The sequence below is a fragment of the Dendropsophus ebraccatus genome, chromosome 5, assembly GCF_027789765.1.
Source record: "Dendropsophus ebraccatus isolate aDenEbr1 chromosome 5, aDenEbr1.pat, whole genome shotgun sequence".
Lineage (NCBI taxonomy): Eukaryota > Metazoa > Chordata > Amphibia > Anura > Hylidae > Dendropsophus > Dendropsophus ebraccatus.
The window spans coordinates 53,516,311-53,574,135 of NC_091458.1; the positions used below are offsets into that span (position 1 = coordinate 53,516,311).

The 57,825-nt window shown below is 43.8% G+C and overlaps 1 protein-coding gene across 1 annotated transcript; it reads left to right on the forward strand.

Moving 5' to 3' along the window:
* Positions 1 to 38,490: 38,490 nt before the first annotated feature.
* SP1 (Sp1 transcription factor) lies at positions 38,491 to 51,830 on the forward strand. Its single transcript, XM_069970204.1, has 6 exons — positions 38,491 to 38,625; positions 39,123 to 39,205; positions 43,603 to 44,968; positions 46,222 to 46,393; positions 47,887 to 48,086; positions 48,178 to 51,830. Exons 1-6 carry the CDS (start codon positions 38,619 to 38,621, stop codon positions 48,492 to 48,494), a joined length of 2,145 nt encoding a protein of 714 aa, XP_069826305.1. The 5' UTR covers positions 38,491 to 38,618; the 3' UTR covers positions 48,495 to 51,830.
* The last annotated feature ends 5,995 nt before the right edge of the window (positions 51,831 to 57,825 follow it).

Consider the following 57,825-nt stretch of genomic DNA (forward strand, 5'->3'; position numbering starts at 1 on the left):
GTTTGGTCACATCAAATCCAGAAAAATTGTGAAGGTGATCAAAAAGTCGCTTATACACAAGCAAGCTACCGATAGAAAGTACTGATCATAATGCAAAAAATGACACCTCAAATAGCCCCATAGACCAAAAAATAAAAGTGTTATAATGATAATAATAGAGCAATTCAACATTTAGTTTTTTTTTTTAAAAGCAGCCAAATAAAATAAAAGCTATATAAGTTGTCTATCATTGTAATTGTACTGACTTGAGGAACATAGATTACATGTGAGTTTTTCTATAGGGCCAATGGCATTAACATAAAATGCCCCAAAATGAAAGCAAATTATTTATTTTTTTCAATTTTACTCCACAATTTTTTTTTTCTTGTTTCACAGCATATTTTATGGAAAAATTAAATCTGTTATTGCAAAGTACAATTGGTGTTGCAAAAAATAAGGGCTCATGTGTCTCTATAAGTGAAAACTGCGAGTGCTATGGCCTTATAAACATGACGAGGAAAAAATGAAGGGGTTAAAACAAATTTTTCTCTCTGGAGCACCCCTTTAAGCAATCTGTGCAGTGTGCTCCAATACAGAACTAGAAGCTGTATTATTATAGAGCCATCTTTGTATTTATAACAGAGCCCATAAAATCTCTAACAGTTGTAAATATCATATGAATTGTGCTCAGAAAATTCGACTTTTCACAATGAAGAGGGTATAACATTACATTAGGCAACTAATAATGTAATTCCCTAACGTGTCGTCTGTGAAAACATGACTGTCACTAGTGATTGGTTGCTGTGGTCAGGTGATCACAAGACAAGCCAGTTCCTTACTTCACAAAAATGCCGAACAAGTCCTCAAATCTTGCACTCCCTGGCAATGATAATAAGCAAGACCTATATTTTGCCCACCAGGTGGCAGTGTTACCATTTATTTGCTTAGCTCTAATTTCTATTCACTTAAATATTTATTTATGGAACTACTTTGTTTCCAGAAACACTTTACAGGTCCCTAGCTTGTGCATTTCATTAGTTATTTGCAGTGTAGAATGTATTGTGGCCACCATGTGGCAGTGTTAACCATTATTTGCTTAGCTCTAAAATAACTTAAATTTTACATTGAGCAACATTATTTTAAAGGGGTTATCCAGCGCTACAAAAACATGGCCACTTTTCCCCCTCTCGTCTTCAGTTCAGGTGTGGTTTGCAACTAAACTCTATTTACTTCAATGGAACTGAGTTTGGAGACAAGAGAGGGGGAAAAGTGTCCATGTTTTTGTAGCACTGGATAACCCCTTTAAGTTAGTTTTATATACATCTGTGTAGTTATAGAGGTCATGTATTCTCTCTAAGATGTCTGCTAATATTCTTTCCATGTCATTCCTGTCCACCATAACAGAACATTGTGAAACTCTTTTGAAAACAAAAGTGTACAAAGCTGTTCTGCAGCAGTCAGGATGCAGTGGTGGACAATACACCCTGCAGCTGACCAGGAATTACTTTTTAAGAAAGGAAAATGACCATCTATGAGGCTATGTTCACACAGTGATTTATTTTGAGTCGTAAAATGTCCACAATCATCTCTGTTTCTGATTTTAACAAAAGGCCAAAAACAGCATTACATGTAATGAGAAGTGTCTCTCAATTCACATTCTGTCTATGATTGTAAGAAAAAAGCCTGGTTTGGGTGATTCTTTTTGCAGTTTTTGGGCCATTTATGTTGCATATTAGCAGCTAGAGTAGCAAAAAAATGAAGACAGCTGAAAAAATGCCAAAAAAGGCTCAATGTTTTTCAAAATGCCTGAAAAAAAATCCTGAAAGTTTAAGAAAATCTACATATAGGGGGAGATTTATCAGACATGGTGTAAAGTGAAACTGGCTCAGTTGCCCCTAGCAACCAATCAGATTCCAACTTTCATTCCTCACAGACTCTTTGGAAAATAAAAGGTGGAATCTGATTGGTTGCTAGGGGCAACTGAGCCAGTTTCACTTTACACCATATTCGACAAATCTCCCCCATACTCAGGGGCGGATTAACTTTACTATGGGCCCGTGCTGTTCACCAAGCTTGTACCCCCTCAAACCACTGTAACTATGGTGGCAGTAACGTAAGTCTTTTTCCTCCATAGTGCAGCCAGTAAAGGACCTGTGGTGACATCATTGTCACATGATAAGGTCCTTCAATATATTCTCTAATGTTACTGCATTGTCTCCTGGCTGCAGTTTTGCCCTGATTTGAGCAAAATTGCAGTAAAAAGCAGTGATTTTTATGCAAATCATGGCGGAACTGTAGTCGGGAGACAATACATTACTGAAAGTATAAGTCTGTTTGGGTGGCCATGGGCCCCTCAGGAGCTCAGGGCCCCAGGCTACCACTCGAAACGGACCTATTATAATCCGCTACTGCCCATAGTGTTAGTCAAACAAAAGTTGACGCAGAATGTACTTAATTCTTAGGTGAGCTCCTATAAAACAATGTATGATGTTAAAATAACATTCCCCAGGATGCTAGTCACTCTCTGTACAAACACCAATTATAACTCTGTAATGCAATCTATTTACAAAGTTATGCAACTTCTAAGCGCACTGATTGGCTGAGCGCTGGGAGACCCCGGAAGCCCCAGAAGCAGGCCGGAGCAGGGACCCGGTAATGTATGTTAAGGGGGCTGACTTTTACATATTCGCAGCAGGATGTGAGTATGGATTCTCATTGAAAATGACAGTAAAGGATCCGCAGGGGATTTCGCTGTAAATTTGCAGAGTGAAATCCGCTACGGATCCATTGTGTGTGAACCTACCCTAAGGGTAAGTTCACACTGAGCAAATATGGCAGAATTCCGCGGCGGAGAATCCTGCCGTGCTCAGTGTCCCAATGTGAGGAAATGAGAGGGCACGCGCTCCTCCGCTGCGGCAGCTGTCCACTCATGGAAGTGACATGTTACTTCTTTGAGCGGAGAGAAGCGCATACGGAGAACCGCACACTCTTCAATAGACGGGCTATGGCACACTGAGACAGGTAGAAAGTTCCACTGTGGAATTCTGGCTGTTTTACTCAGTGTGAACATACCCTAAAGAGTGTAAAATATAGAGTGGTGTAAACTGGCCACAGCAACCAATCACAGCTCAGCTTTCATCTCTGGTAAAATGAAAGAGGAGCTGTGATTGGCTGCTGTGGGCCCTTTATACCAGTCTATATTTTACACCCTTTAATAAATATGGGCCATTGTGCAGAGTAATATAGAAACAGGAACTAATAAACATCTAATTTTAATGAATGCATTAGTGTTATTTTTAAAAAGTAGAAAGGAAAAAAGGTAACTAATCCTCTAGAGTACTTGCTTAAATGAATATAATTTTAATTGACACCATAACAATATATATATATAGAAGTAAAATAAGTAATATGTCTCAAAAACAATAAAGAATGTAATTATCAATTTGATCGAGCTGCAAAAGCTTTTGCAGCTCGATCAAATTGATAATTACATTGTTTATTGTTTTTGAGACATATTACTTATATTACTTCTATATATATATATATTGTTATGGTGTCAATTAAAATTATATTCATTTAAGCAAGTACTCTAGAGGATTAGTTACCTTTTTTCCTTTCTATCATTAATTTTTAATCCTTTGGTACAGGATTTATTATTGACCTCGAGTCCATTGCAATTTAGAGAGCTCCACCATTCTCCATTTTTATTCTATTTTTAAAAAGTAAATAAACTTTTAAAATTTTACACAGACATATCAAAAGTTTTTTGTTTGGGATATTGGGGCTGAAACCCCACCTATCTCATTGCAGGAGTGTGGCTCTATAATCTCCTGCAATGAGTCAGACTGAGCGCCAAGTCGGTGATTAAATGCGCTGTCATGTGTGTCTTCTGACTCGATCAAGAGATTATAGGGGTCTCGGCACCGAGACCCAGACCCATGAAAACTTTTAACGTGTCTGTGTAACATCACAGAGTGGCCCCTATTGTTCTGTATCCAGGGCCGTTTTAATACATTGGTGGGCCCAGTGCACAGCCCTCAAGAGTGGCCCCCCCCTTACCTTTCTGCACATTGTATAATGTACTGAATTTGCCCCCACACTGTATCAAGAGCCCCAATACATACAGTAGTTACCTTATAACACTATTTCCACCATTCAGTGATTACATATTACATAAAAACTGCACTAAACAAAACAGAAAGATATCACCATTGATACCATTACATAATACCGCCATACCATGACCCCTATCAGTACAAGCCTATAACAGAGTGAAGTTACATCCAGTGACTCACCGGAGGCGTCTTCTCCGATCAGAGTCTGTCACCTTTTCTTTTTCTCTCCATCCAGCGTGGGCCACCTTGAAGTCTTCTCCTGGCTGTGAATCTTCTCTCCAGAATCTGCCAGACAAATATTTTAGGCTCCAACACATACAGTAGTTAGGTCCCTTGTACCCCTATACAGTAGTTACACCCCTCTGTACTCCTACATAGTTACACCCCTCTATGCCTCCATAGTTTTAAGGTGTCCCTGTAGTATATAGACCCTCATGTGCTCCTCCAGTTATATACAGCCCTCCTGTGCGCTCCCCCATTAGTATATAGCCCCCCTGTGCACTCTCCCTAGTAGTATATAGCCCCCTGTGCTCACCCACAATAGTATATAGCCCCCCTGTGCTCTCCCCCAATAGTATATAGCCCCCCTATGCTCTCCCACAATAGTATATAGCCCCCCTGTGCTCTCCCACAATAGTATATAGCCCCCCTGTGCTCTCCCACAATAGTATATAGCCCCCTGTGCTCTCCCCCAATAGTATATAGCCCCCCTGTGCTCTCCCACAATAGTATATAGCCCCCCTGTGCTCTCCCCCAATAGTATATAGCCCCCCTGTGCTCCCCCTCAATAGTATATAGCCCCCCTGTGCTCTCCATAATATATAGCCCCCTGTGCTCTCCCCCATAGTATATAGACCCCTGTGCTCCCCAATAGTATATAGCTCCCCTGTGCTCCCCAATAGTATATAGCCCCTGTGCTCCCCAATAGTATATAGCTAACCTGTGCTCCCCAATAGTATATAGCTCCCCTGTGCTCCCCCATAGTGTATAGCCCCCTGTGCTCCCCCATAGTATATAGCCCCCTGTGCTCCCCAGTAGTATATAGCCCCCTGTGCTCCCCATAGTATATAGCTCCCCTGTGCTCCCCCATAGTATATAGCTCCCCTGTGCTCCCCCATAGTATATAGCCCCCTGTGCTCCCCCAAAGTATATAGCTCCCCTGTGCTCCCCCATAGTATATAGCTCCCCTGTGCTCCCCAATAGTATATAGCCCCCTGTGCTTCCCAATAGTATATAGCTCCCCTGTGCTCCCCAATAGTATATAGCTCCCCTGTGCTCCCCCATAGTGTATAGCCCCCTGTGCTCCCCCATAGTATATAGCTCCCCTGTGCTCCCCCATAGTATATAGCCCCCTGTGCTCCCCCATAGTATATAGCCCCCTGTGCTCCCCAATAGTATATAGCCCCCGTTCTCCCCCATAGTGTATAGCCCCCTGTGCTCCCCCATAGTATATAGCTCCCCTGTGCTCCCCCATAGTATATAGCCAACTGTGCTCCCCCATAGTATATAGCCCCCTGTGCTCCCCCATAGTATATAGCCCCCTGTGCTCCCCCAAAGTATATAGCTCCCCTGTGCTCCCCCATAGTATATAGCTCCCCTGTGCTCCCCAATAGTATATAGCCCCCTGTGCTTCCCAATAGTATATAGCTCCCCTGTGCTCCCCAATAGTATATAGCTCCCCTGTGCTCCCCCATAGTGTATAGCCCCCTGTGCTCCCCCATAGTATATAGCTCCCCTGTGCTCCCCCATAGTATATAGCCCCCTGTGCTCCCCCATAGTATATAGCCCCCTGTGCTCCCCCATAGTATATAGCCCCCGTTCTCCCCCATAGTATATAGCCCCCTGTGCTCCCCAATAGTATATAGCCCCCGTTCTCCCCCATAGTATATAGCCCCCCTGTGCTCCCCAATAGTATATAGCCCCCGTTCTCCCCCATAGTATATAGCCCCCCTGTGCTCCCCAATAGTATATAGCCCCCGTTCTCCCCCATAGTATATAGCCCCCTGTGCTCCCCAATAGTATATAGCCCCCGTTCTCCCCCATAGTATATAGCCCCCTGTGCTCCCCAATAGTATATAGCCCCCGTTCTCCCCCATAGTATATAGCCCCCCTGTGCTCCCCAATAGTATATAGCCCCCGTTCTCCCCCATAGTATATAGCCCCCTGTTCTCCCCCATAGTATATAGCCCCCTGTGCTCCCCATAGTATATAGCCCCCTGTCCTCCCCCATAGTATATAGCCCCCTGTCCTCCCCCATAGTATATAGCCCCCGTTCTCCCCCATAGTATATAGCCCCCTGTGCTCCCCAATAGTATATAGCCCCCCGTTCTCCCCCATAGTATATAGCCCCCCTGTGCTCCCCCATAGTATATAGCTCCCCTGTGCTCCCCCATAGTATATAGCCCCCTGTTCTCCCCCATAGTATATAGCCCCCTGTGCTCCCCAATAGTATATAGCTCCCTGTGCTCCCCAATAGTATATAGCCCCCGTTCTCCCCCATAGTATATAGCCCCCCTGTGCTCCCCAATAGTATATAGCCCCCGTTCTCCCCCATAGTATATAGCCCCCCTGTGCTCCCCAATAGTATATAGCCCCCGTTCTCCCCCATAGTATATAGCCCCCTGTGCTCCCCAATAGTATATAGCCCCCGTTCTCCCCCATAGTATATAGCCCCCTGTTCTCCCCCATAGTATATAGCCCCCTGTGCTCCCCATAGTATATAGCCCCCTGTCCTCCCCCATAGTATATAGCCCCCTGTCCTCCCCCATAGTATATAGCCCCCTGTGCTCCCCCATAGTATATAGCCCCCTGTCCTCCCCCATAGTATATAGCCCCCGTTCTCCCCCATAGTATATAGCCCCCTGTCCTCCCCCATAGTATATAGCCCCCGTTCTCCCCCATAGTATATAGCCCCCTGTCCTCCCCCATAGTATATAGCCCCCTGTGCTCCCCCATAGTATATAGCCCCCGTTCTCCCCCATAGTATATAGCCCCCTGTTCTCCCCCATAGTATATAGCCCCCTGTGCTCCCCAATAGTATATAGCCCCCGTTCTCCCCCATAGTATATAGCCCCCCTGTGCTCCCCCATAGTATATAGCTCCCCTGTGCTCCCCCATAGTATATAGCCCCCTGTTCTCCCCCATAGTATATAGCTCCCCTGTGCTCCCCAATAGTATATAGCCCCCGTTCTCCCCCATAGTATATAGCCCCCTGTTCTCCCCAATAGTATATAGCTCCCCCTCCCATATAACATTGAAAAAAACAAACACTGTTACTCACCTGGGTCCACGCGTTCCTCTTCTCTTCCCTCCTGTGGCCGCACTTCCTGCGGTCACAAGAGGCTGCACTCCCCTTACCCTCGCGCCGACGCTCCAGTGACGTCGGGCGCTAGAGGGAGAGTGCGGCCTCTTGTGACCGCAGGAAGTGCGGCCACAAGAGTGACTGACAGGGAGGGAGCCAATGGCTCTCTCTCTGTCAGTGTCGCTGCTGCTGCAGCGCTGAAGCGCCGCAGCAGCAGCGGACGGGCGCAGCGGCGGACGGGGGGGCCCTGCAGGGGGCGCCATGGAGGGGTAAGTAGATTACCCATCCATGGCGCTCCCCCCTGACAGGCTGGTGGCCGGAGCCCTGTGCGACCGCATTGGTCGCACATAGCAACGGCCAGCCTGCTCGGGGGGGCCCCTTTAACCAGTGGGCCCGGTGCACGTGCACCATGTGCCCTCTGGTTAAAGCGGCCCTGTCTGTATCCATACACACTTTTAACCTGAGATCCAAAACAAAAACAACATGCTGGACAAAATAATCATTATAAAAAATCAATCATCTTTAATTGAACATAAAAATACAAATACATTCAAAAATAGGGATAGAGAATTAAAACCCTTCGAAGGTGAAAGGAGAATAAATGACTTGGTAACACTACATATACAATACAAATAGGCACTGGTACACAGACTATATAAATTAATATGAAGATACATTAAGATAAATTATGTAAGTAGAACAATAGTAATGCACTAAATGGAATATATAAAAAATATTAGAGAACAAAACATGATAAATAAATACAGTAAATAAAAGTCTCTAGTTACCTCTTCCATCTTTCTCACCCAAAGCGGGATCAGGGGAGTGAGGTGGAAGAGGTAACTAGGGCCTTTTGCTTTTTTTTTTATCATATTTTGTACCCCATGCTTCGTTCCACTAGTAGTTCTTTTCTTAGCCAGGCATGCTTACCGAGATCTAATATCTTTCACTAGGGGATCCCTTTCTTTACTAGTGTAGTTTACCAGTGCCTGCCCTGTATGTGCAGCTTAGGCACTTCAGGAGAAATCTGTGGGGGCAGGAGGAAAATTTGTCTTCAAAGAGGGACATTGGTGGTCACATGGCATGAGGTTCTAGACTGCCTCTTTTGCCATCGATCCATTGTAAGCCTCACAGGGTCATTTAAGTAGGTGAATGCAGAATAAGGGTGCTTTTTCAATATCTACATGTATTTGTGACCTAAAAACAAAATATGATGTTGGTACAAACATATTAAAGGGAATTTTTTTTTATCAACAGGTGTCAGAAAGTTATAAAGATTTGTATATTATTTTTATTTAAAAATCTAAAGCCTTCCAGTACATATTAGCTGCAGGAAGTGATGTATTCTTTTCCATCTCTGTTGCTATCTCTGTCTGTGACAGTGGACAGTTCCTTTAATGGACAGAGGAGACAGCAGAGAGCACTGTGTCAGATCGGAAAAAATACACCACGTCCTGCAGGACACGCAGCAGCTGATAAGTACTAGAAGACTTGAGATTTTTAAATAGAAGTAATTTACAAATCTATATAACTTTCTGACACCAATTGATTTGAAAACATTTTTTTCTCTCTAGAGTACCCCTTTAATTGTCATTGTGAATTACAGTCTCTGTGTATGGGATGAAATAAGATCCAATATTAAACAGAGATAAAGGAGTTTCTACTGTATTCTATACCCAGTAATGCTATGTTCAAAATGAAGACATCAGATTTTAGGACTAACATGATCCATGGTCTTTTCTGAGGATAGGCCACCAATCATTGATCAGCGGGACGCAGCAACCCCCCACCAATCAGTTGTTTAGCACAGCCTTGTTGCCTGCATGACACAGGGAGAAGGCTAGAAGCTGTTGGCTCTGCTCACTGCATAGTGGCCATGCGTAGTTACCATTCACTTGAACAGGAGCTGAGTTGCATTTACATAGTGCCACCACTACGCAGTGAACAGCATCAACTGTTTCTGGATCCATTAAAGGGGTTATCCAGTGCTACAAAAACATGGCCATTTTTCCCCCGCTCTGGTCTCCAGATTGGGTGGGGTTTCAAACTCATTTCCATTGAAGTAAATGGAGCTTAATTGCAAACCACACCTGAACTGGAGAAAAGAGAGGGGGAGGGGTCCATGTTTTTGTAGCACTAGATAACCCCTTTAACTATGTATTGAGGGCGTTGCAGCACTGCCAAACAGCTGATCAACAAGGTTATGCCAATGGCCACCATGACATCACATCAGTGCCCAAAAATGCTTGCAGAGGTGCAGATGAGATGACATTGGGGGGTCTCTTGGAACTATTCAAATGTGGGTACAGAAGTGAAAATGTTAGCACATGCGTAACTAGTTTTATAAATCTCCCCATAGATTCTGCAGTTATACACAGCAAACTAAGAGATAAAGCAGTAGGCCTGAATTATATCATTTTTTCCTAGTTCTGTGAACCCCAATACTTGCTGAGATTATAGTTTATACACAGAATATATTGTATTATACAACATATTAAATACATAAATTAATCGTATTTTCCAAGGGCATTCCTTCTGATTTAGCACTGAGTCACTGAAAGATTATATGACTGCAAACTCTTCCCACAACCATGATCTAACTTCGTCCTGCAGTAAGCGCCGATAGGATTTGAGCCCTTGGTGTGATGAATGGCGCCAGGAAGAAACCAACCAGTGGTGTTAGGTCTTGACTTGGCCAAATATGAAGAACCACAAATATCCCACTAAATTGTGAAAAATATGCTGAATCCAGGCTAAGAGCTTACAGTCAGACAACTCCCCGTAGACACAACAAAGATTAGTCTAAACTTTCTGCCCTAGATGTTTCTGGATGCAGTTTTATCTGTGTGCATGTTAGTATCAGGAAGACACAACTGAGGCTCAATCTAATGTCTGATTCATCTTTATACGTTCTGTAATGATGGAAATTGAGGTACTGTATAAGGGAGAGAGGCACTGACACTGTGCCTATAACTCAAACCTATAAATCCTAAAATGGGTTTTATATTTTGGCCCAGGTAGCAGTAAGCATACTTACCCAGCCCTACATGCATCTTTTCCTCAAGATCTATGCTCCATAAATGAACTACAACAGGAAGTATATTAGAGATACAGAAAAGGCCGTGCTGAAACTAATAAGACCTATTTCTAACTGCTGGAGAACACTTAATTTGCTTAATAAGATAATGATAGCTTCGGCCGCTGTTACTACCTTGTTGTGTAATTGTCATAAATACCATCACGCCTACTGGCTGCCGATTTATAGTATGCTGGCGTCTTACGTGGCAGAGAGGCTTGAGGGCCTCCTTAGGCAGCATTGCTGAAGTGTTACTCTACATCCTACATACAATAACCTGGCAGTGGCAGCTGCTTGTATGTGCGTTACTGCATATTAATCAGCAAGTCTAATGCAGGGAGTAGCTAGGGAAAGGAGATGGGGGGGGGGAGGAGTTATTTTCAGCTGTGCTATGTGCCAGGGGTGAACCAACAAGTGTGGTCAAGAAAAGTGTCCCCTTCAAACTTCTGCCAATTATGTATATTCTATAATGCTCTATAACATCTGAGGTAATGCAGATACGGCATATTTGTTCATACTTCCCTCCATTGTAGAATATGGTTTGCCTCTATGCCTGATACCTCTGAGTAAATTAAGTTAGACAAAAGTTCAAGGGTGACTTATGCTATTACTCATTCCAAACTTGAAAAAAGTCCAACAGCACCTTTGGTGTTTGCACACAAGCGGCTTAAACAGAAGGCGGATGCACGCTGGAAAACCCACTATCCTCACTGTGGGTAATAGTAACACTGAAAGAAAGGATTCCTGCAGCATCCAAATGCAAATGATGTGATTTATTCACATGTCCAGGTACACAGAAGCAACGTTTCGACCCTACCACCGCGTCTTTGTCAAGCCCCGGTTTTAGGGTCGAAACGTTGCTTCTGTGTACCCGGACATGTGAATAAATCACATTATTTGCATTTGGATGCTGCAGGAATCCTTTTTCAGTTATGCTATCACTCATGTCTCAGCTTGGATTGTGTGACTTTGGCTATGCTCACACAACGTCTACGTTTACTGACTGCAATGGTAATGCAAAATAATGAACATGATCATTATTTTCAGACGTTTTTCACACGGACGTTTTTTATTAGCTGTTCACACACAGTTTTTCTTTTGTCACCGTTTTTACTATTAAATTCAATGGACTTTTTAATTAAGCCACACCCAATGTCCAATTATGTGCAAACACCAGTCATTGCACTAAGGGAAGAGCAGACAGCTAAATAACGTCCGTTATTTTAGGCTCAAAATAACGGACGTCATTTAAAACAGAGCTCAAAAGACGTTGTGTGAACATAGCCTTTATTGTTCTTCTAACCTTCTTTTTTTCTTCAGTATAAGTCAAAGGAATGTATGTGCTTTAATGTGCCTTGCATTGAATTACATTGTACAACTCCTGTTTACTTACATTTCTCTAAGGTCCACATGGCCACGCTTCCCTTATGGGGGGGGTGTTGTCTTATTTTATGGTGTATCAGTGTGATAAGCCGATTAAAGGAAACCTGTCATGATGAAAATGCTACCTAAGCTATTTGTATCATGTTATAGAGCAGAAGGAGCTGGGCGAATTGATTATATATAAGATTTTGTAATTTCTGGATTGAAATCTCTAATCTGTCCAGTGAGTGATCCTAACATTGACTGACACTGTCCACTGGACTCCTTAAGGGTATAAACCCACACAACATATACGCAGCGTATTTACTGCTGCGATACGCAGCAAATTAGATCTAAATTACTGAACACAGAATCAAATCTAAACCATCAAGTCTGCTGCAGATCTGCTGCGTATTTGTTGCGTATCTGCTGCGTATACGGTGTGTGGGTTTGTACCCTTACACAGAATTAGCAGGATGAGCAGAATGAGCAGGGATCAACAAGTTACAAGTTTTACTAAATCTTTTCCCACAAAGATATATATCAATCTGCTCAGTTTTTCCTGCTCTATAACAGGATGTGGATACATAGCATTGTCTTAGTGACAGGTTCCCTTTAAAGTAAGGCTGCATTCAAACATTCCGTGTTCCGCACGGGACACGGACGTGGAATGCCTGTAACGGACTCTCCTCCGCCCGGGGAGTATCTGTGAATAGATGCTGGGAGGGGGGGAACTGTACAGATATGCGCCGTGCTGTAATGAATCAACCGCGCGGCGCATATGTGTACAGTTTCCCGGCTCTCAGCATTTAATTACAGATGCTGCCGGATGGGGGAGAGTCCCTTACAGGCATTTCACGTCCGTGTTCTGCGAGGAACACAGAACATGCAAATGCAACCTCAGGCTTTGTTCACATTATCTCTCTGTTGCAAATTCTATTGATTTGACAGCACTGTATGACTTGTACTAGCCGACAGACATGTAACAGTGCTTTAACTGTTCACACATATTACATTGTCCTTTGTATAACCAACAGTGACTTCGCCTGGCAAATTTACCTGTTTTCCAGGGCTGCAATAAACCAGAATCATTAAAGTAGCTTTAATTTGAAAAGTGGTTCTCTTCATGGAATGATCCTCTTTAAGTGGTTGTCCTATTTAGAAAACCCTTTCCAGTATGCTTTTTTATGGAATTCTGAAGGATAACTGAGCGGTTCTAGATCTCTATTACTAGGCCAGAGTTGAGAGCGGATCTCTCGCAGTGAAGAACCTGTCCCCTCTTGTTTTATGTTCCATTCACATCACATACCAGGGCTTCCATTAGGCTGAATTTTGGCAAAACGTCAAAAAGGGTTTGAGATGTACAGCACACCATGATATCAAGGGGCCCAAAGAGTTCACTGGGTCACATATAGTCTAATTGTGACTATGTTATGTTTATTAACCAAAAGTATATGATGACTGTGCTGGACTCAAAAATGTGGTAGAAATATTGTCAAAGAGCAAACATACTATGGAACCAATTCAGTTTCACAGGGACCCAGAAGGGAGCGCAGCACTGTCAGGGACCATATATAAACAGCTTATTCACAGTTTAACTGGCTTATGTCTCCATAGGAAGTGTATTATATGCTGCAATTCCAGGACAGTGGCATACAACAGAAAAAAGCAGCTCAGTGAGCTGAAGGCTGAGCTGTGATTGGTTGCTGTGGGCAGTTTACACCGGTGGATATTTTACACCCTTTGATAAGTCTCCCCCAATATGTATATACAAGTGTAACATGTATATGTGTGCATTTGCACATCTTATATATGTTTGCAATGTGCATTTGTGCAAAATGTGTTTCTGTACAGCATATCCAGTGTGCAATAGTTGCGTGTCAGTTTCTAAGCTTACGATTTGCTGTTGGTGAGTGAAAGCAATCTTGTTTACATCCTGAGGCTGACCCCCATCCGTCCTTATACAGCTGGCACCTGTTCAATGTGTGAACATGTGTGCACCATATGACCAAGGTGAGAGTAGTGTATGCGTGCCATGGGTCACTTGAGTGTGTAGGGTGACATGAACACTGAGCAGCATGATGTACAGAGTATCAATTCAATTCCATTTTTTTTTTATAATTAGTGTATGTTTATATATAGTATATACTTGCATTGTTTTTGCCATTGAATACCCAGACACATGTCCTACACATGGTCCGTTTGCTGTCAGTGTCAGTCCCGGATGTTGTTGAAATTTGCTGGAACGTAGCTAAATATGCTACACGCCATTCTGGAGTTTGGGGAAGTAATATTTCTTCTATTGTCTTGCTTATATGCAGCAAATACAGAATAAATCTTTGATCACCAGGGGACTGAGTGAATCGATGTGATTTAGTAATGTAGTTTATATGCATACAACGTGTTATGATCCGTACAGCCAACCTCCCAAAATGTCATGATTTAGTGATGTCATCAGAGGAGATACAAAATGTGATTGGCCAAGAAAAGTATATGCTTGGCGCTGTGTGCATTTGTTGTTTGCGTTATACGACTGACATTTATCCATGACCGTTTGCTGTTTGACCATATGATAAATAGGAACCTGACTATTCTGACTTGTATATAGGCTGCAGTGGTAGCTTTACAAAGGTGAAAAAGAAGTTTTATTATGCCGCGCAAGGCCAGGGGCGGGGCGGCAACTAGTCATCTAGGCAGGACGGTGTCTGTGACTAGTCATGGCTCTCTGCCTGTCAGTCACCCCCGCACTGTGGTGTATATGCAGTGGTATGCTCTGCAAGCTACACAGTACTACTGTTCTGCTGGGAACCATATCAGCACAATTGTTCTGATTGGTTCCCTTTAAGCTTTTAGTGAGGTTCCTCTTGAAGAACAAACATATATCCTTCCCCAACAGCATCTGTTTCCCAATGAATAGCCCCCTGTGCTATGTGATCAGATCCAAATCAAGACAAAGTGACATTGACTGTGAAACTGAGATGTGTTCTTGAAGCAGTATAACATTATGTATATGCACTGTACACAACTGACACTCACTGCACATATTACTTGGATGCAGTTATAAAAGGTTGCTGATTGGTTCCCTTTAAATACTGTATTGCTGGAAAGAATGGTGTACTGGACAGACGTGCTATTGGCTGTCTTAGGGTCCTATTCCATGGGCCGAGGAGGGCCCGATCAACAATGTAAACAAGCGGCGATCTGCTAGATCGCCGCTCGTTTACTGGGCCTATTCCACGGCCCGATGATCGTTGAGCGAGGGCTGCAAGGACATCGTTACCGATGTCCTTGCAGCATCATCATACATTACCTGCAGGTCTTCTTCTCTGCGCTGTCTTCATCCCCGGGTCCCGCGCGCTCTATCTTCAGAATGGCCGGTCAGCTGACAGGCCACACTCAGCCAATCAAAGGCCGCGGCGGTTCCGGCCTGTGATTGGCTAAGCTCTCCGTCAGCTGACCGGCCATTCTGAAGATAGAGAGCGCCGCATCCGGGGATGAAGACAGCGCGGAGAAGACCTGCAGGTAATGTATGATGATGCTGCTGCTGTCAAATCGTCGGTCGCCCGCCGTGCACCGCTATTCAACCATAGTGATGCGCGGTGGGGGAACAATGATTTTAGGTCTGGCCCTAAATGAACGATCAGCCGATGACACGATCATCGGCTGATCGTTCTCTGTATTTCACTGAACGATAATCGGCCGAATCGGGCCAAATCGTTACTGTGGAATAGGGCCCTTAGTCTAGCCAACCCTATCCCCCCCCCCCCCCCCCCCCCCAAAAAAAAAAAAAAAGAAAGAAAAAAAAAAGGAAAATGGAGGGCATTTCTCAGAAACTAAAGCAGTTTCTGAAAATGATTTCTCAACAATATGTGGTTCCTGGTTCAGAAGTAGATTTTATAAGCAAGCTATTTTTTTTCTACTACAATAGACCTCTGCTGGTTTCAAAGTGTATTGCATTATCACAGTAAACACATGACCCATGAGAGTGCATGAACAATTACTGGAAAGGACGGTTCATACAGAAATGACCTGCATTCATTTACCCAGCCCTATAATAGCTGAAGATATGCACAGCACAACTTCTCACGAGGGAGGGAGGAAGGGAGGGAGGGCTGGTGAGTAAGATTACTTACAGGGTGGAGCTTTAGTGTTTTGAAAAGAGTGACTAAGCATGGGGAAAGCCCAGCCACATGGTGAAAAAAGGGAAGGCTGTAAGTAATAGACAAAATGGGTGTACCCAAACACTGTACACAACAGGTACAGGACAATGAGCTACACAGCAGATATAAATAACAGGCTGAATGTCTTCTTACTTGCTGTGTTGAGCAGGATGTTGCACAGCAATTAAGGGAGGGAGAAGATGTGTCTTTTCTTTAGGAAATACTAGGTCAGCAAAGAAAGTACTGTCTGGAAATGTACTAACATTCATCAGATGCCAGGGAAGTATAAAGTTCATAAAAATACAAAAACTGTTGTGTTGGAGGGGCTAAAGGCCCTATTCCACGGAACGATTATCATTCGTAAACTCGCTCCAAGGACCGCTCGTTAAAGATAATCGCTTCGTGAAATTGGTGTAAAAAAGCCGACGACAAAGGCGAAAACGTTATATTGCCGTTCAAAATTGTTTTTCAGCATGTCGAAAAAAAATCGTTGGTCTTTGAAAGATAATTCGCTAATCGGTTCGTAAAATTAGAAATCTTTCAGACGTTCATAAAAAGGTTTAAAAAAAGTAGGTGTGTCATATGGTCATGATCACCCTGGCGAACGTTTTAAACGACCATGTAACAACCGCAAAATAATCGTTACACTACATATATCGTTCACGTTCCCACGTGTGTTATGTGTTATCGTTCGCTTAAAAAAATTTAGTGATCGTTAACGAGCAGTCGTTGGAGCGAGTTTGTGAACGATAATAATTCCGTGGAATAGGGCCTTAAGCCGCAGTGCAGTGTCACAGACAGTAGCTGCAGGTACAGGATTTTTTTTTCTTCTCACAAAGAAGTACGTAAAGCTTAGTGGTATATAAGCTTAGCGCTCAGGAGGTCAGGTTGCACACAAGATAACTGACAGCTATTACCTGAACCTACTGTGAAACTACGGATGTAAGGGCCCTATTACACGGAGTGATTTATATAATGTGTGGATGTGTGTATTATGTGTTCATAATGTGTATGTGTATGTGTAATGTGTACGTGCACACTCAGAATCCTGATGGAAAACCCATTATGGATTCCACAGCTCGCACCTGCTCGCGGACTCCGGCGGCCGGATGCATTTCCACCCATGCCATAGACCCCTTTCTATACACAAGCGGATTCTGCCGTCCATACAAAGAATGAACCTGTTTATTCTTTGGACGGATGGCGAAATATGCCCGTCTATGGCACGGGCAGAGAAGTGCGTGGCTGCCAGAGTCCGCAAGCAGGTGTGAGCTGCGGAATCCTCAATGGGTATTCCGTCGGGATTCTGTAGTTTGCAGGTACCCTAAGGCCAGTCTCAGAAAAGATCATCCCGGCCGGTACTGCAGTATTGGCCGAATGATCTTTAGCGCCGCTGAGTTCTGATGCGGGCGCATCTATGCGTGCCTGCATCAGAACTCTCCACTGCACATTATAAAGCGTCCGGCCGGAGCCGCACGCTCCATAATGTGCACTGATAGGGTTTTCTGCAGCCGCTATTCATTGGATAGTCATGTCACAGACATGTCAGTTTCTCGCGGCGCCGCTAAGGATCCCAGCCATGTTTATACCGTGTATACACTCTGGCTGGGATTCCCTGTGCCTGCAGCACAACGTAAGAACTGCAGAAATCACAGCCGTTGTGACAACGGCCATGATTACTGTGGAACTTACGTTGTGTGAACATAGCCATAGGGTGTAAGGGCCCTATTACACGGAGCGATAATCTGCAAAATCAGTCTGATTAGGTAGATTATCGCTCTATGTAATAAAGACAACGATTAGCTGATGAAATGATCATTGGCTTATTGGTTTCGCTTATTTCATACAAAAAATCATTGGCCACCGGGTGTGCATCACTACTTCACACGACAGCTAATAACTGTGTAAAAAAAAAAAGTTTATACATACCAGTCGAAGCTCCTAGATTTCCTTGCTTCGGCTCAGTCACCACAGCCGCCGGTAGCACTTCATAGCCGGGCAGGACCGCCGTGGCCATTGATTGGCTGAGCGGCCTTTCACTTCAGAGACCAGCACTGAAGTTTTTACGGCTGCTGTGGACAGCGTACCAGAAGCGAGAACATTGGGAGCGTGGACGGGCTGCACGGACATAGAGATGAGCAAATCGGTCATCAAAGCACACTTTGTTTGATCAGCGATCCGCTTATCAAGCCAACAGCCTTTTTAGCGCTGCTCCATTCCCTGCTACTCCTCCCAGAATGCCAGGAAAAGCTGTCAGGAAACTTCTCCCAGTTTTCCAGCTTTTCCCCCGCACCCAGGGTGGAGCGTCAGGAGCGTAGCAGAGATGACAGGCAGCAGACTTAATGAGCGGAGCGCTGATTAAATGATTCACTTTGTTTCGACACCGATTTGCTTATCTCTAATTCCTAACATTGTCCTTGCAGCCCTTGCTGCAGGATTATTGAGCGTAATAGGCTCAGTAAGCGAGCACAGATCTAGCAGATCAGTGCTTGCTTATATTAGTGAACGGGCTGTCTAATGCGGCCCTAATGGAGGCTAGTCTACCACCTACCACAGTTTGCCCCACCTAGACATTATTTGCAGGATTGAAGCATTCTAATGAATTTCCACGCACTAGCACCTTTGAGGGTCCTTGTGACTTAAAGGCTACTACATATCTGAAGGATTTATTTTGACCACCCACATCTGTGTGATCATGTATATGCCAACTAGATAGTTCTTCCTCAGGGACAGCCCTAGGGTAGATGGCACCTGTCAACAGGTTCATAAACTAATGGTGCATTCACACGTAACGATTATCGTGCAACTTTGCACAATAATGATCGAATTCGAAGGATAATCGTACGTGTAAACGCAGCGAACGATCAAACCACGAATGAGAAATCGTTAATTTTGATCTTACAACATGTTCTCAAATCGTCGTTCACAAAAAAAAAATCGCAGATCGTTCCGTGTAAACAGTCGTTCGCCGATTTAATCAATGTGTGAGATAGGCTTATGCGATCGGAAAACGATTTTCCGTACGATATAATGTACCATCTAAACGCTGATCGTTATGAAAAAATAAAATCGTTACAAAAACATGGCCACTTTCCCCCTACTGTTGTCTCCAGTTTTGGTGGGGTTTTGAAACTCAGTTCCATTGAAGTAAATTGAGCTTAATTGCAAACCACACCTGAACTGGAGACAACAGTAGGGGGAAAAGTGGCCATGTTTTTGTAGCACTGGATAACCCCTTTAAAGGGTGTTGTCCAGGATTGGAGAAAACACAGCTACTTTCTTGCAAAAACAGCACCACCCCTGTTCCCAGGTTGTATGTGGTATTGCAATTCAGCTCTACTCACTTCATTGGAATTAAGGACAAGACTGGTATTGTTTCTGGAAAAAAGTGGCCATGTTTTTATAAGCCTGTGTAAAACCTTTAACTATAAGCATGTTATAGGACATTCCTATTGTTAAAGGGGTTGTCAGAGGACCTAGCTGTGGCCCCAGTACTTTCAAGGGTTCGGCAGGTGCTAGCGCCCCTTTAGACTGAGGGTTGGTGTACCCTGTGTGGTTGCACAGGTCACACACCCCTAAGGCAGACCCTGCTTTTACTGACCAAGAGTGGCTAACACAGTTCGAGTACAAAGTCTAGATTGGTGTTATAACCTCTTCTAGGATTAACACTCTGACCACTTTAAGCCATCTGCACCTGTTTTACTTGCAGGAGGGGGTAACGACAGGCTCTGGTTACAATTACAGTGTCCCTGAAGTTCAGCCACTTGTAGATACAAACCCTTGCTTCCTCCAACCACAGCACACTTGCCACTATGTAGATCCTCTGATGTCCACTAGTAGACCACAACTGAACTCAGCAGCATTGCAATAGGTCACCTAGGAGAGTTTGTGTAGGGAATACTCCAATACCCAAATATTACTGACCACAGCTGTTGTGTATACTATATATACAGCTGGGTTCCTATACCAGGAAGTCATTGACAGCTGCAGGGGAGGCATGCGGAAGTGAGAACTTGAATGGAAAATGTGCAGCAGCATGTTAAAGGTATTTTATGAATATAATATTACAGCAGATGTGTTGTATGTTAGGCTTTTGTCCACTTATATATATTCAAATCCCAGCCACATTTACTATCTCCAAAGAAATCAATACATATATATCATTTGTCTACATTTAGGCCAACTTATGGCTTTTAATGTTGGAAAGAAATGAGAATATATTTACCTTTAAACGTTACTGATTTCATAGCAAATATGTGTTGGCCAGCTTCACATGACTGTAGCAACCAACTGCTGGCCTGTTTGTTCATATCCTGTACCTACATAAGAACATAAAACAATATAACACTGAAAAGAACAATACAACCAAGTCATTTTATGCCCTTGCTCTGTGCTACAACCTCCCAAACCAACTCAGGGTGTGAATGTAGCCTTCCTATTAAGAGTGAAAAGAGGAAGCCTTCTGAGGCCTTTGTTATTGGGGACAGGGTTTAAGCTAGTATTACTGTAAGCCAGTGTAAAATGTAAAGGTATAAGATTACATTTACCTGTATGATTGTTCAAAGGCCATAGAGTATTGTTGCTCTGATATTCACTAGATCAAGGTTTTTCAACATTTGCTTCTGGATCCTCACAAGACAAATCATGGTGGCACATCGGCTTAACCAACACCAAGCAACTATGCAGAAAAAAAAAGCCTTCTGAACTAGTCACACTTCCATTAGTGCTGGTCACTTACCTGAAGGTTCAGTAGTCCTCATTTGGCCTTTTGTTTTTAGTCTGCAGTACATACAACATATCATCACTGTGGCCAGTGGTGGGCTGCGATTATCAGAACAGCAAGCAATGCCCGGGACTAATAAGCAAAGATTGAATTATCTGGGTGAAAAAGGCAAAGGACTAATGTGCCTATATGTGTTACTTTGATTACTGAATTAAGCGACCTGATCATTTCTGCTGAGAGGCATCATATAAGTGGACAAAGTGATTGTCCCTCCAACTCTGGGACAATTAGCATTCATGCTGCATCTCTCCAACAACTGAGGGGGAACTCCAGTAATGAGGCCTGCCTCTGAGTATGAGAAATCTTCTCACAATGGCCCAATTGCTGTGTGGAAGTCATGCTATTGTCTGGATCATGGGAAACTGAGAGCAATGGTACTAGTTAAAAAAAAAAAGAAAGAAAAATAAGTGACTTCCCTGTATATATTCACAGTATAAAGGAAACTCTTCTTATCAAAATATTCTGGTAGCAACGGATTGTCTTTTGCTATATGCATCGGCCTAAAAATGAGGGCCAAGAATATGCTGAATATCTCTATATATCATTTGTAGTGTATTAAATCCTAACACCCCTTTCAAACTGTCAGATAATCTTTCTGTGTAAATGGACCTTTAACCCATTCCCGCACAAGGGTGTAACTGCACAAGGAGGAAAAAACTAAAAACGCAAAGACGAAAATTAGCCCGGTCCAGAAGGGGTTAAGGGAACCAGTCAGCTGATATGGTTCCCTGAACGGCTGCAGCAGGAGCTCTATAACCGGGGAAAAGGCACTTTAGTCCCCCGGGCACGTGACAGGCAGAGGCGGTAAGGTAGTCATCTGGGCGGCTCCCCGCCCGTGTCTAGTCACTGCGCTCTGCCTGTCAGCTCACTTTAAGGGATAATTGACAGGCAGAGAGGCTAGTAAAGGACCTCTCTGCCTTCCATGCCCAGGGAATTAAAGTGCTTTTTTTCGGTTATAAAGCTCCTGCTGCAGACGCGTCCGGAATGTGCCGCGGCTGCAGGAGCTGTATACAGCGGTTCAGGGAACCATTTCAGATTGTTCCCTTTAAAGAAGCAGCCAAGTTTTATCAATGAAGATCAATTTCCTGCGGCGTGGCTTCATTTCGGTCCTACAGCGTAGCTCAGATCCCACTGGTGGTGACGTCACAGCTCTTCTGACCCCTCTTCTTTCTACAGGTGCATTAAAAGGTCAGAAGTCAGGGTCTCCAATGCCTCTCTATAAGAGCGCTGTCCTACAAATGCATTGGAGAGCCTGACTTCCAGCTTTCTGAGCTACAGAGCTGAAACTGAAGAGATCACAAGGACCTGCAGGACCGAAACAAAGTTGAATCGTGGGGCACTGATCATCATTGGAAAGTATAATTGCCAGCCTGCAGCGGAGGAGGAAGAATTAAGAAAAAAAAATACCGGACTGCTTCTTTAAGGCCCTATTAGACAGAGTGATTATATCTCCCCATGTATTAGAGACAGTGAATGGCTGATCACTGCCTTTTAGTCTGTCAACAAATCATCCACCATTGGCCATACATCCCTCCCTGTAGATGATGAACAGGCGAAGGCAAAACATGGTCTGCCTCTATGGTTGTTACGGCTCACTGTACACTGCCCTGCCAGTCTCTCCTGTGGATGGAGGCAGGATTGCACCTCCAGCCATAAGAGCCCCCCAACCCTGCAATGCACATACTTACAGGACCTGGCGGCCAGCGCAGTCCTACGTCGTTCTGTTCTCCCAGCTCCCCGGCACATCAGTGACTTCACTCGTGCGCCGGGAATCTGGGAGAACGGAACGCTGCAGGCTGTCTAATACGGCTTTTTAAGAGCTTGAGAGACACTTAAAGGTGTACTCCTAAGACTAAAAAAGTGTTTTTATTGCTAATATATTGTTTTAATAAAGTTATATTACTTTGTAATATATATATTTCGTTGAGTGTCAGCAATAAAGGGGCGAAACAGGCCACTCTGCTGCTGCCAACGTTTGTGTCGAGGACTGGAGAGCTGTCTAAGGGTACTATTCTATGAAGCGATCTTTTGACGATCAGCGATTAACGATGAAAGAACTCAAACGACCACAATGGCGAACGACCTGAAATCGTTCACCAAATTACACGGAAAGATGGTCGTTACTTATAATCATTATTGCGTTCGTCCTGTCGTCGTCACTGCGTTCGCCGTTACTGCGAACGACCAAATGACGTCTTATTACATGTGAACTATTTGCAAACGATCAACAATAAAAGAGGTCCAAATTCTATTAAACGACCAAGGATTTCTCATTGGTTGTTTAATTGTTGTCTGCTATTACACTAAACGATTATCGTTCAAATCCGAACAATTTCACGATTTTTCGAACGATAATCTTTCCATGTAATACCACCCTGAGCCTTGCAGGACGCGACCCCTGCTCTGATTAAGCACTGCCGCACAGTGCTATACACAGCAGGGTCCAATTCCCCAGTGTGCTGTATATTCTTACATATAGATATTGCGGCAGCTTCTGCACAGTGAGTGGTGAGAACAATCACCAACCACTGTGCACAGGCTGCCGCCCTGTTTACATTAGTATACGTGTTTTTTGCACATCACACTTTTCATTATCTCAAAAGACGTTTAAATCTAACAGGAATTTAAGATTTCTAGAGGGAAAACTTGGGAAACGATAAAGCTGCAAGTATCTCAAACATGTGGGAGATTACTAGCCAATAATTAACAGGGTTAATGTACAGTCACTTCTTCAAAGGGGAAAAGCTTGAATAAAGGTTGTTTTTATAAGGCCAAATAATTGTGAATAAACTAGGTAGAGTTGAAGCAAATTATTGCAGTGCCCACATTATGATCATCCATAAATAATAGTGAAAAAAACTAAAAAAAAAGTCTAATTATTTTACCACATAAACAGTTATCCGGCAAAAGATGAATTATTAAAAAGGAGTGTATACAAATGGAAAAAAAAACTCCAATGTGCTTCCCCCATTAATATCTCATGGTTCATCAGGGAGAGAGAACTGTACCTACAAACCATGGTCAGTGACTAGCTCCAATTTACATATACACCAAAATAAATGGCAAAACTGTATGTTACCATGGAAACAGCCGTTCCGATGAGTCACAGCAAGCACAGATACTATCAAGCACAATGAACCTCCAGCTAATTGCATAAATGTATCCGTCATACTTACCTGTTTACAATGTAGTTCTAGCAAAGCCCGACTCTGCACCATCCATGGCCAAGTTAGCAGGATACTTAGAAAGTCAGGGATATCCAACCAGAGTTGGTATAGTAGGGGATTTAGATATTAAAGCGCTCAAGCCACGTGGATTAAAGAGATGGCATCATCTACAATATACATGTTTTTAAAATGAAAAAACAAACAAAGAGAACAAACAGTTTTTCAAAGATAAAACAACAAAGCACAGCCAGCAGTTTTACATGGTAGGATAACAGTAATACAAATAGATAACATAGTGCTTGCAATGACAATAATAAGGGTGGGTTCACACTACGGAATTCTTGCAGATAAACTCGGCGGAATTCTGCAGTATGTCCGCGCGCGCACGGCCACGCGCCTTTCCGCCGGCTCCATAGACACCATTTTATGGGCCGGCATATACCTCAAATGATATGCAAAAGGGAGAGAGAGGATGGGGGTGGACACAATAAATCCATATGGCCCTGAGTAGGGGCACAGAAGTCAGCTTAATATACTGTAATACAATCAAGGCTGCCAAATTTCCATGGGTGTCTTTTTCCCAACTAAGTAGTTCTTCTAATCTGGTTCATCGGTCACACTTCGTTATCCACTCGGACATTTGTGGGGCCCCCTGAAAGTGCCAATGCTGGGGGACTAGTAGTTTAGCTGCTGTTTAGACATAGGTAATAAAGATTTTATGTCTAGGGCGAAAATCAATAGTTTGTAGCCACAATAGTATCACCTGCGGAGTGAGCTTAACCCTTTCCCGTAACTGTACGTCCTCGTGCGGGTGCGGGTGTTCAGAGCGGGGCCGTGCGGCGCCCCCGCTCTGAACCGCCGAGATCCCGGGTGCCTCATGTAGCCCGGGATCACGGCTATTAGCAGGCACGGTCCGGTAATTAGATAATTACCGGATTCAGACGTTCCCTGGTGTCTAGTGGGGGCGATCTCCGTTACTGAAGCCGGCCGGGGACCGCTCCAAGATGGCGCAGTCGCCGACTCGGCACTCATTTGTTTTCGGCTGCAGCAGCCGAAAGCAAACTAGTGGCGATCTCATTGATCTTTGCTGTATATCTATACAGCAAAGATCTCAATGAGAGATCAAAGTGGATATACTAGAAGTCCCCCAGGGGGGCTTCTAGTATATGTGTAAAAAAATAAATAAAGTGTTGTTGTCAATAAAAAGCCCCCTCCCCTAATAAAAGTCTGAATCACCCCCCATTTCCCAGGTTATAAATAAAAGTAAATAAATAAATAAACATGCTTGCTATCGCCACGTGCGTAATCGCCCGAACTATTAATCACATTCCTGATCTCGCACAGTAAACGGCGTAAGTGCAAAAAAATCCCAAAGTGCAAAATTGCGCATTTTTGGTTGCATCAAATCCAGAAAAATTGTAATAAAAAGCGATCAAAAAGTCGTATATGCGCAACCAAGGTACCGATAGAAAGAACATATCATGGTGCAAAAAATGACACCTCACACAGCCCCATAGACCAAAGGATAAAAGCGCTATAAGTATGGGAATGGAGCGATTTTAAGGAACGTATATTTGTTAACAATGGTTTGAATTTTTTACAGGCCATCAGATAAAAGAAAAGTTATACATGTTATATATCGTTTTAATCGTAACAACTTGAGGAACATATAAAACATGTCAGTTTTTCCATAGGACACACGGCGTAAAAACACAATCCCCCCCAAAGAAAAAGAATTGTGTTTTTTTTTTTTCAATTTCACTGCGCATATAATTTTTTTTCTGGTTTCGCAGCATATTTTATGCAAAAGTTCAGCCTGTCATTGCAAAGTACAATTAGTGATGCCAAAAATAAGGGCTCATATGGGTCTGTAGGTGTAAAAATACAAGGGCTATGGCTTTTTAGGGTTCAAACCCACTTGCCAGATCTGCAGCGAGTCTCCCCGCTGCGTTTTTGCAGCGAGACTCGCTGCAGATCCTGGCCCTATACTTTCAATAGCAGAGAAACTTGCAGCAGGGATGTACATCCCTGCTGCGATTTTGTCTGCAGCCTGCCCCATTAACCCCCCAGCCGCCAGACATTATACATTACAGAGTCCCCGTTCCTGCTTGCTTCGGGGCTCCCGGTGTCTTCACGGCCCGCCCGGCCAATCAGTGCACTGCGGCGGGGCAGCGTACTGATTGGCCGGGCGGAACGTCCCGGGAGCCGCTGAAGCAAGCAGGAGCCGGGATCAGGTAATGTATATCCTGCCCGTCCCCCTGCAGCCCCGATCGCCCCCGGCCGCACCGTTGCCCCCGGCCGCACCGTTGTGATCGTGCGGCTGGGGGCAACCGTGCGGCCGGGGGCTTGTGGCAGCGGTGCGGCCGGGGGCTGGTGGCAACGGTGTGGCCGGGGGCTGGTGGCAACGGTGCGGCCAGGGGGCTGCGGGCGATCAGGGCTGCAGGGGGGCGGGCAGGATATACATTACCTGATCCCGGCCCCACCGCAGCGCACTGATTGGCCAGGCGGGCCGTGAAGACACCAGGAGCCCCGAAGCAAGCAGGAACGGGGACCCGGTAATGTATAATGTTTGGCGGCCAGGGGGTTAATGGGGCAGGCTGCAGACAAAATCGCAGCAGGGATGTACATCCCTGCTGCGATTTTGTCTTCCATTGAAAGAATAGGGGCCGGATCCGCAGCGAGTCTCGCTGCAAATACGCAGGGATCCGACAAGTGGGTTTGTACCCTTAAGCACAAGGAGGAAAAAACGAAACCACAAAAATGAAAATTAGCCTGGTCCCAAAGGGGTTAAGCTTTATACTAGTCACTTTTTCCAAGGTGGATTGAACCCCCTTCCAATTAAGCCTAATGATCTCACAGATCTGGCAGCGAAACTTGCTTAAGGGCACAAACACACACACCGTATACGCAGTGTATTTACTGCTGCGATACGCAGCAAATACGCAGCAGATTAGATCTAAATAACTGAACACAGCATCAAATCTGCTGCATATCTGCTGCGTATCTGCTGCATATACGGTGTGTGTGTTTGTACCCTTAAACAAGAAAGAGGGGGGTTTATACCACCTAGTATAAACTTTATAGGAGCTTTCCTGCGTCTTAACACAGCATGAGAACCCATGCAAACTCATGGCTAGTGTGGCCAGGTCTTGTGGGGAGAAGGTTAAAGGGGTACTCCAGCACGGGGGGGGGGGGCATTTTTTTCCTGACACCAGGGAGGAGATGGCTGAGGGAAATGACATCCACTAACCTCCCCGGTTCCAGCATCGCACGATACGTCTCAGGTCCGCTCAGTGACAGAGGCAGGATCTGAGCGGACTTGAAACTGATCTCACCTCCGTCACTGAATGGCTGAGCGGACCTGAGACCTGACGTCATGATTCACGCCGCTGGAACCGGGGAGGTGAATGGACGTCGTTTCCCTCAGCCACCTCCTCCCCGGTCCCAGGAAAAAAATTGCCCCCCTGCCGGACTACCCCTTTAATACCTATTTCTTTCTCCCACCCAAAGATAAATGGCGGATTATAAGATGGGGAGAGCAAACATAGACGCATATATCTTAGAAGCAATTTCTTAGGTAGCAGATTTACAGAAATTAGACAGTTTAGAGAACGAAAAGGTAAGAGTGGTTGCGAATTTGCGGCCCAGTGATGAGAAGTCCGCCAAGGCTATACTACTTGTCAACTGTTTGCTAATTGTGATCTGGGATTCCAAGTTAGCAAGTGTGTGTGGGGGTTACAATTTTGTACAGGGAGGTGGTAAAAAAAAAAAAAAGGTGGAGGAAAAATGATGAAGTGCACCCAAACAGGCATGTATGCCCCAGAGTGCAGTGGTGAACATGTGTATGGGGAGGTCAGGAGAGAGAACTGGCAGCTGTTCGTACTAAAAATGTATGAGCAGTATAACATGTTCATACAATCAATGGTTGTTCAACCATAAACTTACTTTTATTTAAAGATCCTTACACACTAGATAAGTCGGCCAGTGGGACCAGCTAACTGATTAAAGGGGTTATCCAGCACTACAAAATCAGTGCTGCCGTGCATTGATTGGCTAAAGAGGAGAGCCAGGAATTTCAAACGGCTCCTCTTCAGCCAATCAATGCACTGAAGAGGGGAGCCGGGGATTTCGAACACCTGCTACGCGGAGCAGGTAAGGTATGCTCGTGGCCGGGGTGGCGGGGGCGATCGGAGTGGCTGCGGGGGTGGCGATCAGGGTGGCGCAGGGGGCTGCGGTTGACCGTGGGGCCGGGCTGCGAATGAGCGGGGGGCCGGGCTGCGGGTGCGCGATCGCAAAACAATTTTTCCGTACGATATATCGTACCGTCTAAATGCTGATCGTTATTAAAAAATATTGTTACTCCGACATCGTTAATCGTACGATCGGGCCAATTATCGTTTCCTGTAAACACAGCATAACTCCATCTGATCCCAGCAGATAAAGGAACAATGTGGAATAATTCTAAGTTTAGTGGAGGAGAAAAATATATGGGTGCAGCTCACAATTTTAGTAACTAATTTGGTCAAGGTAAACTAAAATGCCCTTACCTAGAAATGGGCAAAAGTATAAAAAGTGAAAAGAACATATAGTGTTTAGTCCTCCAAACCACAAAAGTCCCAACCTTTAGATATAACAATTTTAATTAATAAGGATACCGTAGGATAATAAAATAAAAGTACAATAATAGTAAATATCAAAACTTATAAATCATATACATTCGTAAAATGGCTAAAAGAATGCAAGATTAGCAATGTAGTGCCGCTGGGTACTGGCCAGTGTTGTGTATAGCGTTAGTTCAATATGTCAGTTGGGGCCACAGACCAAGCAGTAATAGATAGAAAGCGTTAGTTTCTGCTTAGTGTCTGTGTTGCTTGCAAGTCACAGTTATCATAGGACTTGTAGTCTCTCTGTTGATCATATATCTCACCGCTCCCGATATCTGGTGCAGTGAGATACCCGATATCAGTCAGATCAGATCGCACTTAATGTGGCGAAAAATGACACACTTTAAGTATGTGGAATGGCGTCTGTGACGCCGCTCACCCGTCCCAATCGAGTTGATGTCTGCTGTCGTGGCTCTCTCCCTCCTTCGGAGGCTCTTAGTTGCGATCGTTCGTTCTGAGCTGGAGAGGCTCCTGCAGTGTGTCCTCGTGTTGTTGGCGTTCGCGCGCCGTTCTAGATCACGGACTTGCTTTGTATCCCGGCCTCGTTCTCGCTCTCACCTCGGATGTCTCTGGTGAGATGCTGGTGGGGATAACAGATGATTGCCGTGAGTTGATCGGGTGAAAGAGAGGTAATGGGGGGCCCCCCAGTAGCGGTATATCTTGCAATAATTGGATAGTTTCTAATAAAAATTTGTATATTATGTACCAAACGCGTTTCAAGGTTATACTGATTAACCCCTTCGTCAGTGGCGATGGTGAGCAATAGCAGTCATGTCAGTCTGAGAGCGGTGAGATATATGATCAACAGAGGGACTACAAGTCCTATGATAACTGTGACTTGCAAGCAACACAGACACTAAGCAGAAACTAACGCTTTCCATCTATTACTGCTTGGTCTGTGGCCCCAACTGACATATTGAACTAACGCTATACACAACACTGGCCAGTACCCAGCAGCACTACATTGCTAATCTTGAATTCTTTTAGCCATTTTACGAATGTATATGATTTATAAGTTTTGATATTTACTATTATTGTACTTTTATTTTATTATCCTACGGTATCCTTATTAATTAAAATTGTTATATCTAAAGGTTGGGACTTTTGTGGTCTGGAGGACTAAACACTATATGTTCTTTTCAATTCTAAGTTTACACAGAGCGATTATCGGGCGAATTTTCGCGATAACGATCGAATTCAAACAATAATCGTTTGTGTAAACGCGGCGAACAATCGAAAAATCGTTCATTTTGATCTTTTAACATGTTCATAAATCGTCGTTCGTAGGTTGCCGGGCTGCGGGCGCGCGATCGCAAAATGATTTTTCCGTACGATATATCGTACCGTCTAAACGCTGATCGTTATAAAAAAAAATCATCAAATCGTTAATCGTGCGATCGGGCCAATTATCGCTCCGTTTAAACTTAGCATAAGGGTCCATTTACACAGAAAGATTATCTGACAAAGATTTGAAGCCAAAACCAGGAATGGATTTGAAAAGAGAAATCTCAGGCTTTCTTTTATGACCTGATCTCTGTTTATAGTCTGTTTCTGGCTTTGGCTTCAAATCTTTGGCAGATAATCTGTCAGATAATCTTTCTGTGTAAATGGACCCTAATGCTATATTTACACGGAACGATTATCGGGCGAATTTTCGAGATAACGATCGAACGACGAGCGAGAAATGATCTTTGAACATTTTCTTAAATCGTCGTTCTTCGTTTGCAAAAAATTTGCCGATCGTTCCGTGTAAACAGTCGTTGTGCGATAGTCCGGCTACCCGACCCCCCCCCCCCCTCCCCGCCGGCTTGATCGCCACCCCCGCCGCCGCTCTGATCGCCTGCCCCGCCGCCGCTCTGAACGCCACCCCCGCCGCCGCTCTGATCGCCACCGTTTACACGGAACGATTATCGCTTAAATGAGATCCTTATTGCGAAAATTTGAGCGATAATCGTTCCGTGTAAACGCAGCATAAGGGTGCGTTTACACAAAAAGATTTATCTGACAGATTTTGGAAGCCAAAGCCAGGAATGGATTTGAAAAGAGGAGAAATCTCAGCCTTTCCTTTATGACCTGATCCCTGTTTATAGTCTGTCCCTGGCTTTGGCTTCAAAGATCTGTCAGATAAATCTGTCGGTGTAAACGCACCATTACACTGAAAGATAAGTGAACAAATGTGGAATTACAGCAAACGATTAATGTTGATTTTGGTGTCAGCACCAACCAAACGATGAACGATTTCTCATTGCCTGCATTTACACAAAAGGATTATCATTTAAATTTGAACAATATAACAATAATTGGCATGATAATCATCCCATGTAATAAGGCCCTAACTCTGCAGCCCCTTTTGGCATTAAGTACCAAGTTCTATTTTTCAAATCTGACCGCTCTTATTTTATGTAACAACTTTAATAACTTGTAATAACTTTGTAAAACTTATTCAAGTGATCCTGAGGGCCCTATTACACAGGACGATTACTGTGCGATAGATCGTTATATCGTTCGAATTTAAACAATAATCGTGCGAAAAACCATTCATATGTCGTTGATTTAGATTTTAAAGTGACTGTACCACCAGGCCCAGGCTGAAGCACTGGAGGCGGGCCGACCCACCCTTAGTGGGAAGAAACTCCAGCCCCTCCATGACGTGACTCCATTAGAATCAATGGAACCCTATCATAGAGGGGCTAGGGTTTCCTCCCACTAAGGGTGGGTCGGCCCGCCTCCAGTGCTTCTGCCTGGGCCTGGTGGTACAGTCACTTTAACCTAAAATTATTGTTAATCGTTCGCTGTAATTCCACATTTGTTTGCTCAAGTTCCACATTTGTTCACTAATCATTCAGTGTAATTGCACATTGCCCATTGTTTTGCTGGGGTCAGAGTTAAGGATCATAGTAACGATCCCAAAAACAAACTAACGTCCATCGTTCTGTGTAATATGGTGAACGATTTCAGGTTAACGGTAAACAATCTTGTTTGCGATTATCGTTAGTTGTTAAAAATCACTCCATGTAATAGGACCCAGAGATTGTTTTCTCGTTACAAAATGTACTTCCTGTAAATCCTGTAAATGTTGGCCGATACAGTAACCCTTTCTTTGTAAAAATCTCTAACATTTTTCTAGCTTTGAAATTCTCTGTGTGTATCAAAGATAGTCACAGAAGACAAATGACATACAGTATTTTCCTGTGTATAAGACTACTTTTTAACCCAGGAAAATCTTCTCAAAAGTCAGGGGTTGTCTTACAGGGCGGGTGCTGAAAAACTTTGGACTGGAGAATCTGCGGTCGCTGCATATGGTGGGGGGAGCTCAAAAACAGCCCAACGTACGTGGTGACTGTATGAAGAGCAGAGAAAGCTGCAGGCATCCAGGGTATAGAAAAAAGATCACATGAACAAAGAAAAAAAACTCAGCTCACCATAGGTGGTTTGTTGTGTGATGGTGGACATTCAGGCAGGAGCAAGTGGAGTAGTAGCGGGCCGCACCCGGTAATAATGGTAAAAAGGAGGAGAAGATCCACAGCGTCCAAAAAAAGTTTGTTGTCTTTATTATGAGGCATATAAAAAGTTACAAAAGATTAAAACGTAGGCCTACATGTTTCGGGGAAGTACATCCCCTTGATCACGGCAGTACAGACTTTCACAGAATCACAAGTATATATGCCAAACATTTAGATGCCCCGTGGGTGGGTGTGGTTACGTGTGTGATTAGGCACAATTGCTAAATGCTGTACATAATGGTGCATTTACACAGAAAGATTTATCTGACAGAGTTTGGAAGCCAAAGCCAGGAATGGATTTGAAAATAAGAGAAATCTTAATCTTTCCTTTATGACCTGTTCCCTGTTTATAGTCTGTTCCTGGCTTTGGCTTCAAAGATCTGATAAATAAATCTTTCTGTGTAAACGCAACATAACACGACTACTAGTGTGCACAATGCATATCAGACAGATAAAAGAGAAACATGAAAAAAAATGAAAATAATTTTTTTGTTTAAACTTTAAAACAGACCTATCATATCTATACTGATATGCTGATGATTCTTTTTTTCATATAATTTTTTTTTGTTTCTCTCTTATCTGTCTGATATGCATTGTGCACACTAGTAGTCATGTGTTATGTACAGCATTTAGCAATTGTGCCTAATCACATACGTAACCACACCCACCCACGGGGCGTTCCCTTCCCCACTGCATCTAAATGTTTGGCATTAGAGATGAGCGAACCTCGAGCATGCTTGAGTCCATCCGAACCCGAACTTTCGGCATTTGATTAGCGGGGGCTGCTGAAGTTGGATAAAGCCCTAAGGCTATGTGGAAATCATGGATATAGTCATTGGCTGTATCCATGTTTTCCAGACAACCTTAGAGCTTTATCCAAGTTCAGCAGCCCCAGCTAATCAAATGCCGAACGTGAACCCGGTTTGCTCATCTCTATTTGGCATACATACCTGCGATTCTGTGAAAGTCTGTACTGCCGTGATCAAGGGGGTGTGCTTCCCCGAAACATGTAGGCCTACGTTTTTATCTTTTGTAACTTTACATGCCTCATAATAAAGACAACAAACCTTTTTTTGGACGCTGTGGATCTTCTCCTCCTTTTTACCATAGAAAAAAGATACAGTAGAGTGGCACTGTGCCCAGAAAAAACACGCTTTCCCCCGTCTGGCTGCCCTTGTATCCTACCAGTATTACTGTACTTCCTTCTCTGCTTCTCAGTTCTCACTGCTGTCTGATGTTTTTATTAATTTTTTTTTTTGGTGTTCTTCAGAAGAGGGGTAGTCTTATATGGTGAGTATATTCCAAACTCTATAATTTAACTGGAACAGTTGGAGGTCGTCTTATACACTAGGTCGTCTTATACGCTGGAAAATACAATAGGCCTACTCTGTGTCAGCAATATTTGGTAGGGTCTATATGGGTGGTAAATAGATTACCCTTCTCAATTGCTAAATTACTTTTAGACCATATTCTTGGATGTAGGACATAATTTTTTAATGGCTGGAGATACTGAGCACAAGCAAATAGCCGATTGTATCAAAATTGTAGAAAAAAAAACAAAACTTGGTCACTAAAATTTACAGAATTAAAGTAAAGGGGTTGTCCAGCATGAACTATTAGTTTAGTTGTTGTAACAGTGTTGTATACTTACCTGTCCCACTCCACTGAAGCTGACGGTTCTGGGCCTTCCGCTATCCCCTCTCCGCCACTGTCATCATTTCCACAACATCTACTGACACGCCGCTCAACATAGACAGTATGGTGTTGTCTAAGCTGAGCGGCCATTTCTTGTGGGAACAGCACATCACTGTATGTTGTTAAAACAATGACAGTGGCAGAGAGGGAATAGGGGAGACCAAGAAACCGTCAGCTGCAGCGGAGTGGGAAAGGTAAGCGTACTTCACTGTTATCTTCTCGAGAGCAGCATAGATTAATAGTTTATACTGGACAATGTGTTTTTGAATGTGTGTTTGAACAAACCAGATGTTTTAACTAGTGAGTTCAATAAAACTTAGTAGAAAAAAAACCTGCAAATTATCTCCTGTTTTTTTAAGAAGTAAGAACACCATTTTTGGGAGTGTTACAGCCAAAACAACAAACCGCAGCCAGACAAAAAATGTAGTTATTTCTAACTGTGTTTTTGACTGCTGTTCACAGATGCAAATGTGGAAACAAAGCCTTAAGGGGGTGTTCACACATTCAGGTTTTTAATTGCAATACAAAGCCTGACATGGATTTGAAAAGAGATGCTATCCCAGTCTCCTTTTGTATTTAGTAATTACAATCAAAAACCTGAACGTGTGAACACACCCAGATACCTATGACTGATTGATTGATTGAATGACGTTTAGGCCACGGGTGTCATCAATATTTAATGAGCTCAACGCAGCTGTATTTCTTGTGTTCAAGTGGTAAAGACAAAAAAAAAAAAAAAAAAAAACAACACAGAGACATGGGGCCCTACATCCATGTACATCCAACAGTGTAGTAGGTCAGCTGGAATCCATGTACATCCAATGATATAGGAAATATACACTAATCTGAGGGAGTTGTGCTATGGGATAGGCACAATTCTATTGAAGGCAAAACATATAAGCTCCCCAGGCCTGCTCGTAGTCCTCTACCCGGAGGCGTTCATGGAGGACAAACATTTCTACGCCGAACGGGTGTCTTTCTCAGGCTTGAGAAAGGTGGCAGTTTGGCGTATAAACACGTTGCTCCATTGTGTTGTTTTTATACAATAAAAGAAGTGCTGTTTATAGCCAAAGTCTTTTCACTCCTGCAGCGGAATTACAAGTGGTAACGGATATCCATTGGTTGCAAGTTATTCTTGTGTTAGGGTGCCTTCACACCTACCGGATCCACAGCGGATCTCACTTCTGTGGATTCGAAGCGAGAACCACTGCGGATCCGGTATCAATTCACCCCTATGATAGCACATATTTGCAGCGGGAATATTCCCGCTGTGAATATGTGCTTTAACTCCCTGGTGCCCGCCACCGCATCCCCCCATCAGCCCACCGCCGAGAGCATACAGTACCTGCTCAGCGGCGCGGCTGCAGTGAGGCAGCCGGCTCCGGTCCCGCTCAGATCAGCTGAGCGGGACCGGAGTCGGGAGCCTCACTGCAGCCGCGCCGCCGAGCAGGTAATGTATGCTCTTGGTGGCGGGAAGTGGTGGGCTGATGGGGAGGATGTGGCCGGGATGGGGGGGATGCGGGATGCGACGGCGGGGCTGCGGGCACCAGGGAGTTAAAGCACATATTCACAGCAGGATGTCAATCCCGCTGCAAATATGTGCTATCATCGGGGTGAATTGATACTGGATCCGCAGCGGTTCTCGCTTCGAATCCGCAGAAGTGAGGTCCGCTGTGGATCCGGTAGGTGTGAAGGCACCCTTAAAGGAAATCTGTCACCCCCTTGACTGTCCACCAAGCTGGCGGAACTGGATAAAATAAAAGCATTCAAAATCTTACCTTTGTGTTTTAACTTTCCTTTGTAAAAAAACACTTTTTTTTCAATCTGCCTGTTTTAAGTATTCACCCAAAAGTTTGCATACTACAGTATTTGCGCCCAATTCATCATTTGTGACTTTTAAAAAAGTAGCAAAAACTGGTGCAGGCCTACGTCTGACGTCTGGTCAGTACCAGGTAAATGCTTGCAACTTTTTAGACACATTTACTACACATAATATCACACATGATATATTGTAACAAAATGAACACCAACCCCCAATAGAATAGTGGCACACATTATGCTGCGTTTACACGGAACGATTATCGTGCGAATTGGCACGATAACGATCGAATTCGAATGATAATCGTACGTGTAAACGCAACGAATGATCAAACGAGCGAGAAATCGTTCATTTTGATCTTTCAACAAGTTCTCAAATCGTCGTTGATCGTTCCGTGTGAACAGTCGTTCGCCAATTTAACCAGTGTGAGATAGGCTTTAAGTGATCGCAAAACGATCACAAAACGAATTTCCGTACGATATATCGTACCGTCTAAATGCTGATCGTTACGAAAAACACATCGTTACTTCGACATCGTTAATCGTGCGAATTATCGTTCTGTGTAAACGTAGCATTAGACTGCTTAGTAGACCCCTTTGGCCTGTGACTGATTATGCAAAGGTGGTCATACAGGTTTGAGTTCATTCAGAATACCCCTTCATTCACTGTGTAATAAAAAAGTTACGTACTAAGTTCTTTGGATGGATTCACACATTTAGAAAATACGGAAATTAAAGCCCCAAATAAATAAAAAAAGAAAAAGTCTTATTTACTTGTGTCTTCCATTGGTTCCTGGTTTTGTTTTCAATAACTCCAAGAACCTAAATGTGTAAAGACCCCACAATGCTATTTTCACATGCAAGACTGCAATCTGAACGCTGTGGAATCCTTGCCCCCCAGTAGCCGTGCAATGCTGCTGGAAATATAATCCAAACGGTGCCGTTTGGGGGAGGGGAGAACTGGGGTCTAGGTTTGGATCGCAGCCTGAATGCATTTGTGGAAACCCAGCCTTGATTAATGGGAAGTGCATTCTCTATCACTGCCCCAAGGCTGATCATTTATACAGCTAGGCCCCGTTCCCACTGAGGAAAGGTAGCGGAATTCCGCGACGGAATTGTCCACCGCGGAATGCCGTTCGCCCCCCCCACCCCACTCATAATGGGAGTCTATGGGAGGCGCACGCTCCTGCTCTGTACGCGCTGAAGAATGAACATTCCGTCGCGGAATTCCGCTACCTTTCCTCAGTGGGAACGGGGCCCTACAATAACCAACATTTGTCAGCATCACATCTCCCTATAAGGGTACAAACACACACGGCATATACGCTACGTATTTACTGCTGCGATACGTAGCAAATACGCAGCAGATTAGATCAAAAATAACTGAACACAGCATCTCTGTGTATCTGCTGCGTATGTTTGTACCCTCAGGGTGCGTTGACATGTACAGGATCCGCAGCAGATCCAATGGCCCAATGATTTGCTTTAAATCTGCGCCATCAAATCTGCTGCAGATCCTGTACATGTGAACGCACCCTTATGGGGATTCCAAGTAAGATCAGTTATCTCCTATCCACAAGGCCCTGTTCTTATGTTCCCTTTGTGTCCCAGTGGTCGGAGCTTCTGTGGATAGGAGATACATGTCCACTAACCCTGAATACCCGTAAAAAAAACAGATGTGCTGCCCTTAATGGGTGCTTGAGCGATGGAGCTGTGCAGTCATACATATAAAGGTGAGAGCTGTCAGAACACACATTTCCCCTCCAGCCCCCCATATACAATATATGTTACATAGGTTTTCAGGTTTGGTGGGTTCAAGTGTGATGTGTGGGGTTAGTGAGCTGAGAAATCCCAAGGATTGCCATCAATATGGCTAGAGGGTAACCCAGCGAAGACCACTTTCTTCCAGAAACAGCACCTCTCTTGTCTCCAGGTTGCAATGAAGTGAATGAACCAGACCTGAACTAGAGGACAGGAGTAGTGCTGTGTCTGGAAGAAAGTGGCCATGTTTTTGTTACACTGGATAACCCCTTTAGCCACAACCTATACAGCTATTTTGTGTCAGGGATTAGAATTCACACTGAAAACGTACAACTCACATGAGGGTCCACATGGGGGGGATGGGCTATCAGATTAGAGGGAATGCCCACCCAGTCTGAACACAGCCCAACCACAAAGAAAGCACAGAAAACCTTGGAAGGTTCCTCATCGCTGTTCTAACTGATCCCCAATGTGCCCTCCTGCTGCTGTAAAGCTACAACTCCCAGCATGCCCCGACAGCCGAAGGGGGTCGTAGTTTTGCAGCAGCTGCTGAGCCACACGTTAGGACACAGATGTAAAACCTATGGCAGCCACAAGGGGTCGCACTACACGCTAGCTCCGGCCTATAGGGCGTTAGTACGTGCACAGCCGAGCTAACCGTGTGACCCGCAGAGACTGTGAAGACCGCGGCACCGTCAGCCTGTAGGTAGAATATCTTTAAATTCGATGAAATGGCGCCTAAACCCCGTGTAAGCTTAAACACACTACGTTAGTCACCGCTGACTATAGCATTCCGACTCCCACCTACCACTTCTTATTGGCTCTTGCCAGCTAGGCCGCGCTCTGAGCTCGCTCGCTCATTGGTCGCTGAGCACGTCAGTTAATTTTTGGAGGGGAACTCGGCAGAAGAGGAAGAACGCGACGCCCTTCTTCCCGCCCATGCCACATTCCTTCTACCCCCCCTTCCCCCTCCCCAGTTGTAACAACTGCGTCACATCGCAGCGGGGCGGGACGTACAATCATTGGTCCTCTCCTACTGTCAGTCTTGAGCTTTCTCCCGCCCACCGCGCCACCCCATTGGGCGGGAGGAGCCGCCTCTCAGCGGGAGTGGTCAGGCAGGCTGTCCATCTCCGCCCGTGGCCACGCCCTCTCTCCGTCTCGGCCGCGCGGCAGGCAGGTTAGGTTGCCATCGTCAGAGAAGGTTAGTGTGAAGTGCCTGCGCCTCCCGGACAAGATGAGCGGTAAGAAATGGCGGATTTATACCGGGGCTTTTAATAGGGGAAGAAGTTGTTGGTAGGAGGGGTCAGCGCCTTGGACAGGTAGGATGGTCCAGAGCGGAGGGTGAGGCCGGCGGCGTTACCGGAGGAGACCAGGGGGCTGTATAGCAGTGATATCCGCCCTCACTCCCGCCGGCCCTGTTGCTTCCTCGCCCCACAATCGGAGGTGGTGGCGCCGATCCCCTCCCTCCTGTCTCTCCACCTCTCCCGCCCTTTTCGCTGTCCCCCTGGGTGGGTGGGTTAGGAATCTGAGGTTGCCGCCCCCCCTCCCCCGTGGTGACCCCGCTACCTTGACCTGTCTGCTCGTGCCCCCCTGTGTTCCCCCCGCTCCCCCGGGCCGCCGCTGCCCCGTCCCGGAAGTGGCGCTCCCCCGTCCCGCCCGCCATGTTGTCTTGCACGCAGCACACGCACAGGATGGCGCTGCCCGTACTCATCACCGCACTGTCTTCTCTGTCCTGCAGACCAGGAGCCCACGAGCGACGACATCACTGCGGGGAAGGCCGACAGCGAGGCGAGAGAAGGCGGATTCGTGCAGAAGGGGCAGGTAGGTGCGCCCTCCCCCACCATCCCCACACACGGCCGGGAGGAGGCTGTGCTCGGCTGCCTGGCGCTCCCACCCTCCTCTGACTGCCCACATGGGGCAGGCTCCAGCCTCCCCTCCTCCTGCTCCCTCCGCTCCTCACATGCGGCTTTGTTTACATGCTGGCACACTGGATGGGGATGGCATATAGACTGGCAGACAGGAGGGGGTTACTATGTGATGGGGGGCTGGTCATGTGATGTGTAGCTGCAACCTAGTCAGCAAGGCAGTACACAGGGTCAGTGGTGTCACACCCTCTCCACCTCTTATCCAACTACAACTCCCATCATGCCTGGCCAGCCAAAGGCATACAGCTTGTGAGCAGTGCATGCAGTTAGTGATTGCAAAACTACAACCCCTCCATTCCCAGGAAGCTGAAGACTACATGCATGATGGGAGTTGTAGTTTTGCAACATTTGGAGAGGGACACATCACCTGCCATTGGTTTCTATGGGATGTGTTGATAGACTATCTTGGGCCCTGTGATATTACCTGTCACTAAAAAACCGCTTTTTGATCCCTTCCAGGTTAGAATGATTAGGGGTACGCTTTAGCCTGCCTTTTTATTGTACATTACAACATAAGTTTTGATTGGGCAAGATTGGAGTTGTAGTTTTACAGCAGTTGAGGAGTGCTGTTTATCATTTGGCTTCTATAGGATGTTTTGATTGACTATCATGAGCCCTGTGACTTTAAAGGGGTTATCTGGCACTACAAAAACATGGCCACTTTTCCACCTCTCTCTTGTCTCCAGATTGGGTGGGGATTCAAACTCTGTTCCATTGAAGTATATGGAGCTTAATTGCAAACCACACCTGAGCTGGAGACGAGAGAGGGAAAAGTGGCCATGTTTTTGTAGCGCTGGATAACCCCTTTAATGCGTCATTTATTAAAAAAAAAAAAAAAAAAGCAGAGGTGACATTTTCCCTTTAAATCTGATGACTTCACTCTGACTTGTCTGGTTATTATAAGCAGCAGTCGGTGAAACGTGAGCTGCTAATCCTTGTTGACTAACTGCCTGACGTGAATGAATGGTTACATGGATGTGAGGAGTCATGTGACCTGCCAGGGAAGCTTCTCCTGTCCAACGTTCTATCTAGAAGCTCAGGATTTGTTTTTTCCTGGGTTTTCTCTCCTGTTAACCCTTACTGTGAAACCTGTTCTCCTTTTGGCATTGCCAAGTTTGTTGATTTGCTTCCTTTCTAGCTAAATAATCAGATTTCCTTCAGAGCTATCACAGTGTATATGAGTGGCAGGATTTCCATCAGAGCTATCACCGTGTATATGAGTGGCAGGATTTCCATCAGAGCTATCACCGTGTATATGAGTGGCAGGATTTCCATCAGAGCTATCACCGTGTATATGAGTGGCAGGATTTCCATCAGAGCTATCACAGTGTATATGAGTGGCAGGATTTCCATCAGAGCTATCACCGTGTATATGAGTGGCAGGATTTCCATCAGAGCTATCACCGTGTATATGAGTGGCAGGATTTCCATCAGAGCTATCACAGTGTATATGAGTGGCAGGATTTCCATCAGAGCTATCACCGTGTATATGAGTGGCAGGATTTCCATCAGAGCTATCACCGTGTATATGAGTGGCAGGATTTCCATCAGAGCTATCACCGTGTATATGAGTGGCAGGATTTTTTAGCTCATTGTGGCATATTGTAGTGGCCTTTGAGTATACAGGAACATTATTGGGGTACTTCTACCAGGCAGTCCACAGTGGCACTGGGCTAGGAATGGGCGAAGTGTGTTTTTTTTTTTTTGTTTTTTTCTGCTAGTTGGCTGGAAAACCTTGATATAAGGGCACATTCATACCTTATGGTGCGTTTACACAGAGATTTAACTGACAGATCTTTGAAGCCAAAGCCAGGAACAGACTATAAACCAATAACAGGTCATAAAGAAAAGATTGGAATTTCTCCTCTTTTCAAATCCATTCCTGGCTTTGGCTTAAAAAATCTGTCAGGTAAATCTCTCTGTAAACACACCATAAACATGTCCTATTACACCAAACGATTATCGTCCTGAACAGCCGGTAATTGGCCCAGTACGGCCAATAATCAATTTGTGTAATAGGACCTTAAGACTTTGCCTTTCTTGGTCCCCTGTTTGGTCACTCGATCCGTGCATTGGCTTTAGCTATAAATTAAGCAATGTGTGAACCACGTTGGGAAAACAAAGGTCTGGACCTGTGACGCCTCGACCAATTTTTTATTTTTTATTTTTTCTTGTGCTGTATTGTACTCATCTTCCAGCATGTGCAGTGTGTCATCACTACTGAGTAACTCTCCACCTATTCATGTAGTATAATCCTGAAAATGCACAGCTGGTGTGTGCGTACTTTAACTTTTTACTCCTCAAATTAAAACTTTTTTTTAATGTATTTTGGCTTAAATTTAATTTTTGAGGGCTTTTTTTTCTGAATTGCCATATGACCAAAAATCAGCAAATTTGGCATTTTTACACCATTTCATATATTTTTAGTGTTATTAGTGTGGTGATTCTGAACGCAGCAATTTTTATTTACATTTCTTAATTTGAAGACTGGGAAAGAGATTAGAATTTTTATTAAAGGAGGCAAAAAATACATATGCATATAAAGTCCCTCTAGGAGTGATCTATAAGGAATCATTTGATTTCTTATTCAATTTAATGCATTGCTATTACAAAATATTAATAACTGCTAGTACAGCTTGCCTATGGCAGACTGTAGAAGCGATCGGACCCCTGTACCACCAATGACATGCAGCCCTTTTGTTTGAATGCCAGTTTTGACAGCAGTGTTAAAATAGTTTAATTACCAATATTAGTGGTCATTGTATATAGTTAAAGGGGTAATCGGGGATGGGGCATTTTTACCGTATGGCAGGGGAGGGGGTGGATATAGACACCGCCGTTAACTAACCTACCCAGTTTCTACGCCATGTCCACCGTGGGATTGCACCGCCCCGTTCTCCCGCACTGCTGCCGCTTCCTGGTCTGAGCTGCGGCTTGAGACGTGACGTCTCAAGGCAGCTCACCCATTCAGCGGCCAAGGCGGGACCCTGCTATGGCGGTGCCTTGATGAATGTTCTGTGCACTTACAAGACTTGTAGGTACAAGTAAATACACAGTAGGGGAGGCAGTGGTATTCCTGCTTACTTCAACCCCTATATAGAATGACAACCTACCCGGTATCTGTGTGTGTACAGACAAGGCTGTGTGTGAGCACAACTCTCACTGTCTCTATTTAAGAACTTGTAATCTGAAGAACACTTATTGACTTATATATACCAGTAGTAGGCTACATTTAATCATTTCTCACAGCTCAGGTATGCAAGCGTACTTTCCTGTCAGTATTAGATGTGTGCCTCAAACATATCAGCTGCTGTATGCCTTGCAGGTAGTGGTGTATTCTTTCCAGTCTAACACAGGGCTCTCTGCTGCCTCCTCTGCCTGTGTCAGGAACTGTCCAGAGCAGCAGAGGTTTTTTATAGGGATTTGCTGCTGCTCTGGACTGTTCCTGACATGGGCAGAAGTGGCAGCAGAGAGCACTGTGACAGGCTGCAAAAAATACACCACTTCCTGCAGGACATACATCAGCTGATAAATACTGGAAGACTTGAGATTTTTAATTTAAAGTAATTTACATATCTGTATAATCTCTCTGATATCAGTTGATATGAAAGGAAGAAAAAAAAAGTTCCGCCAGAGTACCCCTTTAATGTTTTATATACTATCAACTCTATAATAGCCATACATTAAAATGTTAGATAAAGGCTGGTTTAGACTTCTGTTTGTATGTGTATTGTATGAGACTGGTGAAAACTAAAGGCCGTTCTGGTGTGTTGGAGCCCAGACCAGGCCACAGATTGATCAACAATTTGTTTTAACTTGTGGTAATCAATGTACATGGGCCAACCTTGTAGGACAAGACATTCAGGAGACGACCATTTCTCATCCCTTCTGTATGGTATTTATAGACCCAGTGTGTACTGTCTGAGCACAATCACATTATTTACCGTATTGCTTTATACTTGTTTGAGAGTGTGAATTCTATTGTAATTCCCTACTGCCCAGTTGTCAGCCTGTGTGGGCCTAGTTGTCAGGTTAGTGGCTTTGCTTAAGGGAGTCCAGGAGGGTGGTTACCATTTTACTTGTTCCAAATTTGTTTTGGGTTACTTTTGTATATATCTGGAAAATCCTATTGTGAGATCACTGAAATCACTGCACTGAAGTCACTGCAGTAAGTTGTTACCCCAATAAACCTGCTCCTGCTCCCATTATCTCCTACCATTGTGAATGCTGGCTACTATGTGACTGGTCTGTGCAATCTTAATGTTTTACATGGCTTTATTCCGCTTTTCATAGGACTCCCAGCCTTCTCCATTGGCTTTATTGGCCGCCACCTGTAGTAGAATAGAGCCTCCTGAAAATGGAAATGGTGCAGGCCAACAGCAGGGTGCAGAACTGGATCTGAGCACTGCCCAAATAGCACAGACCGCCAACGGCTGGCAGATCATATCCACAGCTTCTGCATCTAAGGACCAAGGAGATAACTCTTCAAAGAACCGTCCAATAGCCCCAGGACAATTTGTGGTGGCAGCTTCCCCGAACGTGCAGAATCAGCAGGTACTTGCCAGTCTTCAGGGTGTAATGCCTAATATTCAGTATCAAGTAATACCACAGTTCCAAACTGTGGATGGTCAGCAGCTGCAGTTTACCACCGCTCCTCAGGTCAGTGTACAGCAAGACGCCTCTGGACAGCTACAGATCATCCCCACTACCAATCGTACTGGTGCAGGAAACATACTTGCCATGCCCAACCTTCTTCAGCAAGCTGTCCCTATTCAGGGAATGGGTCTAGCCAACAATGTCCTTTCAGGACAGACCCAGTACCTTGCCAATGTTCCTGTTGCTCTTAATGGCAATATCACCCTTCTCCCTGTGAATGCAGCTTCTCTGACACCAACATCTCAGTCAGTGACACTGAGTGGTGGCACTCATGATAACTCTCAGCCTGTTAGTTCTTCACAGCTATGCACCTCTCAGGCCAACACCTTTTTTACAAATGCCAATAGTTTCACCACCAGCACCACTTCTAGCGGTGTAAATCTCTTGAACTGTAGCAGCGGAAGCAGCACTCCTGGGACCAATGTCCAAGTTCAGAGTTCTCAGAGATCAAGCGGCCAGCTCACATTGGTTGACACCATGCAGAACAACAACATGCAACAGGGCCATCAAAAAGACGGTGACCAATCTCAGCAACAACAGCAGCAACAGATTCTCATTCAACCACAGATTGTTCAAGGGGGACAGACTATCCAGACTTTACAAGCTGCACAGCTTACTGGCCAAACATTCAGTGCACAAGCCATCTCACAAGATGCCCTACAAAATCTTCAGATTCAAACTGTGCCCAACACTGGTCCAATAATAATCCGTACACCTACAGTGGGTCCTAATGGGCAAGTTACTTGGCAGACGATCCAGTTGCAAAACCTACAAGTTCAGAACCCTCAGGCTCAGACAATCACTCTTGCTCCCATGCAAGGTGTCTCTCTGGGGCAGTCTGGTAATGCCACCACCTCGATGCAAACTGGCACAGTGACTGTGAATGCTGCTCAACTTTCATCAATGCCTGGCCTTCAGACCATTAACCTAGGTGCCTTAGGAGCCTCTGGAATACAAGTACACCAGCTTCAAGGGGTTCCTCTGACCATAACTAACGCAACTGGTAAGTCTGCTAATAATAATAGTAGTACTGTATTAGGTTTGTGGCAATGTGTGCAAGTGACATCTAGCTAGTGCAGCTAAAAAATTGCTGACCCATTTTATTTTATTTATTTTTTTTGTAACAAATATTCAATAATCCTACTGGTACCAGCAAAGTGTTTTTTCCAAAAAGGAAATTGCACCAGTAGTCCCAACAAACCAGACATCCCTGGCTCCTTGACTTTGTGGGTTATTCCTAATTCTTTTTGTTTACTTGTATTGCATTTTAGCTTTTGAGCGGCAGCAGCTGCACTGGAAAATCTGTAGCGTATTGCAGTACTGGATTTCAGATCCACAGCATATTCATTCATGCTGCTGGTTTTACCATTGACTTTAGTCAGTCATGTGTGGCGCTGTAGTAGAGCTCACATTTTAGTATATAGGGCCTTTATAGTACCCCTATATACTTAGACCATTACATTCGGTATGTATGAATGGCTATGTAGCTCGCGCAGGGAGAGTCTTCTCCACTAGGGGTCACTATATAGCTTAGTTCTAATCATTTTTCAGAAATGACCTTGCCTTCAAAAACTTTTTTCATTACCAGTTGCTTAATTTTTGCCTCTCTTATATTAAAATGTCTTATTGTGTACCTGTCCTTTCACAAAACTTCTGACATGTCATAGAGACATGTCAAAAGTTTTGATCGGTCTTAGTGTTCACATCTGTATTGATCGGGAGATAGAGCTGGGAGAAGACAGTGTTAAGTCCAGTCCTCTCCTGGCTCTGTGTCACGTGATCAGTTGGACTTATAATAGAACTCTATGGAGCCTGACTGATCACGTGACACAGCCGGGAGAGGACCGTGCTTAAGGGTATAAACCCACACACCGTATAAGCAGCGTATTTACTGCTGCGATACGCAGCAAATATGCAGCAGATTATATCTAAATAACTGAACACAGCATCAAATCTGTACCAACAAATCTGCTGCTTATTTGTTGCGTATCTGCTGTGTATACGGTGTGTGGGTTTGTACCCTAACAGTCAGACCCGAACCGATCAAAAATGTTGACATGTCGAAAGTTTTGTGAAGTAACAGTGAAACTTTAACAGACTGAATTGCTGTAATCTTGTAATGTTTTAAATATTGATTTAATTTTATTTCTATAACTAACTTAGACTAGCTAGAGCTATCTGGGTCATCTGCCTGTGGCTTATTGGTATACAGTAATGGAGATTGAGTGTCATAATAACTTTCTTTATATCCCAAAGGAGGAGATGGAATCGGCCAACTAAGCATTCATGCCACTGGTGCTGATGGATTACAAGAGTACAATTCGTCCATGGAAAAGGGTGACTCCAGCCCAGATCCTCAACCCCAACCTGGACGAAGAATGCGCAGGGAGGCCTGTACTTGTCCTTACTGTAAAGACAGCGAGGGAAGGTATGAACTGTGTACTGGACTTGTAAATAGAATCTTAAATGCAGCTGTACCGCCATGTGTACATTAAAAAGGTTGTACTTGTTAGCCTTTTAAAGACAGGTGACTGTGGTATTCACAGTTGTGTGCATTTACTAAAAGGCTTTAATGCATCCTATACAGTCCATACTTGTGGATCTGCAGTTGGGGTCTGCAAATTGCGGATGTGTGGATGAGTCCCAAAAATGATGGGCCCTACAGACCGGGAAGCCCTGTAATGGAATGTTTCCCTGCCCAGCATTGGAGGCGCTCTGCTCTGTCACTACATTGCTGCAGGGATTCAGAGAGTTTCCCAGCTCCTGGCATCATATTGATAAATCATGTCAGGCGGGGAAACATTCCATTACAGGGCTTCCCCGTTTGTAGGGCTCATAAGGCTAGGTTCACACTGCGTTTTCAGCATCCGTTTAACGGATCCGTTTTTTTTAACGTCCAGAAAAATAGGGTCAGCAACGTTTTTTTGTCCGTTTTGGTCCGTCAAAAAAAACGGATCCGTTTTTTTTTATAATGGAAGTCAATGGAAAAACGGATGCACACAAATGAATCCGTTTTTTGCAATCCGTTTTTCATGCGTTTTTTGCAAAAAACGGATGCGTTAAACGGATGCTGAAAACGCAGTGTGAACCTAGCCTAATTTACAGGATGTGTGAAAAAGCCCTAAGTCTGCATTCCCACATTACTACACTCAAACATGAGATGGGTGGGGTATCCAAATAACTTATGAATTGGTTTTAATTTTGTTAATCATACCATATTTCCAATAGTTAAAGCAATTGTCCAGTAAAAAATGTCTATTTCATGATGCTACACTGGTCAACCCCTTTAATGGTTACACAGCGTTATTACCAGCAATATTGTTTGAGGAAGGTGCCCCCCACTGTCCTGTAATATTTAAAAACCGTGTCCCCCATGGACTTGGGGCTCCACATGCTGTGTGTCTCAGATCATGAGGATCACTGACAGTAAGGTGATTATAAGAGAGGAGTCTTCTAGTTCTTTTCATTTAAAGGGACTGTCACCTCCAAAACACTCCCCTAAACTTAAGTTATCAGTAGGTTATACTTCAGTAGCGTGTACAACGCTAATGCTATATCGACAACTTTTATCTTTCTATGTTCTTGTATTCCTTTGCTATAAGCCACAAATGAAGGAGTCTAAGCAGTCCTCTCCATTACATTCTTGAGCTAAGTAGTTCTCTTTGTAGGCTTATAGCGGTGACATAAATGGGAGTAGAAAGCTACAAATTACAGATTTGGAATCCACATCCTTTATCCTACTTACAGATGAATTTAGTTTTGGGTTTTCAGGAGGTTGGGTTGGAGGTGACAGAGTCCCTTTAGTGAAGCTAAACTTACTTACAACTTCTGTCATGTAATTTGTACTGATAAAATACTGATTCTTTACAAAATGGTTTAGTTTTAGTTCCACCATTTACTAACCACTCTTCTCATTCTTAGGAGTTCAAGTGACCCAGGGAAGAAAAAGCAACATATCTGTCATGTTCCAGGCTGTGGCAAAGTTTATGGAAAGACATCCCACCTGAGGGCCCATATACGTTGGCATACAGGAGAAAGACCTTTTGTCTGCACCTGGGTGTTCTGTGGGAAGCGTTTTACCCGGAGCGATGAGTTACAGAGGCACAAACGTACCCACACTGGTGAGTTATGTGTAGGAAACAGTCTTGGCGGGGTTCTTCTTGTTATAAAATAGTAAAAGTGTGATTTAACTTACACTTATGTGCTCTCTAGGCGAGAAGAAATTTGTGTGTCCCGAGTGTCCAAAGCGCTTTATGAGAAGTGATCACTTGTCCAAGCACAGAAAGACACATCAGAACAAGAAGGGGCAGACCGGACCAGTAGCTATGACAACGGTTTCAATGGAAACGGGGACAGGTTCTGATGGAAGTGCCGCGTCCACCCCCACCCCACAGGCCCTCATCACCACCAATATGGTAGCCATGGAAGCAATATCGCCTGAAGGCATCGCTCGTCTCGCCAGCAGTGGTATAAATGTCATGCAAGTGGCAGACCTGCAGTCAATCAATATCAGTAGTAATGGCTACTGAGGGGCCATGTTCAGACAGAACTGTAAATAATTGGGAAAATGTTTTTGGGTTAGGGCTATAAATGAATTATGGGTCCAAAAGCATATACATGGATTATGCCAGACATCTATTGTGACATGGAAGTGTGTGCCAACTTATCTTCCTAACCTCAATGTGGGGAGACCCATGCTCTGTAGCAGTCCCCGTCCCCCCCCCCCCCCCCCCCCTGTTTTTCATCCTCATTGATTAACAATATATTACAGATAACTACAGGGCTTCCTGTTTGGAAGGAAGGTAACCATGTATGCTCAAATGGAAAACCTCCACATTAAAACATTGACCTGGTTGTGGCAGAGTGGAAATGAGCTTTACCCACTTGATATAAAGGTTGATACTCGCCTTCTCAAAAACCAAGGGAGCTCCGGCAGCTAGCCACTGCAAAGCCCCGAACTCTGTTAGGGTGAAGGTTGTGAACGTTTTTGCCAGGACTTATCTATTCTTTTTTTCTTTTTTTTCTTTTTTATAAATATATATATATATAAAATAAATATTTCTATTTTCTTATATTTTCAGAAACAGAGGAAAACCTAAGGTACACCTGTAAACATTGAACCTTTATAATTATTGTCAAAGCAATACATTTTTAACAAGACACACACAAACATATATATAATGTTAATATATATATATATATATAATAACAAAAATGCCAAAAAATTTAATGTTATAACAAGTGCTTAGACCAAAATTTACTCTGGTCATTTTGCATAGCCTTATCTTATTAGTAACCTTCTTATTTTATGCTTGTTTGCTAATCTGTAACATGGATAGATTGCATCCTACATTGAATTTCAGGCATTTTATGCGATTATGTATACGTTTTCTCTCATATCCTTTTCTTCATTAGCTGTCACATTCCCGTTGAGCAGGAGAAATTATACCAATCTGTTACTGTAATATTGTCTGTACCTGGCCGGAACTCTGTAATGAAATCCGTCTACTATAAGTAAAAGCTATCTCTTGCTCTGGTGTTTGGTCATATTGCTTGCATGACAATTAGAAATCAGTGCAAGCGAGAAGGCCGTTCTTATGTATGGAGTTATCCCCAGTGATGTATGAATTTGGAAGCTAAACACAAGATCTGATAAAATGCTGTTTCCGTTTAGATTTTTTTTTTTTTAAATATGATTTTCTGATACTGAAGAAGACGACTTGTGGAGCAATAAAATCCCCCGGACAGTAATGCATTTTCACATACTCTTACCTGCCTGCTTTTTAAAGGCTGTATGCAGTGCAGTATATAAACTTGTCTTTTTTCCTTTTACTCATTTGCCAATTGGAGGATTATGGAAGAGTCCTCTAAATGCTTTCAGTGTCTTTGGTTCCTGACATTGAATTATGCCATGAACGGGCCTTTGTGCATCTGTGTCCTCTTTGCGCCTGTTCTGACACCATTACAAATGTTAGTGAAGAGGTTTTTCTTTTCTTTTTTCTTTTTCTTTTTTTTTTTTTTTTCTTTAGAAATTACTTGTAAATAAATATACCTAACTTTTTTATTATTATTTTGGAAATTGTATTTGGTGGGGGCTTCCACCTACATATTTTTATATAAATATATCTATATATATATATATACACACACAGACTACACATATGAACTTAAAGTGTATTTTTATACAGTGGAGTATCCTCCCAGGGTATTTCAGGTCATCTTGTATTCCGCTTATATAAAAATCTAGCTAGAGGTTTACTGATCTCCTAATGCCATGGTGTAAAGACTATTCTTGGCAGATAGGAAATCATTGCATCTTGCTGTAGAAGTGGAGGTCTTGTTTCATGGAGGGCTTGATGAGGTTTCTGTTCAGGTTAGATGCGTCAGGTAAGCCTGTTGCGTCTGATGGAAATGTTTTTTGTTTTTGTTTTTTTCCAAATGACTGTGCCTTAATCTATCATTATATGGCTTGCCCATAAATGATTACTTTATAGGAATACGATTAGTCACAAGCTATGCATTTTTGTCAGCCATTGTCACTCATATATCACACTCAATGATTTATAATTTTTTTTTTATCTTGGAGAATGCCCCCCCCCCCTTTCCCCATTGTTATGTGTCTCATGGATTGATACCTATGTCATTTCTAATAGTTTTATTTTAATTCTGTGACCTCTACTTGGTGTAAATAAATGACTGCTTTCTATTTGTGTCCAAGAGGCTCCAAGTTTGTTTAAACTTTCTGTGAAGTTTTCTGAGGAAAATGAATGAATTCTCTTGTGTGTGTCCAGGTTATGAGGCTTAGCTTTGCACCCGTCCTCTTTGTTGTCTAACCACATCTTATACATACATGTGTTATATCAGCCGAATGATCATTTCCGCTCTAGGGTTAAGATTTGCCTAACGTAATTCTCAGAATTGATCAGTACACAACCATAGACAAGAGTCGTATACCTTGGTAGCTATAAGCTGGATGTCATATGATCGAGAAGCCCATATTTAGGTGGCGAGTGCAGTTTTCTATCAGCGCCTCATAGGCTTATTTATTGGGAAGAAATTTCTTATTAACAATCAAATGAGTTTTTAGTAAGGAAGAGGTGTACTGGTATAGCTGCTATACTTGTGCTTCTATGTTTTACCATGTTTGTAGATGTTACTGGAAGACTCAGTTTCTTGGACACTGGAAAAGTAATTGTAGTCCAGAATCTTGGATTTTTCTATAAATTGACCTGGAGAAATGAGGATCTTCATATTGTTGGGTAACTAAACGATGAAACTGTAATGTGATTTCCATGGAGATGGTTTTCACAAAACTTTAATGTAAGGATGGAATCAGGAAAAGGCAAAGATGTACCTGTGTGTCACTGATCAGTCATTGCTTTTCATTACAGTGATGATCTGGCGTGTTAGCGTTGGATAGAGGGGTCTCTTGTGAGTGATTTTCTGCCCTCTCTTTATAAGATTCGATGCATTGGTGAACCATGAAATTTATTGAGGGATTGTAGATAGTAATGGCTTTCCTAGTTTGTCTTTTACTATATGTGTCCATTCTGACCTCCAAAGTCTCTTCCTCAGCGTACGTTCATATTTCGGGGCAGTATTCTTTAAGCCATTAACTTTTCTAAAACCTCTGGGAATGTATAAACCGTGCCTAAAACTCTAACACTGGCAATAACGAAAAGCTAGACAACAATTATACATTTTGTAATGTTGTATGATTATTTTTTTTTTTTTTATCCTGGTGTAATATGGGAAGCATTTTAAAACCATTCTTTTGTACAAAGGTGACAATTTACTGTAGTTTATAACTCATTTGTGAACTTTAATTACATTTTTGTTTTTAATAAAGTCTCCTAAGAGCTCTATCACATTGGGTGGTTTATTTCTTTACGGTAATATTACATTGTTTTTCACTGTTTTATTTTGACCATCATCTTAGCCACCGTTTCTGCTGTTAGAAAAACTAGACTCCTTATTAGCTGTATCATATTTGAAAAGGGCCAATGATTTTATGGCAGTAGGGTCAGACCCAGAGGGGTAGGGAACCTTGGCTCTCTAGCTGTTGCAAAACTACAACTCCCATCAAGCTTTAGCGTTGGCTGTCCAGGTATGATGGGAGTTGTAGTTTTGCGACAGCTAGAGAGCTGAGCTTCCCTACCCCTGGGTTAGAGCATTTCCAATACAGCAAGACATGTGTGGTGTTCCCAGTAGTTATTGTTACTGTTGAGCGCATCTCTCAAAATGTTCGGATTCAGCAACATTATCTGAACCCAAACGCTCAGCGTTTCATTCTTCACAGCTGCAGAAGTTGCATCCAACTTCAGCTACAAGTATTAAAATGCTGAACGATCGGACTTGAGCTCCTCTCTACTAACTAGAGCGTTATTACAGCTTCCATGCTGCTGTTGCTTTTTAGGCTGTACACAGACTGTGCAGGAACTCCTCTGTATGTGCAGACACCATAGACATTAGGCTACTCTCACCTGCTCTGGGAGAACTATTACAGATTCAGTTTGCAGAGTAGAAAAATGTTTACATAAGATAAGCTGTATAATGAGCAGATATAGTACTAATCCTCGTGTACACACATCATCCTATCCTGAAAAGTCACCTAAAACAGGTACATTATCATCGATATCTGATGAAGACTTCAGCATTTTTGTGTGTTCACATTGTTCAGATTTTTTATTGCAATTATTGAAAACAAAACCAGGAATAGATCTGTAAAGGTCTTTTATTTGTTATTTAAATTGTTTTTATGCTAAACATTTAAGATTTTTTAGTATTTTGTTTTCTAATTTTTCTTGTTACTAGAAGTATTTTAGAATCCTAAAATCTTGCAGTTTTAATTCTGATCACTTAGCAGAGGCTTCCTGTTCAGTACAGATCACTTTAAAGCATTCTTATCACCTGCTGGATTACAGTGATATACACAGTATATAGATAACCTGCCTTATACAATAGTCACCCATCCCCTTTAGAATGAACTGCTTAGCTCACACAGCATGCCCAGAAAACCCTCCCAGTTCTAGTAAATCAAGCCTGTGCCAGTCTATTGTGTCTATGTCCATGGGGTTTGTAGTAAAGCCTATCTATAAATGGTGTTAACATCTCCTTAAAGAGGGCAGCCCCTGTCATGTGCTTAAATAATAATAGTGCTTGAAAAAGCACTATATTGTAATCCGTATTTTTTTTTTTTTTTTTTTTTAAATACATTCTTTAACAGCATCCTTGGCAGGTCAGGGTTGGGGACGAAACTCCATAAATGCGCAATGTGATAAAACATAAGAAGAAACAAGATAGTGTCCATGAAGACCACATGACAGATCCCGCCACCAACCCCCAAACCCACTTTTCAAACATCGAAACAGAGAAAAGAAGAAGATGGAGTAAGCCTACTCCAGAGCTTAAAAGGTTCCAAAATAAGAGGACAGCAATAGAGGAAGAAAGTAGAAAGAAGGGAACGAGGGGGGGGGGGGCGCAACATGAGACAAGGGAGAAAAGACAAGGGAGGCCCGGAGGTAACCAAAGCCGGACTCATCACTCAGCAGGCGGAGCGGATTCTCTGAGAAGCTCAGTATAATCAGAGGTTTGCTGAAAGTCCATTCAGGAGAGCAAGGTCCGATAAAACTGGGCATTGGACCTCTGGGGGGGGACCTCCACCCATTTCCAGTACAGAGGTATGCAGGCCCACACCATCATGAGGAAACGCAAGACAGGCCGGCGGTATTTTTTTTGTGGACATGTCGCTGTGATGGAGAAGGAAGAGTGCAGGCGTAAAGTCTATATTAACTCCAGACACCTTTTGAGCTACATCCTGAACTGTATTCCAAAAAGAGGTGAGTGAAGGGCACGACCAAAATATGTGCAAGAACGTGAGCTCCGCATGTCCAACAGGTAGGATCAGCCTCGGGCCAAATCGTATGCAGTTTAACGGGAACCCTGGACCAGCATGAGACTATTTTATAGCCAGCTTCCTGAAAACGGGAGCTAATGGAACATTTATGTGCCAAAGTGAGAATATCAGTACGCTGGGCTGGGGTCAACGACAGCTGCAGGTCCTCTTCCCATTTGGTCAGGAAAAGGGGAGGCTCATGATCCAACGGCAACATCGATTCCTTATATATTAGCAACAGAAGTGTGGGAGAGAGCCCTCTTCGGCGCACAGTGCTTCAAAGTATGTCTTTAAAGAAGGGATCTGGTTAGGGGAAGGCAGTGTGCGAAGGTAGTGGGTTGTGGGCTGGTTAGCTTGCCAGGAGCCCAGTGGAATCGGGTCAGGCCAAGCAGCTTCTTACAGCCATTCTTCTGCGATTAATACAGCCCAAACTACTTTGCACACAGACTCAGTGACAGGTGTGCAATCTATTTTTGGTTCCGATCGGATTTGTTGTTTTTAAGATTTACGTTTAAAGACCCCTATTTTCCCATAGAAAATAATGGCCACACTGTAAACACTAACAGCCAATCACAGCACATATGCAAATAGCTAAAATGTAGCAGCCAATAGAGAGTCTAAGGTCTTGTCAGTCAATGCCTCACATCATCCACAGTCACATGTCTACTATTGGCCAATAGAAGATGGAAGATCCTTAACGATTTTGTCTCACTGACAGGAGTAAGATTGTCATGGTAACCGAGCAATGATCTTTACCATTATAAGTAACAAAGTTCAGTCAGTAAAGTAGCAGAGCTGAGCCAGCCATGTAGCAGAGCCGATAACCGCCCTACGTAGCAGAGCTGAGCCAGCCGTGTAGCAGAGCCGAAACCCGCACTACGTAGCAGAGCTGAGCCAGTTGTGTAGCAGAGCCAACACCCGCACTACGTAGCAGAGCTGAGGCAGTCGTGTAGCAGAGCCAACACCCGCACTACATAGCAGAGCTGAGCCAGCCATGTAGTAGAGCCAACACCCGCACTACGTAGCAGAGCTGAGGCAGCCATGTAGCAGAGATGGCACCAGCACTACATAGAAGAGCTGAGGCAGCCGTGTAGCAAATCTCTTTTAAAGGGATGATACCCAAGCCACTCTTAAAAGGGCGGTACCCAAGTTGCTCTTAAGGGGACGGTACCCAAATCGCTCTTAAAGGGGTTATCCAGCGTTACAAAAACATGGACACTCTTCCAGAGACAGCACCGCTCTTGTCTCTAGCTAGGGCGAGGTTTTGCTGCTCAGTTCCATTGAAGGGAATGAAGCTTAATTGCAAACCGCACCTGAATTAGAGACTGTTAAAGCAGCGCTCTTTTCAAGCACTATGTATTTCCCTGGAAATGCAAATCTAGTTCAGTTTGCAGTTCTCTTATGTTGACTGCCGAGATTGATTTGCACAAGGGACGATGTCCGGACTCTATATACTGCTTTAGTCACCTGTTGTCATGTTAAAAATTCTCAGAGCTAGACACAAATTAAAAATGTGCGTCTGCTGGTAGGCGTCATGAAGTTCTGTTGTTCCAAGTTAGAGATGAGCGAACCTAGAGCATGCTCGAGTCGATTCGAACCCGAACCTTCGGCATTTGATTAGCGGTGGCTGCTGAAGTTGGATAAAGCCAGAAGGCTATGTGGAAATCATGGATATAGTCATTGGCTGTATCCATGTTTTCCAGACAATCTTAGAGCTTTATCCAAGTTCAGCAGCCCCCGCTAATCAAATGCCGAACGTTCGGGTTCGCTCATCTCTATTCCAAGTCTTGCTACAAGCTGATTCCTGTGCATGCACTGAGGCAATCCCTGAAGCATGAAGAAACGGCACACATGCATGACCTAAGTTCAGTTCATATGAACATTGGGGGAGGGAGGCATAATACAGCATTCTGTACTTGTGGGCTGCATGTACTGTAAACAGTTGGTCTCTTATAATTTACTTCTTGTACATATTCATCAGCCAACAACTTAAGACAGCTTGTGTTTTTCAGCTTCATCATAACCTTGGCTAAGGAAAGCAAGTCTTCCAAATAATCATCTCTGTGCAGTCATATTAGGGCTCAGCTTAAATGACGATGGCTTCCTTTAACATACTGCAAATTTCCTGTTATGGCCCTTAATAAAGTGCTTATGCAGCAGCCTTTTTATTTAGAGTACTAGGGGAAGGGAACAAGGAAAGGATAATTCCCTCAAGGGAAAAAAAAAAATCTACAATATGCCAAAGGAAAGGACACCATAGGTCTCTATTGTACAGTGATATGCTAAATATACTCCCTGTATGTAATGGGGGAAGACAAACCTAATATGAATTACCTACAGGAATGACCAACCTACCCAGCATTATTATTATTATAACATACCCTAATGGTCCTTTTACACGGAAAGATTTATCATTCGAATTTGCACGATAATTATACGTGTAAACGCAGCGAACGATCAAGACGACGAGCGAGAGATCGTTCATTTTGATCTTTCAACATGTTCTCAAATTACCGTTGGTCGTTCGCAAAAAATTCACAGATCGTTCCGTGTAAACATTCTTTCAACGATTTCACCTATGTGTGAGATAGGCTTAAGCGATCGCATTACAATTTTTCCGTACGATGTATCGTTCCGTCTAAACGCTGATCGTTATTAAAAAAACATTGTTCATTCAAAATCGTGCGATCGGGCGAATTATCGCTCCGTGTAAAAGTACCATTAGGGTGCATGCGCACCGAGCAATTCTCACTGATTCCGTGAGGAATTGAGGAGGAAAGATTTAGGCTGCATTCACACAGTGATTTTCCTGGTGCGTTATTGTGATCCGCTAGCTACCTCAATGATCCGTGCAACAAAACAGTCCGTTTTGAATCCATGTCTTTCACGGATCTGTTTGAAGCATTTTAAATTACTTTGATTACATCACATCCGTGTTTTGCATGGATGAACACTGATGTCATATCCATGAAAAACACAGATCCCATTGATTTCTATGAGGAATCCTTTCTGTGCATCTGTTTTTTTTTGTTTTTTTTAACAGCACAATCCGTAAAATCACAGAACGTCTGAATAGCCCAATAGAAAGCAATGGGCTGTAAAATTGTCCATGCGCACGGACAACTTCCCAGAATGTGTGAATGCAGCCTTTTGCTTGAAATTCCTCTCCTAGGGTGGGTTCACACTGAGATCCAAGTGGAGAAGTTCCTGCAGATTCCGTTGCTCGCCCCCACGCATCTCCACCCCTGCCATAGACTCCATTCTATGGTCAAGTGGATTCTGCCAAAAGAATTGACATGTCCGCCCAACCATAGAATGGAGTCTATGGTGGGCGTGAGCGGCAGAATCTGCAGGAAATTTTTACATGCGGATTCCTCAGTGTGAACTCATCCCTATTCTGCTCTGGCAGAAAAGGAGCAGAATTCAAGCGCCATTGACTTCTATAGGATTCCTCTAGCGGAATCTGCTCAAAGAATTGAAATATCAATTTTGGCGAGAAAGCGGAGCGGTGACAAATATTGCTGTGTGAGTGAAAAGCCCATTCAACACAATAGTAAAATCAAATGGTCATTTTTTACAGCCAGAATTTTGAGCAGATTCCATGTGCATTGATAAATCAGGGTTAAATTCTCCAAAATAGAACATCTGTCAGTACCACAAGTTCTATGAATATACAGTTTTATATCAAGGCATTAAAAGCATCCTGGGAAGCTGATGAACCAATAAGAGCAACTATTAGTTGCCTCTTCACAGTGCAGTGCTGGGAAGATGTCGTCCTGTCGGAGATTGGCTGCTCCCCCGCACATGCGCAATTCGGCTGGCCATCCTGACAGTGAGAAGAATCCTGCTGCAGCCAAGTTATCATCCGAGGTCACTGACAAAAGTTATGTATGATGAAACCTTTGCTGCAACAGGATTCTTCTCACTACAGCATGACAGACAGCTGACAGACAGCCGAATCACGC

Excerpts from the sequence above, each read along its gene's own strand:
- SP1 (XM_069970204.1), top strand. Across the intron at positions 39,206-43,602 it reads GATTCGTGCAGAAGGGGCAG|GACTCCCAGCCTTCTCCATT; the intron begins GTAGGTGCGCCC and ends CGCTTTTCATAG. Across the intron at positions 44,969-46,221 it reads GACCATAACTAACGCAACTG|GAGGAGATGGAATCGGCCAA; the intron begins GTAAGTCTGCTA and ends TATATCCCAAAG.